The sequence below is a fragment of the Mirounga angustirostris genome, unplaced genomic scaffold, assembly GCF_029215605.1.
Source record: "Mirounga angustirostris isolate CCGP_5_RB_7025 unplaced genomic scaffold, mMirAng1.0.hap1 SCAF_11, whole genome shotgun sequence".
Classification (NCBI taxonomy): Eukaryota; Metazoa; Chordata; class Mammalia; order Carnivora; family Phocidae; genus Mirounga; species Mirounga angustirostris.
Genome location: NW_026991719.1, coordinates 8,471,797 through 8,538,760, shown reverse-complemented (window position 1 = coordinate 8,538,760; position 66,964 = coordinate 8,471,797). Strand labels below are relative to the sequence as shown.

Genomic DNA, 66,964 nt, shown 5'->3' with positions numbered 1-66,964 from the left:
TTAACATACAGTGTTGTATTAGTTTCAAGTGTATAATATAGCAATTCAACAGTTCCATATATTTCTCAGTGCTCATCATAAGTGTACTCTTTTTTTTTCTTTTTTTTTTAAGTAAGCTCTACGGCCACTGTGGGTCTTAAACTCACAACCCCAAGATCAAGAGTCACATGCTCAGGGCACCTGGCTGTCTCAGTCGGTAGAGCATGTGACTCTTGATCTCAGGATCGTGAGTTCATGCCCCACGTTGGAGGGTAGAGTTTACTTAAAAAAAAAAAAATACATGCTCTACCAACTGAGCCAGCTAGGTGTCCTGATAAGTGTATTCTTAATCCCTTCACCTATTTCACCCATCACCCCAACCACCTCCCCTCTGATAATCATCAGTTTGTTCTCTAAAGGTAAGAGTCTCTTTTTTGGTTTCTCTTTTTTTCCTTTGTTCATTTGTTTTGTTTCTTAAATCTCACATATGAGTGAAATCATAAGGTATTTGTCCTTCTCTGACTGGTTTATTTCACTTAGCATAATACCCTCTAGATCCATCCATGTCATTACAAATGACAAGATTTCATTCTCCTTTATGGCTGAATAATATTCCATTGTATATATATATACCACCTCTTCTTCATCCATTCATCTATCAATGGATACTTGGGCTGCTTCCATAATTTGGCTATTGTAAATAATGTTGCTATAAACATAGGGCTGCATATATTCCTTCAAATTAGCTTTTGTATTCTTTGGGTAAATACCCAGTAGTGTGATTACTGGATCATAGGGTGGTTCTATTTTTAACTTTTTGAGAAACCTCCATACTGTCTTCCACAGTGGCTGCACCAGTTTGCATTCCCACCAGTAATGCACGAAGGTTCCTTCTCCACAACCTCGCCAATACTTGTTTCTTGACCTTTTAATTTTAGCCATTCTGACAGGTGTGAGGTAATATCTCATTGTGGTTTTGATTTGCATTTCCCTGATGATGAGTGATATTGAGCATCTTTTAGCTACATGCCTTTAATGATGTAGTCTCAGAAGTCATGTATTATTACTTCCACCTGTATTTATTAGAAGGAAGACAGTCAAGGCCACACTCAAGGGGAGAAGAATTAGACTCCACTTATTGAAGAATGTGTCAAAGAGTTCGTGGACATATTTTAAATCATCACATAAGGCAAGGGAGAAAAGACAAAGACCTGAGAGTAGGTTTGTTGGTAGACCTAAGGCAAACTTCATTTCCTGTAAGAAGGTGATGATAAGCAACACAAACCCTTCATCCTTTGACAACTGCCAAGAGGTCCAGGAATAGGCCTTTGGAACCGGCTAGAACAGCCTCTGGCAGGAAACAACAACTTCTAGAATCCTACTTCCTCAGTTGCTACAGTTGTTTGTCCTTGCAACTGACTCTGTTGTGTGAGGGGCCTTTTTTTGTGAGGCTTCTTGTTCACATACATATGTTAAGAACCAAATCATAATCCTCCTGTCGCTCCTGAAAGTAGTAAGGTTAATTACTAAATGTCAATAAATGTTTTTTGCTTTTTCTGATATCAGCTTTTCCACGCACAAAAATAATATGTGAACATAGCTTTGATATTAAAAACAATCAGTTTATGAAAGTTTCTGACTAAAAGACTAGTTCTCAGCTTTTTTTACATTCAACTTACTAATCATATTACTGTATTTATTAATTTACCAAATTTTAATAATCACTCTTGGGGGATCTTTAATGTTTCTTTCTTCCCATTGCCAATATACTTGATTAGACTCTCTTTAGTATGTGAAACAGCACTTAAAATTTTAATGTATTCTACTTTTTTTACATGTTTCAATTGCATAACAAACCTTCCCAAGTACTTAAGTAATATTTACAAATCTAATAGATTAAATTTGTAAATATGTTGATAAACTTAAGTTTTCCTGAATTTTCTAATATTACTTATAAATTTCATAAGATTTCAAGCTACAATCATAAATTTAATAACTAAAAAACACACTTTGAATATGTATCACAGAACTGATAGGTTATTTTATAGGCCAAATTCTCCTAAATGTAATAAACACTCAAAATACTGAATACATATAGGTTATTCTTTTTTTTAAAGATTTTTATTTATTTATTTGAGAAAGAGAGAGAGAGAACACAAAGGGAGAGTGAGAAGGAAAAGCCAACTCCCCGCTGAGCAGAGAGCCCGATGTAAGGCTCAATCCCAGGACCTTGGGATCATGCCCTGAGCTGAGGCAGATCCTTAACCGACTGAGCCACCCAGGGGCCCCTGTATAGACTATTCCTAAACACAAAAATGTTAATGCTACAGTTTTGATTCTCTTAAGTTTTTTTCTAAACTCTAACTTTTCCTTGGATTAAAAGATGTTTACCCACTAAGGAACTGTGACTGTTTCCTTAAGCACTCAGCACCTTGATGTTTTCATTCAAGTACTTATGACATCCCCCAAGAATGTTGGGTTACCTCCCCAGGTGATGTTTGGGCTTGTCTTCTAGTTCCCAGTGAAAAGGCCCATGCCTCAGCCCACGATGCTTGTACACAACCCTCAAGGGACACAATGAGCTCTCTTTATAGCTGATACATTAATGCTCTCCGTACTGGGTGGTCTCACAGTTCAGCTCCTTGTAATCTGATTCTTGAGTCTGCCAGTGAAAACCCAGAACCCCTTCCCCAAATCTAAATGATTAGGTTTTGAATATATTTGGCTCCTGAAGACGCTGGATACTCTCTCCTCCAGCTCTAAACACCTGAGTGAACCCTGTAGTCTTTTCATATCCTTGCTAACACTAAAAAACAACATTCAACTGACTAACTTTGAAGATCTAATTGGCTTTGTTAAGTGATTCATGAATCAGGCAGCATCCCATCTAGCAAGTAGAAGGGAGCTCTGAGGAGTTGAACAAAATGGAAGGTTTTTATAGGAAGGAAGATGAGGCAAGGAAGTTATTATTATTATTATTTAAGATTTTATTTATTTATTTGACAGAGAGAGAGACAGCTAGAGAGGGGACACAAGCAGGGGGAGTGGGAGAGGGAGAAGCAGGCTTCCCGCCGAGCAGGGAGCCCAATGCAGGGCTCGATCCCAAGACCCTTGGATCATGACCTGAGCCGAAGGCAGACGCTTCACGACTGAGCCACCCAGGCGCCCCGAGGCAAGGAAGTTATTAACCAAAAAAAAAAAAAAAAAAGGATTGTTCCAGGCAAGGTCACCTTCCCTTAGGGGAAGAACAAGGGGTCTTATCATCTTATCATGCAGATGACCTCCTCTTCCTTTGGGAGATGAAAAGGGCCATGTGACAGATGACCTCCTTGGTGCTGCAATGAGGTTAGATATTAAGCCCTGATTTGGTGTCTGGGCTTAAGGGACTCCATTTGGGGGCTGTGGTTTTCTTTTTAACACTATCTAGTAAAGTCATAGTACTATAGGTTACTAAAATAACATGCTACTGCAGAAGGGATTGTGGGAGCAAAAATGGAAGCAGGAGGGAGAGTTAGGAAAGTTTTTCAGTGGCCCAGGCAAGACAGGACAGTGGCTGGGACCAGAGTGATACTGGTGGAAATGGACGTATGTGGACAGATCAGGATTATGTTCTAGAGGTAACACTGGCAGGACTTAGTGATGAATTGTAACTGTTGGGAAGAAAGAAAGGAATCAGGGAGAACATCTAGATATTTGCCTGAGCAACCAGGTGGTTGGTGCTACACCAAGCTAAAGAAGACTTGAGTGGAAAGTTTCAAGAGAAACTTCAATGATTTCCTTTTAGACACGTTAAGGTTGAAATGCTATTGATGTGGGAAACAAAGGCCAAAGAAAAATTTCCTTACTACTTACAGTCCATTGACAAGTCCTTGAAACAGGCAGAGTGACATTCCTCTAGGGACTCAACTACCTCGATGTTAATACTTTGCTAAGGGCAAAAGGCAATCTTAGGCTGACCCTGAGGGTCCTGTAGGTCTTCTTTAAGACATAAAAATTCCTTTGGAGGGGTTCCTGGGTGGCTCAGTCAGTGAAGCGTCTGCTTTCGGCTCAGATCATGATCCCAGGGTCCTGGGTTTGAGCCCCATGTCTGGCTCTCTGCTCAGCGGCAAGTCTGCTTTTCCCTCTCCCTCTGCCTGCCACTCCCCCTGCTTGTGCTCTCTCTCTCTGTCAAATAAATAAATAAAATCTTAAAAAAAAAAAAGAACTATTTAAAAAAAATTCCTTTGGAAACTTCCTTTATCTCTACCCCCAAGACACATGTTGGCCATCATCCCCCAAGCATATGACCTACGGATATGCATCTAAAGGGTCTCGTGACTGAGTTTTTACTAAACAGTAACAAATGACATTTTCCTAACAATAGCTAGTCTCCCTCCACTCCCCGCCCTTGTTTCCAAAATACCTTGGAGGCTTGTGCTCTCCCTAACTCCCACACAATTTGAAAGTATATAATCAGTCACCTGTCACAACCCCGGTGCAGCTCCTTCTGCCCACGGGTCCGTCCCCGGGCTTTAATAAAACCACCTTTTTGCACCAAAGAAGTCTCAAGAATTCTTTCTTGGTCATCTCTTCCGGATCCCTCTACTTCACACCACATCACTATGATACTGTAATTTATAATAAGATATTTATCTTTGGTCTTGTTCCCGTTTCAGGAAGAGCTCCTAAAACCCCGGGAATTTCCTAAGTGAGGAGCACGATTAAGGTGTCCTTCGTTATGTTAATGAAGTGAATTTCAGACTGTACCTAAAGATGGGGGCTGGTTGCTAGTAGAGCCGACCTTGTAAAGGATTGGAACTTTGCGTCCCACCCGCTGACCTCTGGGGAGGGGAGAGGGGAATGGCCAGTGATTTAATCAATCATGCCTATATAATAAAGCCTCTATAAAACCCCCCTCAAAAACGGGTGGGGTTTGGAGAGCTTCCCTGTTGGTGAACCTGTGGAGATGTGGAGAGAGGGCATGGAAGCTGGATGTCCTTTCCTCTACCTGGCCCTGTGCATCTCTTCCATCTGGCTGTTCTTGAGTTAGTTCTTTCTTTTCAGGATAAACTGGTAATCTAGTAAGTAAAATGTTTTCTTGAGTTCTGGGAGCTGCTCTAGCAAATGAATGGAACTTGAAGAGGGGGGTCATTGGAGCGTCTATAGCAGGTATATCAGAAGTACAGATGAATGACAACAGGGACTCATGACTGTCTGGTCGGAAGTGGAGTAGGGGGCAGTTTCGTAGGACGAGGCCTTAACCTGTGGAGTGACACTACCTACTTGGAGACAGTATCAGAATTAGTTGAATTGAACGACACCGAGCTGGTGTTGGGGAATTGCTTAGAGATGTGGGGAAACCCCCTCCACACACACACTGGGATTGGGTCCTAGAATCGTCAGGTGCCCTTTAGATAATCAGGGCTGGAAAAAAGTCTGGGCTGGAATTACAAATTTGCAAGTCATCAGCATATAGAGGGTAGCCTGAAACCGAGTGGATAAAGTCCCCTAGAAAGTGAGAGTTAAGAGCCCAGGAGGGAGCCATGCCGGCCTCCAGCTATCCCATGGGGGCAGTATTATCTCGAGAAAGAATTTTTGTGAGCCAAGCATTGGTGGTTTCACAGACAAGATGGAGTTTGTGGAGCCGCAGGTGGGGGGAGGTGGGGGGAGAAGTGGGTGGGGAGTGAGCTCCAGAACCAAGACAGAACGCAGGGGTGTTTTTTTCATCAGACAGTCCAACACTTCGCCTTTATTTCCAGAAGAAAAGATAAGACTTGGGTTATCTACCACTAGGTATATTTGCTGCCTGGATCTAAGAGAAAGACCCATACTCGCCTTTTATCATTTCTATAGAAACTAAGCCACAACTTTATGACTATTGTAGACGTTATCCTCAAGTAAGCAGGAATAGGTCTTTTCATTATCAAAGCTTTGAATACATGCAATTCTTTATGCCAAGATTTGTGACAAATGGCATTGCCTTTAAAAAATTGGACTTTTTAAATAAAATATGTTGGTTCCAAATAAGCTAATAGTCAAATATCTGCTCACTCTTCTTGTGATGGTTAAATTTTATGTGCCAACTTGTCTAAGCTACTGTTGGTTGGCTGACCAAACACTAGTTTAGTGAAGATATTTTGTAGATGTGATTAACATCTACAATCAGTTGTCTTTAAGTAAAGGAGATTACTCTCCATAATGTGTGTGGGTCTTAGCCAATCAGTTGAAGGCATTAAGACCAAACACTGAGCTTTCCTGGAGCAGGAATTCTGCCTTAAGACTATAACAGAGCAGTCTTGCCTGAGTTTCTAGCCTGCTAGCCTGCCCTACGCATTTAGGACTTAGGACTACAACATCAACTTCTGAGTTTCCAGCCTGCCCTACAGATTTCAGATTTGCCAAATCCTACGATTACATGGGCCAACTTCTTTTTTTTTAATTTTTTTAAAAGATTTTATTTATTTATTTGAGAGAGAGAGAATGAGAGACAGAGAGCACGAGAGGGAAGAGGGTCAGAGGGAGAAGCAGACTCCCTGCCGAGCAGGGAGCCCGACGCGGGACTCGATCCCGGGACTCCAGGATCATGACCTGAGCCGAAGGCAGCCGCTTAACCAACTGAGCCACCCAGGCGCCCAACATGGGCCAACTTTTTAAAATAAAAATTTTAAATGTACGTATGTATGTACATACACATACAGATAAACATACACACATATACATACACATAGACCTTACTGGTTCTGTTTTTCTAGAGAACCCTGATCAATAGAGTTACTTATTCACATATTTCACGTAGGCAAAAATTAAGAAGAAAATTATATTTAAGAAACAAGAAGTATCCTTGGTGCTCCTCTAAGTCCGTGTACTGCCCCCTGGTACATCACAGGTGCTTCATAAATCTTTGACAAATGGATGAAGGAGGAATAGAGGAAGGAATTTCCATCTGCAAACTGAACTTTCTGGAGTTTCTGCTTGGCAATAGGGAGGCAAGTCCTCTAGAGCCACTGGCCTTGCTGCTGGTAAAGATCATTCTCTGCACCTCTTGGAGGGTTCACCATGTGCCATTCAGAAAAGAAAACGGCTGATGAGTTCTGCATAGAAGCTGAGGGAAGAGATTTCCAAAACCGGAACTATTTCCAGAGACAATATGCCATTGGTAAGAAATTATTTCCAACTGCGAAATGCATCTGTGTAAAAGAAACGCATGTAAAAACCTGCATACTCTTTTGTTAGTAAAACTGAATTCAGCTAGATAGATAATCTTTCCCGTATTACAAAGCGAGTTTTACATTAATTAGCAAGCTCTCCCAACAGAATGAAAGGCAGCTGATTTTCTAAATCACTTGCTTACTAATACGTGATTGCAATTTAATAGACCACTATGAATAGCTTATTTTTAGGACATATGTTTTGCATGCCATTATTTTCACAAAGAACTGTTTTGTCATATAAATTGTTTTTCATGTCATTGACAGATTTGTATATAAGTAGTAAATAAGAAATACCTTCGTAGAATCATAGGCCTAAATATAAAAGCAAAAACCATAAAAGTTTTTGAGAAGTCAGAGGAAAATATCTTCTTGACCTTGTAGTAAGCAAAGATTTCTTTAAACAGGACCCAAAAAGCATTAACCAGAAAGTGGTAAATTGCACTTCATCAAAATTAAATGCTTCTGGCTTCTGCTCACCAAAAGACACTTTAAGAAAATGAAAAGGCAAGGGGGCTGTGAGTGGCTCAGTTGGTTAAGCGTCCAACTCTTGATCTCAGTTCAGGTCTTACTCTCAGGATCCTTAGTTCAAGCCCCACGTTGGGCTCCACGCTGGGCATAGAGCCTACTAAGAAAAAAAAAAATGAAAAGGCAAACCACAAACTATGATTGGATTTGTCATATACCATGAATGACAAAGTACATGGATCTACAGGATAAAAAGAGCTACTACAAATCAATAACAAAATGACAGAAAACCTCATATTTTAAATGGGACTTGAAAAGACACTTCACAAAAGAAGATACAGATGGCCTTAAATAAGCACATGAAAAGATACTCAGCATCATCGGTCATCAGGAAATGCTAATTAAAAGCACAATGAGGGGTGCCTGGATGGCTCAGTCAGTTAAGCCGGTTAAGGGTTAAGCCGTTGCCTTTGGCTAAGGTCATGATGGAAGCCTCAGGAGGATGGAGCCCCACATCAGGCTCCCTACTCAGCGGGGAGTCTGCTTCTCCTTCTGCCCCTCCCCCCAACTCATGCTCTGTCTCTCCCTCTCTCTCTCAAATCTTTAAAAAAAATTTAAAAGCACAATAAGCTACTACTCTAAATCAATAACATGGTTTAAATGAAAAGATTAGCATTAATAATAGTGATAACTAGGATATGGAGCAACAGGAATTCTCATATATCGCTAATGGGGGTGTAAAAGGGGGTGTGATATATTTGGAAAACCGTTTTGACACTTAGAAATTTTCCATACTCTTACTCCTAGATATTCCACTCCTGGGTAGACATTCAGCTGAAATGAAAACATACGTTTACACAAAGACTTATATGGGACTTTATTCACAGTAGCCCAAAACTGGAAACTAACTTCCATCAACAAGTGAGTAGACAAATTGTGGTATATTCACACAATGTTACGTTACCTGGCAATAAAGAAGGAACAAACTAATGATACATGCGACAACGTGAATGAATCTCAAAATCAGTATGTTGAGTGAACAAAGCAGATGTGAACGAGTACGTATTGTATCGTTCTCTTGATAGCAAGTTCTAGGACAGACAAAACTTCTGTAGTGAAGAAATCAAATGGTGGGCAGCAGGGGCTGGAGGTGTAAGAGTTGGAGGTAGATCTCACTGGAAAGGGACATGAAGGAACTTTCTGGGGAGACAGAAACATTCCAAATCTTGATTGAGGATATGGGTACATGGGTGTATTCTTTGGTCAAAACTCGACAGAACTGTGCACTTAAGATCTTTGCATTTAAAAAAAAAGACCTTTGCATTTTACTGCCTGTACATTATGCCTCAGTAGAAATTTCTTCTTTATGGGTAACATACATTGTTGCTTCCATGTTTTCCCTACTCATAAGAAAATTTCCAGAATCTTACAGTTAAGATTATAGAATATAAGATTTTTTTTTAAAAGATTTTATTCATTTACTTGAGAGAGAGAGCAAGCGAGAGAGAGCCCAAGTGACGTGGGGAGTGGCAGGCAGAGGGAGAGCAGGGCCAAGCAGGGAGCCCAAAGCAGGGCTTGATCCCAGAACCCCGAGCCAAAGACAGATGCTTCACTGACTGAGCCACGCAGGCGCCCCTAGAATGTAAGATTTCTGTGGGCTGTACCAGCATGGAGAGTAGCAGGCACGAGGTCACAAGAGCAAACAGCATTCTTTGCAGTTCACCTCTACTCAAGGTGAGTCTCACCAGCCCCACACGTCATGACATCTTGTGCCTGAGTTCTATCGTGACAACTGTGCAGCTCTCAATAATCTGCTGTGGGGCTCTGGGACCAGGTGGCCGTGGTCCCCTCTCAAAATGTTGTTGGCTCTGTGGCCCCCAAGCCTCTCCAGTAACCTCTCTACATCCCCCCTCCCCGGGCAATCCCAACACACCACCGGCAGTGCATGGGTGCCCTCCATTACTTAAGAAAAGACTCCTACTAGGATGCCTGGGTGGCTCAGTCGTGAAGCGTCTGCCTTCGGCTCAGGTCATGATCCCAGGGTCCTGGGATCGAGCCCCGCATCGGGCTCCCTGCTCCATGGGAAGCCTGCTTCTCCTTCTCCCACTCCCCCTGCTTGTGTTCCCTCTCGCTCTCTGTCAAATAATAAATAAAATCTTAAAAAAAAAAAAAAAAAGACTCCTACTTTCAGTCCCCTCTCCCTAGAACTGTGGCATTTATCATTTATGTCCATGAACTGGGATGGGCGGACAATTCAAGAGCATGCAAGAAGCTCTTCTTACAATGGTTTCTCTATCCTTACTGGGCTCTGAACTGTGACGTCTTCACCTATGCCCGATCCACTTTGAACTCTTTGGCCCTGCTGTCAGAGGGAAACTTCAAGGAGTTTGAACCTCAGCTGCTTCTGCCTTGGCTGGGACCTTAAATAAACCATCTGGCTCTCAGCATCCCGTGTTCTACCCCTGCAGATTCCAAACTCTGACCCAGGCAGGGGGCCATCAACCTGTTATCCCCCACCACTCTGGGTGGAAGTTGAGAAATGATGTGTACCAAGTAGGAATATGCTAATACTTGGGAACAGTGTAAAGTACTCGGAGTTTAGCAGGTTTATATTATCTCAAATTTATAAATCACTTTTTCATATTTTGTAAAAGCAGTTGAGAAAATTCCCACCTTACATAACACTTTGGGAAGGCAGGCTCATACTGGATTTTTGATACACTGATCTTTTTTTCCTCAATTTGGTGTTTTGAGGTATATTTCTGAATGGAAATCGTCTTTAAACTGCTGTAATTCTACTTACTCAAGCTTATGGGATAAAAATGCATTTTCATAAATACCAGACCAAATCAGGAAGATGACAAATTTTTCTCTTATCTGAGAAAAGTATTTTCTTCCAGATACATTTATTGACCCTGAACCCACTTACTGTCTAAAAATAAAGAGGCCTGATTTTGGTCTTCTACCCATCTGAGTGCAGAAACTAACTTTAGTTTGTAGCCAAACCCCAAGTAGCACATCTTCATTGACCGAAATCAAAAGAATGGTTTCTGCAAAATTAAGTATGCATCACACCTGAAAACACTGATGTCAAAGAGCAACTAAGACACTCTAAAGCAAGTCTTTTGTCCCAGGCTGAAATGCAACGGAGCGAAGTTCAATTTAGAAGGCCGGAACTATAATGTATTATTTTTCACCCTAGCCACTGCGCCGCTGAAATGGAAGATGTGGCTAATCGGTTACAGCAGCTGAGGTGGGACACTGTGTAGCGTGTAATCTCTGAAGCTTAAAAGAAAATCCGTTTACAAAAATTCAGAGATACATCAAAATGACAGGGGGAATAAAAGTGCCTTCATTTTCAATTAACACCAGCCACACCAGCCAGAGTTTTAGAAAGCTGTAACATCCTTACTCGCCTTTTCTCTCCCTCTTCTGACATCTTCCAAGTTGATCATAAACATGTCGTGGTCACAGAATTGATGGGATATTTACAAAACAGATGTTTTCAAGGGATGCTAATAATATATTTAAGCCCAGATCTACCTTTCCAAAGGGACATAAATTACAAGTGACAGAATACAAGGTACACAAGAATGCATTAACCTATGTAGCACAGAGCTGACAAAATCATGGGAGATATCATCTAGTTGGTTGAATACCCACTGTATGATAGAAAGGTCCCAAATTTCTCCTGAAGAATTAGTATTCTTCCACTCTGTCAAATTATGGACTATCTGTATAGAAGATGACTCAAAAAGAGGAGCATAATACATCACCATGTTCAGAACCAACAGGGGAAGAAACGAGAATATTCAGGACACTATCGTCTTATGAATGACCAAATGAAAGCAGGATCATATATGTGTGTGTACAGGTGTGGGTGTCTGTGTGTCTGCATACACACCCATCCTCATAACGACAAAGTGATTCTTCTTGACTTCATTACGAATGAAATATGCTTGCGTCTTCCAGTGTGGAGCGCTTTGGTCTCATTTCTTTCTTTGCTTCTCTGCCTGGACATACGCTTCTCAGACCAAATACAGATTTTTGTCCTCCGACTTCACGCGGTGCATAATAGTAAGGCTATCCGCACTGCTCTGGGTAGCCTAGCCTCAGCTTTGCGACCACCGCTCCCTCAGCCAGTGAGTTCTCGGGCAGGGCTGACTCTGCACTGCTAGGGACATTTGGCAATGTCTGGAGATATTCTGGATTGACAACCGGGGGATGGATGCTATTAGCATTTAGTTGTTAGGGGCTGTAGATGCTGCTTAATCTCCTCCGATGCCTAGTCCCCCCCGCCCCCGCAACAAAGAATGACCCCGTCCAAAATGTCAATAGTGCTGAGATTGAGAAACCCTGCTCTAGAGTTGGTGTAACCAGTGGGTATAACTAGGTCTACTGTGTGATGGGCTCACTGTGAAGCAGTTTTATTTTGGGATTTCAGATGCAGAGGGTTGAATTAACCAAATTCCCCAGTTTATGGCACATTTTAATCATTGAACTCTACAAGGCCTTCTTTTATTTATTTTCTATATCCACTCCCCCTTCTAATGTATTTGATGTGTATCCTTTTATTTGTATATGACCTTATATAGCATTTAGGAGTGTGTTTGTGTACATGTATTTTATGTTACACCTACGGCCTTGGGATCTAGACTCAGAACATTCTCTTTCTGACTTTGGGTTTCTCACAGCACTGTTTTTAAGATCTACCCATGTTGCTGTGTGCAAATCCAGTGTGTTCCTTCTGTTAACACATATTCCAGAATATACTTTCATCACAGTTTACTAATAACCGCCCCCCCACCACCACCAGTGGTGGCATTTCCAATGCTCCACTACTGTAAGTATCATAATAAATATCCTTGAAAATGTTCCTCATGTATCTATGTGAGCATTTCCCAAAGACATAGATCCAGGAGAGATTACTCAGTGCTATTTCAGATATTATCACAGTTGATCTTCCAAGAGATGATGTGAGACAGGCATCATTGTTTTCCATGGTACGGATGGGGAAACCAGAGCTTCAAGGGATTATATAATTTGCCCAAGGTTACCCAGCAGAGCTAGCATTCAAATGTCTATATTTTCTGAAGTTCACACCTTACTTTCTCCTTAGAAACTTCTAGAATCAAAAGAGAATGAAGCCCAGAACTGGCACTGACAGAAGGGAGACATGGAGGGATTTGTGTAAGTCTGCACTCACATTCTAGAGTCTTCTGCCTTTCCCCAGATGAAGTATCTTCCTCTCCAGCCTTTGATTATTCCCCAGGATTTTCAGTAGCAAATCTCAGAAGGGCAAGTGGACTGATCACAGGGAGGATAATGAAGACTGATGGTCTGAGGCTCAAACCCAAGGGAGACTTCACAGAGAAACTCCAAATTTTTCCTGGCGTGTGATTGTCTTCACCATTCATTCTTCCATTCATTATCTTTTTTCTTTTCTTTTTTTGGGGGGGGATGGGCAGAGGGAGAGAGAAAAATCTTCTTCTTTTTTTTTTTTTAAAGAGACAGAGCAGGGGGGATGGGCAGAGGGACAGGGAGAGCGAGAGAATCCCAAGCAGGCCCGTTGCCCAGCACAGAGCCCGACTTGGGGCTTGATCTCATGACCCTGAGATCATGCCCTGAGCCAAAATCAAGAGTTGGATGCTTAACCAACTAAGCCACCCAGGAGCCCCTCTTTCATTTTCAATATTAATTGATCAGCTACTATGTGCCAAGCAAAACCTATCATTTGGGGGATGGTGTTCTTATCTGTGACTCTCACATTACAACCAGAGAGTGCCCTCGCTTGGACTGCTGTCTGAGCCATCACATACATGGTCCTCAGGGAAATGCCAGACGGCATGAAACACAGAGGGGAGGGTTGGCAGCAGGGCTGGGACCGGCTTCTGTCCATGAGACCCCACTGCACAGGAGCTTGTCAGAGACCTCCCCGCACCTCAGATGGTCAGACCTTGGTCCATAGGGCCCCCTGGCAGCACTCCACACACACCAAGGACAGCAGGGTGGCTAGGGTTCCTCCACTCGACAGCATAACTGCCTGATCCCAAAATAATACCTCAAGGGAATATGGAACTAAAGCTTAAAAAGTCATTGGAAGATGGAGGGAAGGTTGCTAACCATCATTATTTTCACATATCTTCCAGCTGAATCATGTTTAGAGGTTTTAAAATTGGATGTGACTGTGACTCTTTGGACCCAGGTAGGCATAGGTGGAGAAGAAGGCTAGTGGAAACAGCTCCAGCCTGGGGTCCAGATGCGCAGGCCTGGGTCCAAGTGTTACTGATCCTCTGAGCAACTGTGAGCAGCCTAGCTTCTCTGTGTCTCACCAACCTCCCCTGGGAAAGAGGTGAGGGTTAAGATTATGCTCTTGTGCGCCTTAAGGGTCAGTGAGAGTCCCACAAGGGTCCCTTGGGATGAGAGGGTAGGTAATGGGAGCTCCAGCACCTGCCCGCTTTGTCCAGTTTTATACATTGACTTTGCATATAAGAATTCCTCTTTTCACAACAAAGAGGTGCAACACTAAAGAAAGATCTTGAAAATGATTGCTCATGATGACTTTAAAAAACTCTGCTCAGTGCTAGACATTCTCTGCTGCTGTGACTCATTTCACTTCCCTTGCCTCTAAAGCTCTGCCTTCCCGTAACTTTCCCTTCTCCTATAAAACAAAAAAATTGAAGGAGGAATCATGTTAGAGTAGACAGGACCAACTTCTCCACTAGGCACAATAAGTCCAGGTCCCACAATATGTTTAGAGGCCCATGAAAATTATTTTAATTTTAATTTCTTTTAAAGTCAGAAGAGGGAGCGCCTGGGTGGCTCAGTTGGTTGAGCGACTGCCTTCGGCTCAGGTCATGATCCTGGAGACCCGGGATCGAGTCCGCATCGGGCTCCCTGCTCAGTGGGGAGTCAGCTTCTCCCTCTGACCCTACCCCTCTCGTGCAGTCTCAACCTCTCTCTCTCTCTCAAATAAATAAATAAAATCTTTAAAACAATAAAGTCAGAAGAGGGGCACCTGGCTGGCTCTGTCAGTAGAGCATGCGACTCTTGATCTCAGGGTTGTTGAGTTCGAGCCCCACGTTGGGCATGGAGCCCACTTAAAAAAAATGGGGGTCACTGGGTGGCTCAGTCATTTAAGCATCCGACTCTTGATTTCAGCTCAGGTCATGATCTCAGGGTGGTGAGATCGAGCCCCATGCTGGGTGTGGAGCCTGCTTAAGATCCTGTCTCCCTTTCCCTCTGCCCAGCTCCCCTCAAAAAAAATTTTTTTTAAAAACCAAAAATTAAAATTAAAAAAAATCGGAAGAAAAAATATAGTAATGTATATATAATAATTAATCCAGCCTGGATTATATTTGTCTTTGTGTCAAAATAGTGGTAAAATATAATTTTTAATATATTTGTGTGTGTGTGGAGGATGGGATCATCATCATCAGCCCTGGTACTAGGAAATACACAGTTGTTGGGAGACAGGCAGATCTGGTTCAGATTCCTGCTTTTTTCTTATTAACTGCATGTTATTCATGTCTGTGTCTCAGTCTCTTAGTCAGCTAAATGGGACTACAGATCCCTCCAGGAGTTGCGGGAAGTGAGCATGTGAATGAAGCTGTGGCCCAGCTCATGCTAAACGATGGCGGCTCTCCTCCCCCACCCTCTCCACACAAGCTCCCAGCCAGATGGCATCAGCAGACATTCAGGGGACACTTTGTCCAGATTTGCAACTTGACCTTGCCTCTAAGTTTCTAAAAATCTCCTCCCGGCTTTGTTCTCTCTGTGCGAGGGATTAAACAGAAATCATACCATGGTCTTATAATTACCTGGGGCTTCTCTGTGGAAAAGTCCCAATTTTGATTGAAATAAACTGAGGTAAATGAAGAAGCCACAGCCTGGACCTCACCCTTTCTAATTTTTATCCCCAAGAATGGAGAAGTAGCCAGACCTGACAACAGAAATAGAAAATAACAGAATGTATGGCTTGATTGACATAAAAGCTCTGTCCCTGGAAAGGTGCAAATCAATCCAGTTTTCATAGACTGAATCATGGTTACCTTTCAAAAACACAAAAACTTTTACACTTACAGATGATTATTGGCTGTTTGAATTAAAAAATAAGAATATAGCACTAGCAAAACCATTCCAAGTTAAGAGCATACTAAAAATAAAGCAGAATTGATAGGATGCTTTAAAGCTCTGGAGATAGTATGAAGAACTGTGTCAGAAAGTGAACTAAATTCCTTTTAGAAACTGCAGTTTTGTGTGTGTGTGTGGAGAGAGAGAGAGAGAGAAATAAATAGACACACACACGCGCACACACAAATTAGGGTACAGGAGTGACCCAGGAGCCCACCCCCATTTGGGTCACTTGGACTAAAACATGGTTGGGATCATGATTTATGTAAAAAGGATGCTTCTACCCCTTCTCCCAGTGAAAGGGTCCTCAGCTGAACTCAGCTTCCCAGAGGCCCATTGAAGTTCCCATGGACTCCAAAAGCCTTGGGTCCTCAGTAGCTAGCACTTCCAGACAAGTCCTGCAAAGATCTGGCAATCAAATCTAGACTTCCCAGTGCCAACCTTTGGATTACGCCACCCTTGACATGGTCGCTCTCACGCTCTCCTGTAAGAATGAAAACTCACAAGGGTCAGGGTAATTCTTTTTTTTTTTTTTTTTTTAATTCTTATGTTAATCCCCATACATTACATCATTAGTTTTAGATGTAGTGTTCCATGATTCATTGTTTGTGCATAACACCCAGTGCTCCATACAGAACGTGCCCTCCTCAATACCCATCACCAGGCTAACCCATCCTCCCACCCCCCTCCCCTCTAGAACCCTCAGTTTGTTTTTCAGAGTCCATCGTCTCTCATGGTTCGTCTACCCCTCCGATTTCCCCCCCTTCATTCTTCCCCTCCTGCTACCTTCTTCTTTTTTTTTTCTTAACATATATTGCATTATTTGTTTCAGAGGTACAGATCTGAGATTCAATAGTCTTGCACAATTCACAGCACTTACCAGAGCACATACCCTCCCCAGTGTCTATCACCCAGTCACCCTATCCCTTCCACCCCACCCCCCACTCCAGCAACCCTCAGTTTGTTTCCTGCGATTAAGAATTCCTCATATCAGTGAGGTCATATGATACATGTCTTTCTCTGTTTGACTTATTTCGCTCAGCATAATACCCTCCAGTTCCATCCACGTCGTTGCAAATGGCAAGATCTCATTCCTTTTGATGGCTGCATAATATTCCATTGTATATATATACCACATCTTCTTTAGCCATTCATCTGTCGATGGACATCTTGGCTCTTTCCACAGTTTGGCTATTGTGGACACTGCTGCTATAAACATCGGGGTGCACGTACCCTTTCGGATCCCTACTTTTGTATCTTTGGGGTAAATACCCAGTAGGGGGCAGGGTAATTCTACTAGAACATGGACCTCTGATGCATATATACAGCAAAAAGCCCTGACTTGAACACTCCTTTCAGTGGAATATTAGGAGGATGGGGTGTCCATGCCTCTCATCTCTTGCCAACCCTGGTTTTATGTCTACCCTTTCCCTATAGGGCCTACTTCTTACTTCATACTATGTAACATATAATTTATCCCAAATCTTGATGGATGACCCATAGGCAGCCAAAGAAGTCACCTGTATGACAGATGAACATGTCTGGGTGGCAGGGCTGTGGGCAACAGCTATTTTCTTGCTCCTATTCTGACTGCTAATTTTCTACCTTATCCTTAGAGTGGAGTCACGGAGGAACCACCCAAATGGTAGCCCCTCAAAAGAAACAAATCTACTTGGTGATTTGGTCTGGAATTAACCACCGCTTCCTTGAAGACGTAACCTATGCGATGCTGACTTTAAGGGAAATCCAATCTCACTTCTCAATTTATCACCTTAAATGTGGCCAAAAGAGAAGCTAGTCCATGTGTCTTTGCTCTAGGGGATGACAGTCTCTGTTACAAAGAGTCTTTCTCAGATAATGTCTCGTTGCACCTTTACAAGGTAGATTTCCCTCCAGGACTTTAAGGGAAAGCTATTCTTGTGACAAATAATAAATCAAGCTAAATAAAATATGGCCTAAAAACGGATTTACACTTCCATTTATGAGAATGGATGGTGGCAGTAGATGAATCAAAGTCAGCTCATTTAATTCATTGTCGTAACAAAGATGGTTATCTAGCTTCCCAGCGTACAAGAAATAAAAGAAGCAAAATAGGAGATGGATGCAGAGACAAGGTTCAGAGATATAGACTGTTAGGCTGGCGGGGGTGAGCAGACAGAAAGAAATGCCTGCTGGGCCCAGAGAGGGTAAAAAAAAAAAAAAAAGAGGTATTAAGAGATATTTTAAAAGTAGATATAACATTTTCAGAATATTGTGAGGTACTATTGGACCAGACAAATTTAAAAAAGCTGAGTTTTTTCACTTTATGAAGAGCACCGCACACATAGTAGGCACATTACAGATGTTTGTTGTATGAATATTGAACGTATAAATAACACAGATCTCTGACAGGAATGCAGTGACCAGATTTGGTGACCAGATTTTGCTGTTGCCAGGAGAAATTATATTTTCTTTTTGGCAAGTAATTTAGAAAAATATATCAGGCCTTAAAAATGCCCATGATTTGGGGTTTAGCAATTATGGTCTTAGGAATCTGATCTAAAAAAAGTCTTTTTTTTTTTTTTTTAAGATTTTATTTATTTGAGAGAGAAACAGATAGTGACAGAGACAGCGAGAGTGAGCAGAAGCGGGGAGGAGAGGGAGAAGCAGGCTCCTGCCGAGCAGGGAGACTGCGTGGGGCTCGATCCCAGGACCCTGAGATCATGACCTGAGCCGAAGGCAGATGCTTAACCAACTAAGCCACCCAGGCGCCCCTAAAAAAATAGTCTTAAAGTCACAAAAAGCCTTAGTGTAAAAATATTTCCAATTGATAGGCTATTAGCAGTAACATTGTAAAAAATCAAATTTCCAACAAAGAAGGATGGTTGAATAGACTCAGTGGAATATTGCACAACCAGTAACATGATGTTCAGGACATCTAGTAAAAATATAAGAAAATGCTCTAAATTCTTTACATTTATCAATCTATCTATACACATACATATACATATGCATGTGCATGTATATATGTGTACAAACGCATATATATGGCATAATTATAATTTGGAGTGGGAAGAATAACTGTTCTTTCCTATACCAACTGTACCACAGAGTAATCAAACAGTTGTTGAAAGAAATTCTCTTTATAGAAGTATTTCAGCTAAGGGGCACCTGGGAGGCTCAGTCGGTTAAGTGTCTGCCTTCCGCTCAGGTCATGATCCCAGGGTCCTGGGATCGAGTCCCACATCAGGCTCCTTGCTCAGCAGGGAGCTTGCTTCTCCCTCTCCCTCTCCCTCTCCCTCTGCCTCTCCCCCTGCTTGTGTTCCCTCTCTCGCTGTGTCTCTGTCTGTCAGATAAATAAATAAAATCTTAAAAAAAAAGAAGTATGCCATATAAGAAATGAAGATTGGATGAAAGAATTAGAATAAAACTGAATGAGCCATCTTTGTTGAGTAACAAATTATCCCAGAACATGGAGGCTTAAAACAACACAGTTTCCGCAACTCAAGAATTCAGGAGAGGCTGAGCTAGGGGTTCTGGCTCAGGACTTTCCAGGGGGTAGAATCAAGATGCCAGCTGGGGCCACAGCCATCTGAAGACCTGACTTCCAAGCTCACTCATGGGGCTACTGGCAGAAGGCCTCAGTTCCTTTCCACACGGTCCACATGACATGGCGGCTGGCTTTGCTCAAAGTAAGTGACCCAAGGAAAAGGGGCATACCATTACTTCGCTCATGTTCTGTTGGTCATTCAGACCAACCTGATACAGTGCAGAGGGACATCACACAGGGGCAGGGATGCAAGGAGGCAGGGAATGCTGGGGGCTGTTCTAGAGGCTGGCTACCACAGACATCATTTTCCAACTGCCACTGAATGAACGGATCTATACTATAACCATCAGTGGCTGCTGCTGTCACAAGTGGGACAATCAGACCTGAAGTGCCACTCGATGTAAGTAACAATAGCAGCTATGAAGTAGTCTTGCCAAAAAATTTGAACTTGAATCTGATTAAGCCTCTGGTTGTCTCTACAAGTGTAAAGGAACTAGAGGGGACAAAGAACATGTTAAACAATACCATGCAAATGCAATTAGCAAAATCCAGCCTGTGAGCAATTTTACAAGACAAAGAACTAATTTCTTAAAAAAATAAATTGTAAGGGTGCTTGGGTGGCTCAGTTGGTTAAGGGACTGCCTTCGGCTCAGGTCATGATCCTGGAGTCCCGGGATCGAGTCCCGCGTCGGGCTCCCTGCTCGGCAGGGAGTCTGCTTCTCCCTCTGACCCTCCCCCCTCTCATGTGCTCTCTCTTTCATACTCTCTCTCTCTCAAATAAATAAATAAATAAATAAAATCTTTAAAAAAAAAGGAAAAAAATAAATTGCAAGAGGATAAAAAGAAAAAGGAGGAAGAAAACCTACAGATTAAAGACTAAAGGACAGATCAACAATTACAATGCTTAAATATTATTTCTATTCTGATCTGAACAAATAAATTGTGAAAAAGAAGACTAAGTGTATAAATATAAAGGAAAAACTTTAAAGTAGACAAATACAAAATACAACATTCTGAAATAATGCATTTTCAGGGGGAAGAGAATCATATACACCCAATATCTTAGGAAAACATTATAGTAAAAACACTCATTTATCCATGCAGTTAACAAATGCTTATTGAGTACCTAACATGACCAAGGCATGCATTAATTACCCTGGACCAAAATAAAAAAGGGTATATTATGCTTAATATCCAGTGTTCAAAAATGCAGAAAATGAAAATTGGTATAAGAACACTGAGCCTAATAATCCGAAATTTGACTTGGGCAGAAGACATCAAATACATTCTCATATCTTCCTTTCACTGATTAATTTTATATCAGTTTTTTAAAAATTAAAAAAAATTTTTTTAAGTAAGCTCTATGCCCAACATGGGGCTTGAAACATGACCCCAAGATCAAGAGTCACATGCTCTACTGATTGAGCCAGCCAGGTGCCCCTAATTTTATACCATATGTTTTATTTTTTGATATATATATTTTAAGATTTTATTCATTTATCTGACAGAGAGACAGCGAGAGAGGGAACACAAGCAGGGGGGAATGGAAGAGGGAGAAGCAGGCCTCCCGCAGAGCAGGGAGCCCGATGCGGGGCTCGATCCCAGGACCCTGAGATCATGACCTGAGCCGAAGGCAGATGCTTAACGACTGAGCCACCCAGGCGCCCCTATACCAGATGTTTTAAAACACTTCACCGTTTTACAATAATGGTTAACAGGTCTGCCTTAACCATTAGAGCTTTTAGTGGCAAAGTAGTTCTATCTCCCTTCTTTTGGTGTGATTAGATAATCTTGTTCCCATAGCACTTTTTTTCATGGCAGTTTTTAGACCAAGATATGATTCACACATCATTGAATCCATCCATTTAAAGTGTACAACTCAGCAGTTCTGTGAGCGACCGTGGCTAAAATTTCAGTGATTGCGTAAATTCTTCTTATATACATATATAAATATGTACATACATAAAATAAATATCTGTTGACCAATTGGAATATTTCAGTTTGGCTCTCAAGTTATACCTAATTCATTATTTTGTACAAGTCTGGTTTTCTGCCATATGGTTGACATTTAAGTGCCAGACATCACTCCATTTCTTGAATTATTTAGACGTAATAGCTCTTATTACCTATTACCTGTTTATACTTTATTTTGTCCAACATTTAAAAAAAATTTATTTTAAAGATTTATTTATTCATTTAGGTAATCTCTACACCGAACACGGGGCTTGAACCCAAGACCCTGAGATCAAAAGTCGCATGCTCCACCAACTGAGACAGCCAGGCGCCCTGCCCAACATTTTTAAATGCTTCTATTTGTAAAGGTACTTTTACATATGATATCTGAATTTACTTCATAATAATTTGAGAGCTGTATAAGAAGTGGGGAAAAGTATGGATAAAACAAGATTGGCTATGAATCAATAATGGTTGAAGCTGATGAAGCATACCTGGGGGCTCAACATTCTACTGGGTCAACATTTGTATATGTTCAACATTTCCCATAATAAAAAGTTTAAAAATAAACATATTGTATACATTCCTTTCATAAACTTAAGCCAAATTTTTTTAAAATGCCATATTTATAGATTTCATTTTGGTTGAAAAAAATCATTACACCCTCCTTTCCTGTTATAAAACATGAAATACATTTCTTTGGACAAATTTTCTCTTTGTTTTTTGTTCAAGAGGTACCATAAAAAATATATGTATTTGTCTGTTTTACATTTTGGTTTTGGAGTCCATGTGGAAGGATCTCCCTATTGTGTCGATGCGAAGGAAAATTACAGAAGCATGTAGCAATGCCTAAGTTAAACCACTTAATTTAACACACCTTAGAGCAGACTCCATGTTGACAAATTGGCCACAGAAGAGCCAACTATGAAAAATGGTGCTGCAGTCCGAGGGGCCCAGGGATATATTGTTGGTCAACCTGGCCATCTTGCAGCCCATTAGGAGCAATGGGCCCGGGGTGCATGTGATGGTTTTCAACCTGACTGGAGGCAAGTCTCCAGCAAAAGCACATGATTGATTGCCACTGACTACTAGGTATTACCTGTGTAATGCTGTCTTAAAAAATTCCATATTTAAAAAAAAAAATTCCATATTTTAAGGTAACTAAAATATGCTCAGATGCTCTTTGGTTGACTTGACCGAAATACACAACTCAGTCATCAACATGAAAACATAATTTGTATCACATTGCTCTCTGCATATCCTGCTAGCAAGCTAATTTTGTAGTGCATCACAGAAAAAGACACTAGATTTGGTTCACTTAGAAAATCTGGGAAACAGGAAAATATCCTTGGGAAAAGAATATCCTTTTTTTAAAAAAAGATTTTACTTATTTATGAGAGAGAGAGAAATTGAGGGGGGAGGGGCAGAGGGACAGGGAGACAGAATCCCAAGCAGACTCCCCACTGAGTGTGGAGCCCAATGAGGGGGCTTCATCTTATGACCCTGAGATCATGACCTGAGCCAAAACCAAGAGTCAGGCACTTAACCGACTGTGCCACCCAGGTGCCCCAAAGAATATCCTTCTCAAGCTTATTGCTTACAATGAGACATTGAAGATAAAATAATCAGTTTAGAAGGACTGAACACTCTACTGGAAGAATAATTTCTCAAAAATATATACCGTGAAGTGCCCAAGGAAAGCATACAGAAGTTTCTATGAAGGTAACTAGGCTGAAAAGTAAATGGCATGTTCTAAAGTGTTCTTTTTGCACCTGCCAAAGCCCGGATCTTTATGAGGTAGCAATTTACACAGTAATCCAGGAAATCAAAATGAAATAACTGTCATTTCTAAGTCTTCAAAAAACTCATTACTGGCACTTTGAAACTACTGTGTGCCTTTCAGAAAATAGAGTAAAAAGAGGATTCTGTTTCAGAGTAGATCCCTGACTGCTCTCTCAAGCCTTAAATCTCCAACATTAGCCAGCAGCCTCACAAACATATTTAATGTCTCAATTTCGGTATCTCTAAAAAAGACATTTTAACAGATGGTGGAAAAGGAAATAGGGCAAGAATCAAAGGAAGCTTAGAGAAACTAAGCTAATGCATGGAAACTTCGTACGTATTAAAAGAAATGCTGGTCAGCTGGCCGGTGGATGAAACAGAATAAAGTGTGGGCATCACTGTGGATTGATTTTCCTTAAGTAAGCATAAAAGAAAAATGGCTCCTCTCAGAGACCCAGGCTTCTGCTGGGTTCTAGAAGCTGGTCCCATCAAGCTGAAGGGGAGGAGCCAGCCCTCAGGCCCAGTGCTCAGGGTTGAAGGGAAAACAATCAGAAAATGAAAAGATCTTACAAAGGAGGTATGGACTGGAAAGGCCTGAAGAGGAAGGCAAAGCCCACGTTCAAACCAAGGTGTTCGGAATCGATTCTATTTATTTTTATTTCCTGTCTGAGGCAGTTCCTGGAGAGACTCATGGTAGGCCGAGGAGCTGAGAGGAGGAACTTTCCATGGCAGGAGTAGGAGTAGGACCTCAGGCAACAACTACTATTCTAGTGATGTATACATTTTCAGGCTAAAGCACTTCACCCGTTGTCTGCGTCAGCCACCGAATGCCCAGTGCTATTTTAATCACACAAGAGCTGCATGGACAAGGATACAGAGAGAAGCGAAACAAATCCCTTCACACTCACAAAACAGGCGAAAAAGAAGTCCAAGGGGCAGCAAGGGCTTTTGTGTTCTGGTGTCTCATGTGCAGGCAGAAAGTAAACTCTGCTCAGGGCGCCTGGCCAGCTCAGCCGGTGGAGCATGGGGCGGACTCTTGATCTCGGGGGTCATGAGTTCGGGCCCCATGTTAGGTGTAGAGATTACTAAAAACCAAAGAAACTTAAAAGAAAAGAAAAATGACGCTAACTAAGAACAAAACTGCCGTGTCGTATCTGAGAGTGGTAAAGGGCAATAATATTACTACGGTTTTGAAAAACATTTTACAATACTTGCTTTTTAATGAGTTGCATATTGCTTAGCTTCCCTATTTGAATTTCCAAAAGGAATACTTCTCCTTGGATTTAATGTAAGCCATATTGTAGCAAAGAAAAGAATGGTATATTTGATTTATATAACGCACATACATAAAAATGTATGAAAAGAAGTATCTTTGGTGCTGAGGGTGGAAATAATTTTCCCTGGGATCTCTTGTACTTTTAAATATTTTATTTATTTATTTATTTATTTATTTATTTATTTATTTATTTATTTATTTTTAAGATTTTATTTATTTATTTGAGAGAGAGAGCACATGAGAGGGGGGAGGGTCGGGAGGGTCAGAGGGAGAAGCAGACTCCCCGCCAAGCAGGGAGCCCGATGCGGGACTCGATCCAGGGACTCCAGGATCATGACCTGAGCCGAAGGCAGTCGCTTAACCAACTGAGCCACCCAGGCGCCTTATTTATTTATTTTTAAAGTAATCTCTACACCCAAGGTGGGGCTTGAACTCATGACCCCGAGATCAAGGGTCACACGCTCCACCAACTGAGCCCACCGGTCACCCCCTCTTGTATTTTTACATGGAATGCAGACTGATGAGAAACTCTCTGCAATTCCCACCCCCATATGGACATGTGTGGATATGAACAAAAACAAGAAACCATGACCTCATAAAGCACTAGTATGTCCTGGATAAAATAGAAGATGGTGAGGGTCTACTGCTGAGGGTCTACAGAAAAGGGCAGAAGTCAAAAAAAATCACTCCCTACAAAAATGGTCAAGAGGGTTTTGAAATCATGCCTTGCCTTTTGCTTCATTATAAAGAACCCAAGAACTCAAATATTCAGAGTCATGAGAACATAAAGCTAGTAAATGTATTTTGAAAATAGCAACTATCCCACTGTTTGCCTTTTGCTTACCAAACAGGATTTCACATTATCAAATATCCTCTCTCTGAGGATATTGAGGGGTTTTATAGAATCTAAAAGGCAATGGTAATCAAGTAAGGAAAAAGGATGTGGTGCCAGGCATCGCTCTCAAGTAATAAATGGGTCCACACACAGCGCTTAATGCTGTTAGCATGGGGTGATATTGATACCAAAATAGCAAGTACAAGCTCACTACACGTTGATCATTATATTAACTTTTGGTGGTTTCAGATAGTTTATGTGGGTATTATTAGAATCGGAAATCTCCTTCCTACATAATTACTTTTAAATTCCTTTAGAATGCAGGAAAAGCACTATTTCTCTAGGACCTGGGCAGCAAAGTACAGCCCACAGGACAAATCCTACCCACCAACCCAGCCCTGCCTATTTTTTAATATATTGTCTATGGCAGCTTTCACACCATAATGGCAGAGGTTGGGTTGCAGCAGACTGCATGGTGCACAAAGCCTACATTATTTATTATCTGGCCCTTTACCAATCAGTGCACTAGACATTTAATTATTTATCCTCACTGTCCCTATGGCACAGTAAATAGCAGATAGGTACATTTTCAATATCTAGTGTGTTGTTTTCCTGAATGTAATTGATGGGATTTACATTAGGTTTTGGTAGGTTCTCCTCAAATATGGCTGCCAAAGAGTCTTCCCCTCACTGTGTTGTATCCTTCTCTCTCCATCAAGACACGGAGTTTGTTTTCTCCCCCCTTGAATATGGGGTAGCCCTGTGACTTGCTTCAATAGCCCAGTATGACAAAAATGCCAGGAGGCTTTTGCTTTGCTCTCCATGCCCTAAGTCACCATGTTGAAAGTCTGTCTCCTCTGCTAGAGAGAGGGGCCCTGCCAGTCCCCGGACAGCAGGTGCTCCAGCCAAGGTGCCAGTCGTGAGTGCAGCCATCTTGGATGTTCCCACCCCAGATGAGCTCCCAGCTGAATGCAGCCACAGGAGGGCTGCAGCCTCATGGAGCACAATTGCCTGGCTCAGCCTAGGCAACCAACAAGGCAGTAAGAAGGAATTGGCTTAAACTATCAAGCTTTGTCATTATGCAGCAATAAATGAACTCAACTTAAGGTTTTGATGTCCCATTTAGTATTTCAAAACTTTCTTTAAGATATTTAAAAACAGTTCTAAAACTTAACAGCAAGAAACACATTCTGTTCAGATGACAGTGTGAGCAGGCTGGATGAGAAACGCTTCTACTAAACTATAGGTAAGACACGGAGAATTGTTTAAGAAAGAGCAAAATCACCTGGCAACAGCATAAGACACAAAATACAATCATACGCTAAACCCTGGAAAGACCTTTTTAAATCTACCAACTCAGTGCCAGGGGTTTCAGAATCTCATCTTTGAAGAAAGCATTTCCCCCCCCTTCTGCTTGTCTTATTAAACAGAACACAGGTCAGGAGAAAGAAAGACTTCATGGAAACAGAAAACATAGTTGTTGAATTCCCGTCTGCCGATGAGAGGTGATTGTGACTGACTGGTGGTAAAAAGATTCAAGTTGATCACGACTCCCAGAAAAAAAGGGAAGCCGGTTAAGGAGGGGAAGGAGTGAGAGAAGAAATGGATACGGATACGGACATGAAAATAAAAGTCCCCTTGGTGTCACAGAAACCTGGAGCAGGGGATTAGATTCCCCATGAGGGTGGAAAAGGGGCTCAGGCAAATTGAATTTAAATCTCAGAGGGCAGACTGGTTTCCACTAACCCTTGAAACACGTGTGCTTTGATGTGTCGGTGCCTTTTAGTTTTTAACTCGGTGTTATTTAGGAGCTCGAACATGTTAGTATCCTGGTTTTAAAAGAAATGCAGGTGGGTTGGTTGAATAATACCTTAACATTTTTAGAAAATGATTTTTTAAGACTAAGTAATTAGAAAAAAATAAAACACAAAAGTAAATATATTAGAAAACAAAAATATATCATTATTTATAAATCCAAGAGCAAAGTTCTTAAAAAGGCATAGCAGTGATGACCTTTAACAAGTATAATCAATAAAAAAGAAAATGCCTCCTAAAGACATTCTGAGTGTTAAAATGGACCTTAACAGCCACTGAAAAGTAATTCTGAAAATGTACAAACTAGGCAGACACAGTTGTCATATATTTGAAAATCCAGACCAGGTGTGATCAAGTGGCAAACTTGATCTGTAAGGGAGCTGATAATATATGGTTTTTAGGCTTTGTGGGCCATACAGGCTCTGTTGTGACCACTCAATTTCTACTGGCCTGTGGGAACCACTGAATTCAAGAATTAAATGTAAAAATCAGGACGAGACAATGATGAGTTCATTAATAATTGTGGGAGAGAGCTTTCTGGAAGTATTTTCACACATAACCAGTGAGAGTGTACATCACAATAACTCGTCTGGGAAGCAATTTGCAAATGTATCAAGAACTTGAAACATGTTTATACATGTCGATACCTGTGCAGGAGGGAGCGCTTGCTGCCAGGCTGCTGCTGGGACCAGGGCTTTAGAGAAGGGCCTTCTGAGGCAGGGGCGCCTCCCAGGAGGCTGCTTCTGGAAAGACAGAGAAGAACAGGCTGCCATAGCGTCCGGGACAGAAAAGCAAGCCAGTCGGGATGAAGTCCGGTCTCCCCTGTTCTCTAGCGCCCTCCCCTGGCAGAAACGGGAAGCCAGCCGGCACAGGAGATGAGGTTTGCCAAGTCCGAGTCCCATTTTCAGAAAAAGAGAGCCCAGCAGAGAGCGGTGGCCTTGGGGCTGCCAGATAATCAATGAAAAACTGGCAACACCTGAAACCTCTTTATAAAATTTCCCTCAGGTGCACAAAATACGCTGGCTATTTCCAAAACCAGAGCCTTGATTCCAAAAATCTTCAAGAACAGAACTAAAAAACCAGCATCAGATGTTCCCTTTATTATTTTATTATTATTTCTAAGTCAGCTCTATGGCTTACGTGGGGCTTGAACTCACAAACCCGAGATCAAGAGTCGCATGCTCTACGGACTGAGCCAGCTGGGCATTCCCAGATGTTCTTTTCATTTTTTTAAACTTATTTTTATTTTTTCTAGATGTTCTTTTTAGAGTGATTTCTGGGGGGGGGGGGGGGGTGTGTGCGTGTGTGCACGCGCGCGCGCGCCTGCGTGGCTCAGTTGGTTGGGCATCTGCCTTCGGCTCAGGTAATGATCCCAGAACCCTGGGATCGAGTCCCTCATCGTCAGGCTCCCTGCTCAGTTGGGAGCCTGCTTCTCCTCCCCTCTCCTCCCTGCTCACTATCTCTGTCTCTCTTTCTCTCAAATAAATAAATAAAAATCTTTAGAGTGATTTCTGGGAGCATGCAGGAGTTTACTTCATTATTATTATCTTGTTACTCATTTTAATCATGATTTTGTGATCGGCCTGGTTTGGAAGTTTGAGGACAAAGATGTAGTTTTTCAATAGTTTTATTTCTCCTCATTTTTCTTTTCTTTAAGATTTTCTTTCTTTTTATTTATTTATTTATTAGAGAGTGAGAGAGCACAAGCAGGGGGAGTGGCAGAGGGAGAGGGAGAGGGAGAAGCAGGTTCCTTGCTGAGCAGGGAGCCCAATGCGGGGCTCTCCTCATTTTTCTTTTTTTTTTTAAGATTTTATTTATTTATTTGACAGAGAGAGACACAGCGAGAGAGGGAACACAAGCAGGGGGAGTGGGAGAGGGAGAAGCAGGCTTCCCGCGGAGCAGGGAGCTGGATGCGGGGCTCGATCCCAGGACCCTGAGACCACGACCCGAGCCGAAGGCAGACGCTTAACGACTGAGCCACCCAGGCGCCCTCTCCTCATTTTTCTATACAAAACGCACGATAGAGTATTACTTCTGCTAACCAGCAATTCTTATCGGCAGTTATAAAAATTTTAAACTAAGAGCAGCTGCGTAACAGAGCACCTATAATGTAACCTGACATAAATCGAAAAACCTCAGGCAGCTCTCAGATATGGTTACACACTGAAAGCAATAGGGTGATGTTGACATCATCCTCTTATGATCAGCTGGTGTGGACTGAACCCAAAGGACAAAGGGCACACACAATTTGTTGAGAAGAACATTTATTATGAGGACAGGCTTCTTGTGTACTAATTCACTTTTGACAGGGGATGTGTAAAATCTAAGAACATTCAGCTATTTACTGCTTAAACAAGAATGATTTTCTCTCGTTTACAGAGACAATATTTTTTGACCTACCTTGATCCTGCCATGGTATGTTTACCATCTCATGTCTTGGCATGTTAACATGCAGGTTTTTAGACTTGACCTCGTAACTGAGAAAACCCAAAAGAGAACCGGCTTGCCTTATTGAATAATGAAACTGGGACCCCTCAGAAATTGTCTAATATGGTGCATTTGCCCTACTCAGTACAATATTTGAAATATTCCTTGGGTGACCAATCAACTCCTTTCCACAGTGTCATTAATAGTTGCCCTGGAAATCAATCAGTGAAAGAGCAGCAGGCCATCACCTCCTACCCTGCTTTTTACCACTATGAAGTTATTTATTTCTAATTTCTATGAGACCACCAAATAATCCCCAATAGTGCATAAAAACACAGGGCACGGGGAGAGTGGGCAATGTGAGATGAGGTAACATGGAGAATGTTGCAGAGATTTCAAGTTTTCATCCAATTTTTCTTCTTTTTAGCTCCCAGTGTTATAAATCTGTCCCACAAGACAACGGCCCTGAAACTGAATACCCAGGAATGCTTATAAAGCCAGCTCCCTGTCCAACAGGGTAACTCTAGACTCCAGAAAATGTGAAAGAGCATGTGTCTGACCACCCAGCAATTCTGGGTATATGACCTACAGAAAGACTGGCATTTGAATAAGGACCTATGTACAAGTGCTGTTCTTTACAGCACTATTAGTAGAAGGGGAACTTGGAAGCAATCTGACTGTCCAACAATGGTAAAGAAATTAAAACAAGGTATTATTTCCACGTGGTAGTCTTATACAGCAGTTAATAAAATTAAACTAAATGTGTATATATGTAAAAACACAAACTGATGTAGTTATATATATATATGCATGTTTCTATTACACATACATGTGCATGTATAAATATGCATCTCTATATATGTCGGGAACATGATGAAGAGTACAAGAGCAAGAAATTCCATGTGCACAATATGAGCCCACACTACACCAGACTCAGGGTATTATCCCCCTGGAAGAAGGGCTGGGGATTGAGATCCAGGTAATGATAAAGGGAATTTTAGCCAAATACAAAATGTTTTCCTTCTTTTTAAAACAGTGACTGGAAACAAATCTTACCAAATAACAATAGTTGTTAATTTTATGATAAAAACATATTTTATATTCTCTTTAGTTTCTGCAAACTAAATTTCTTACAAAATAAAACCCATGTAGTATTAGCTACAAAATCCAAAAGGTATGTTGCTGTCTCTATCCATTTTCTTCCTTGTTACCTGAACAGTAGCAGGAGCAGGTACAAGTTCCCTTGGTTAGCTGATGGCTTCTGAACATACCAGAATTTCAGCAATTTCAGCTAAGGCAATGAAGTATGAGCTGTTCCATAGACAAGATGCAAAACATAAACACTACAAAGACATACTGTGATGTTAGCTGTTGCCGTGTAACAAACAACCCCAAAACACAGTGGCTTAAAACAATAAGCCTTCATTATTAATCAACAATATAGGGGCGCCTGGGTGGCTCAGTCATTAAGCGTCTGCCTTCGGCTCATGTCATGATCCCAGGGTCCTGGGATCGAGCCCCGCATAGGGCTCCCTGCTCAGCGGGAAGCCTGCTTCTCCCTCTCCCACTCCCCTTGCTTGTGTTTCGCTCTCTCGCTGTGTCTCTTTCTTCAAATAAATAAATAAAATCTTTAAAAAAAAATTAATCTACAATATATGGGTCAACTGGGTGGTTCTAACCGAGGCTAAGTTTGGCAGATTGTGGCTCGCTTGTCTATGCATCTGTAGTGGGCTCGTAGGTAGGTGGGGGGGTTGGCTGATCTGAAATGGTTTCATTCACATGTGGGACAGTTGGCTGGTAGGTGGTTGGGTGATGAGAATAACTAGGCGACATGTCTCTTATCATCCAGCAGGTTAGCCTGGGGTTGGTTCACATCTCAGCAAGGTTCCAAGGGAGAGAAGGGAAGTGAAGCACTTCTGCCCTATTTTCTTGGCTAAATCAAGTCCCAGAGCCAGACTAATGTGGGTTTCATACTAAGCAGAGCAGTTCCCTTGCTGTGATCTATTGATAGTCAGCCCTCAGCACAAGAAAAATAAAAGCCAGACCAAAATCAAGGGGAAGGAAAATGGATCCTAACTCTTGAGAAGAGAAACTAAAAATTCACATTTGAACTTGATGTAATGAGCACTGGGTGTTACATGCAACTGATGAATCACTAAATTCTACCCCTGAAACTAATAATATACTATATGTTAACTAAATTGAATTTAAATAAAAATACTTAAAAAAATACACATTCAAAAGATTAGGGATAGGGACATGGGTGTGTGTACGTGTGTGTGTGTGTGTGTGTGTGTGTAAAGATTTAGAAGCATTTTGTGTGTAAAGATTTCGAAACATTTTTCAATCCATCTACACCATGGCTTCTTATGGACCACCCAATTAACAAAGGGTTTCGATGCTATGATTGGTTAATCTTCATGTGCTATAGAATATAAACGACAAGATGAACAATCACATATCAAAAGAAAATCTTACTAGGTTTCCCTCCATTTTTGGTTTTCAGACTTCGTTTTATGTACTGCCCAAACACACTTAAATAGCCTTCCTCCTCTAACACTAATAGGTGTGTTTCTATACAGCTCACAAATCATCTCACCCAAAATCATTTTCTGGATAATAATAAACAACTAATAGATGCTGATGACCTGAAATTGTCTCAGAAGTCACCTTTACAATAGTGAAGATTGAGCAGTAAATAGAATCAGCAGACTGCTGTAATTTACCTTTGTGCCAAAGCAGATCTCCAAAATGACTTACTAAATTATTCCACTGAAAGTTGTAAATCTGAGTGAGAAAAGTACAGATCAATAGAAAAACACAGTTGAACACTTTACTACCTATGATTTTTCACGACCTTCTGGAAGAATAAAGTTTGATGTTGTAAAGAAATTCCAAAACATGAAAATTTGTAAACATGAACTGGCTATGGTTTGAATTATTCTTAATTCATGCTATTTTTGCTGTCACTAACTCCTTCTGTTTATTAACCTTTTTTTGCTTATATACTTATTCCTTATGCCCTGCCGTGCAGAATTTGGAAGTTAAGGAAGTTTGAAGATCTGTCAACTCCGTATTTGCTCATGAAGGAAATTGTATGAAGGCACAGCACTGTGTTTTCTGAACTTCAGGTGAAGTGTGAACTCAGTAGAAGTGGAGTGAGAAAAGGAACCCTGGCCTGCTTTGGCCAATGGTGCATTAAAGAAGCCATGTTGAGGGGCGTCTGGGTGGCTCAGTCAGTTAAGCATCTGCCTTCAGCTCAGGTCATTATCCAGGGTCCTGGGATCGAGCCCCATGTCTGGCTCCCTGCTTAGCAGGGAACATGCTTCTCCCTCTGCCCCGCTTGTGCTCTCTCTTGCTATCTCTGTCTCTCTCTCTCAAATAAATAAATAAAATTTTAAAAAAGAAGCCATGTTGAGGTGTTGGATCAAATAGCTTTTCAGTTCTCGGGGCGCCTGGGTGGCTCAGTCGTTAAGCGTCTGCCTTTGGCTCAGGTCATGATCCCAGGTCCTGGGATCGAGCCCCGCATCAGGCTCCCTGCTCTGCGGGAAGCCTGCTTCTCCCTCTCCCACTCCCCCTGCTTGTGTTCCCTCTCTTGCTGTGTCTCTCTCTGTCAAATAAATAAATAAACCTTAAAAAAAAAATAGCTTTTCAGTTCTCAAAAATGCATTTTCATGGTGTATTTTTCTTGAGTTGTAGGCATAACCAATCCCTGGATCTCCTTCACCTACTGTAAAATTCACCTTTTAAAAGCTTACAATTCAGTGGTTTTTAGTAAAATCACAGGGTGGCACATGATCAGTAATTCCAGAATATTCTACCACCCTAAGGAGACCTCAGACCTATTAGCAGCCAGTTCCAACTCCCTCCTCTCCTCATCCTCTAATGACCATTAATCTATTTTCTGTCCCTATGGTTTATCTATTCTGGACATTTCATAGAAATGGAATCATAGAACATATAGCCTCTTGTGTCTGGCTTCTCCTGGAGCCCTTTTGATGAGTGAAAGAACATAGAAACCTGATGTTCCCAACTCCTGGGGTGCCCTTGCTCTTGCCCCACCTGCCTGGAGGCCAGTCTCAGCCTGGCAACCCATCTCCACAAAAGGTCAAAAGTACAAATCCATTTTCTCAAGCATTAAGTGAATGGTCGCCATTTTGGCAGAGTTATAGAGCTGAAGGGGAGGCTTAGTGCGTATCACTCAGCAAAAGCATCCCAATCCTTGTCCATTTCTAAAGCAGACCTTTTGTTGCTTTTCTCTTCCTTTCTCCTCAGAAATCTCCACCCTCCCCTGAGTGCACAGCCGACTGTTCACCACCATATGAACACTTGCTCATTCACCCACTGATACTAATTGTAGTCCTTGGTGTGTGAGGACAGAGATAACATGTAGGCTTTCAATGCATGAGGCACATCGGCAACATGTATAATCTTGAGAGGATGGTCTGGGCTAGGGTCCCAATAGCTGCTCCAGAGAGCATCAATGTGCAGAGAGGAGCTGGCTAAGCACCTCATCCCAGGCCTTGTGGACATTCACAGGGGACTTACATTCTGCTCATCAATCAGAGGAAAAGCTAAAGCAAAGCAATGGCCATTTACAAATTCACTTGGAGTTTAGATGTATTCCAGGGAATAGAGAGGCAGAAAGCAGAATTATCTTTTTACTGGAACTAGGTAAAAACAACACAACTCAATTAACTTAAATATGTACTAATGATTTGTCCCAGAGGAGCATCAGGAAGAATTTGGCACAAGAATAAGACAAACAGAATTAGAACAAAAGGGTGTCTCTCCAATTGCATTGCTTAAAAAAAGATTTAATTGGTTTATTGAGGAGTCTTATCTCATTTTGAAGTAAACATGATTTCCCCAAATTACTGCTTTTAATTTTAATCTGTTCAAACTCCCTTCCCCAATGGATATAGAGTCCCTTAAAATCTTGCCAGATTTTTCAACTAGCAAAAACTTAAACTTACCTAAACTGACATCCATGCATCAATTAACAGTAGAACTATCCCTTCTTTCTTGGACAACGGGAATGTTAATTTTGGAAAATGTTGCCATTTATGATTACCTTATACTTTTTACAATTAAGAACTGGTTAAAATAACACAATTCCTTAATATAGAACTTAAGGAAGAATCAATCTTAAGTGCATTCCACACCAAGGATCATACCTTATTCATCCTTATCTTTCCAATACCTAGCAGTTTTTGCACCACAGTAGGTGGTTGTTAATAAATGTTCAGATAAACTTACTGTTGACAAGCTAAATATTAAAGGGCAGAGGCCACTGAGTTATTAGAACAATGGAAAAACAGGGTAACTGTACTTCCTCAAATTACAGTTAAGACAGACATTATTACAGAGTTAATAAAATCTAGTGACAGATGTCAACTCTCATAAATTGCTAAATAATTCTTTTAATTTTTTTAAAAGATTTTATTTATTTGACAGAGACAAAGCAAGAGCAGGAACACAAGCAGCAGGAGTGGGAGAGGGAGAAGCAGGCCTCCCGCCAAGCAGGGAGCCCGATGCAGGGCTCTATCCCAGGACTCTGGGATCATGACTGGAGCTGAAGGCAGACGCTCAACAACTGAGTCACCCAGGTACCCCCCAAATTTTTTTTAAGTAGACTCCACACCCAACATGGGACTTGAACTCATGACTCTTAAGAGTCGCATGCGCTGACTGAGCCAGCCAGGCACCTCAATAAATTTTTCTTTTGCTTTTTTTGTGCGCACTGTACTACGGAATGATTTTTTTTTAATTTTATTTATTTATTTGACAGAGAGAGACATAGCAAGAGGGAATACAGGCAGGGGGAGTAGGAGAGGGGGAAGCAGGCTTCCCGAGGAGCAGGGAGTCCGATGCAGAGCTCGATCCCAGGACCTGGAATCCTGACCTGAGCCGAAGGTAGACGCTTAACGACTGAGTCACCCAGGCATTACGGAATGATTTATAAATCTACTTTTGTTCAGACAGAAGTGGTTTTTTTGGTTCTCAAATGTTGTTTTCAAAGTCCTAGTACAAGGACCTGATATACAAATTACTGAAATATTATTTTCAATATACCTTTAAAGGACTTAAAAGGAAAACATTAACATGATAAATGTGACACTTAACTGCAAGGTTTGGCAGTGTAGGAAAATAACAATTTAAAAATTGACAAGAGGAAGATAACATAGAATTTTTAGAAGAATGGTCTAGACATTTAAATCATATTTTTAACTGAGTATTTGAAAAATGATTAATGATATATAATAAAGGGATATTTTGAAGTTCTTTAAATCAACCTAAGCTGCAAATAATTAGCTTAAAGGAAGTTATGATTAGGAAATGCCTTGTCGGAAGAAAACTTTTCATTAGAAAATGAATGAATTGTAAACTCAAGGTATACAACTGTATAAATGTTCCCAGAGATGGTCTGTGTTCATTTCACTGGAGACGTTAAACAAGGAGATTCTTGTAAGGGAAATTTTTTTCTTTTTTCTTTTCCAGGCCATGAATAATTACTGATTAAACTTTTTCAGCAATTCAGAGCACACTGCAGGTGCACCAGATTTAATTAAAGAGGCACTGCATAAACCAAATGGAAATGAAACATAGTATGAACTCAGTGCTATTCCTGATTAGACACCCAAAACCTGAGTCTTACTTAGCTACTAACCACACTAAGATGATGTCTACTTTGATTTACAGGTTCTGAATCTCACTAGTCAGTATATGCAGAAGTCTCTTTGATGGAACCATTGAACCATTTTAGATTTTTAAAAAATCCCCTGTGGCCTTTGTCATTCATGACCAATGGCCTTTGGAAGTTAAGGTCAACTGAACTGAGCTACAAGAAAAGGCAGGTGCTATATAGTCAAGGCTTGTACGGTACTGGGATCCCTTTAATTGAGTTACAACTTTCTTAAATGTCTAGGCCATTTTCATAAAAATTATTATGTTATCCTCCTCTTGTCATTTTTCAAGCTGTTTTTTTCCTAAACTGCCAAACCTTGCAGTTAAGTATCACATTCATCACGTTAATGTTTTCCTTTTAAGCATCCTGGGGGAGAGGGGGGCACATGAGAGACTAAAACGAGGATTAGAAGGGTGACTGCAGAGACCATCAGCTGGCAATGGTGGACGAGGATAAATGTGTTGGCCCCAGACCACCTCAGAGGGCAGGAGCAAGACAGCAAAAAACTACGCTGACTCCCAGTAGCCACCTTCTTCTGGTCAAGCCACCAAGTGGGCCAAAATCAAAGAGGGACAGAAAACAAAAGGCCTTAGCAAAAAAAGGCACAAAAGCAAAACAAAATAAAACAAAAAGTTATGTCAAGAGATTACCTCACTGTTCCTTTGCAACGAAGAGGACAAGGCCAGAGTGAAAACTCCTGGTTCTTTGCAACAAGATGGGCAACACTTTATTTAGATCACCAAAAATAAGGTTTTACAGAAAGGGAACCATAACATTACACAACAAAGTATAGCTGTAAAATCTCAAACAAGAGAGGCAACACTTTATTTAGATTACCAAAAATAAGGTTTTGGAGAAAAGGAACTGTAACAAGCAAATGTGTGACTGCAAATTTTCTTTTGCCATCGATATCAATTCCCTCTAAAATATTTTGGGACTACTTTGTGATTTCCAAGCAAAACTAAAATTTGTTGGACAGACTCGTTGAGCCTCATCACAAGAATGAAAACAGTTTGGAAAACAATTTTGCTTAATGCTAACAAATAACTAAAAAACGTGGTTATTGCTAACGAATTAATTCCAACAGCTACTGAAACAGCCTGACCTACACATGCTCTCATTAACGCTTCACTGTGAACACAGCTGTTCTTTTCCTGCTGTCACAGATGACATGAACAGTGGCAAGGGTCTCATGCTGGAGGCTGGTCAGGCACCTAGGAAGTAAATCTTAACAGAAATAACTACAGTATGTAAGTAACTCAAACAAATGGGCCCACCTCTGCCAGAGCCCCCAGGGGGGTGGGTGTCATGTCAGCTCTGTAAAGAAGGTCCCCTATCTCCCTAGATCTTCATTGGGAACCTAGAGCACAGAGCTAGACAGAGAAGCTGTTCTTCTAGAACCATCAAAACTTCAATAAATCGCCCTGGGGTTCTTGGTGCTATAGTGCGCCTCACAGGCAGCAACATAGGCCGACTCTGGAAAGAAGTCATCATGATATTCTGCCAAAAACCTGGGAAAAGAAGAAAATGGCCCTGATGATCTTTACAGTGAGGACTCAACACAAGCAAGCAAAATTTTAACTTGCAACCATTCGAACATTTCACCTTTTTTTTGGTATTCCAAAGGAAAAAAAATTGAATATAACCTTGATTTCTACGTATATCTGGCTTCTACATTAATTACCATTTCAATGGGATCCTTTCACTATCAAGTGTACAAAGAGAATAGAACCTAAACTCCACTAGGTGGCAGGCTTCATTATACAAACACTGAAAAAAAAACCCAAAAAACTGGCTCTGACGAGTACTGCATTTTCCTGTTATAAAACCGATATTGGGGCGCCTGGGTAGTTCAGTTGGTTAAGCGTCTGCCTTCAGCTCAGGTCATGATTCCAGGGTCCTGGGATCAAGCCCTCCATCGGGCTCCCTGCTCTGGCGGAAAGCCTGCTTCTCCCTCTCCCTCTACCTGCCATTCCCCCTGCTTGTGCTCTCTGTCAAATAAATAAAGTATTAAAAAAATAAAACTATAAAAAACTATAAACTCGGGGCACCCGGGTGGCTCAGTCAGTTAAGCGTTTGCCTTCGGTTCAGGTCATGATCCATACAGTCCTGTGTCGGGCTCCCTGCTCAGTGGGGAGCCTGCTTCTCCCTCTGCCCTTCCCCCTGCTCATGCTCACGCTCTCTCTCCAATAAATAAATAAAATATTTTTTTTTAAAAAAAGCTATAAACTCAACAAATGTCACTTGAGAAATTCCCAATACTTTCTGCAGGCTAAGCTAAACCAAAATTGAATAGTATAAATAGTAAAGAGTATTGCCATTTGGGTCCTAATTTGCCATTCCAAAAGGTGTTACAGTTCCAGCTTATAGTAGCAAAACTCATAAACAAGGCTGACTTATGTCTGATGATGGCACCATTATAATGAGGCCAGTCATTCAAAAGTTCACATTATGCAGATGCTATCTTGTATCTTAAGTGTCAAAGATTTCACCACAGTGGGGCTTAAACATTCTCACATGGGCCATATCAACCACAAAGCTAATTAGTTTCATGCTTGTTTCTCCAGCCTCTTTCCACCTGTGCAAATTCCTAAAAATGTAAGGATAAACCCAATACCTTCTTTAGTAAAAACGGAGTCAAATTCATTAGATAGTTAACTCTTTCTTCTTTGGACCGTGCCATTCTTAAGGTGATTATTGAGTCCACCGATTCTCTAGTTGACGTTTTGGATACATTTTCAAAACCAATTCCTATATTTGTAAATCTTTCTAAGTTAATTCTTAAAACCCTAATTTCTATTTTGTATTGGGCATACCTCAAAATCAGCAGGCTTTCCTATGCTATAACTTGCAGCTATTCTTCATATTTTATTGGCATTATTTGATTTTGGCCTACACAGTCTTTATGCCAAATAGAATTGTGTGTTTGAGGGGGAGGTTGGAAGGGAAGAGTGTATTTTTCATAATTGTTTCTAATAACATGTAATAAAGTCTCATTTCACTCACGGACGCTTTACTCAAAATGTCTACATAAAAATATCCTTTAAAAACTCCGAAAACCTATTTCTCTGCCTGGAATACTTTCCACACTGATGAATCCTACTTGTTTAATTCTTGCAGGTTGGAGCCTGACAACAAGGAAGAGGTACCCCCTCACAGAAAAGAAATAAGATCAGGCAGATAGATGAGCTGGGTAAGGCAGTGTGATGAGCAGCCTTGAACACCAAGCAGAGGAACTGGTCAATAGACATCTGGGTGGGAGAGAGCTGGGCCACCGGCACAAGTGAGTCTGGGGCCCACAGCATGGTGCAAGGAGTAGGGGGCAGAGCCTCAGGGCAAATGATCCTAAGATATAATGACTGGCTCTGTCGGATGAAGAAAACAATACCTTTCTCTGAGTTTACAAACTGTCAGCATGTATTGGTCATTTATCTTAACTCTAAACACAAAAATTCAACCTGTAAATGCTAATATTTAGGTTAGTGTATGCATATGCAACAAAGAAAAGTCTAATATAAGGTACTTCTAAATAAAAAATTTAAACTAAATTATTATCAATCTCATCACTTCTACTGTAAAAAATTTTCTATTCACAGTTACCCAACTGGATTCTTCTAGTGACACAAAAAATTTTATCTCTACACAATAAATTACAGAAAAAAGAAACAGCCAAAAACCCCTGATGTGATGATTATAGTTAGAATCAATCATACTTAGCTAATACTGCGACTATTTAAAATACCACAGAACTAGTTTCCACATCTATTATGGAGGAGTTCAGGAAAGTCGTATATAAGGCAGCAGAGATAAGTTTTTACAAACAAATTTAAATACCTAAGAAAGAGATCAAAGTGCTTCAGTAAAGCCTTCAGATTCTTCTCAGAAAAGGACATCTTTCCAAGGATTTCTGGAAGTTTCACTGCATTAAAAATAAAACCGGAACCATTTACAATTGGCAGACTCTGGCAATGAGCAGGACACACTGAGGGTCCTATTTATCCTATTTAAACTGAAATTAACATCTACAGCATCAAAAAAACCCAAAAACTCTTACTGAACACAGTACAGTGGTACAAATGCTATAAACACAATTTTTATGAAATTTAAGATTCATTCAGTGCCTTTTTTTAAGAGGTCATTCTTCAGTGATTTTTCTTAGACCCTCAAAATTACCACGAGATGTACATAAACTAACAAGGGTGTAAAAACCAAAGTGGAGGGGTGCCTGGCTGGCTCCGTCGGAAAAGCATGCGACTTTTGATCTCAGGGTCATAAGTTCAAGCCCCACACTGGGTGTAGAGATTACTAAAAAAAAAAAAAAGATTAAAAAAAACCCCAAAGTGGAGGGGAAAGGGTGGGGGAAGGCAGAAGAAAGCAGGGACCAGGATTTCTTTTCTTTTTTTTTTTTTAAAGATTTTATTTATTTATTTGAGAGAGAGAGAATGAGAGAGAGCGAGTACATGAGAGGGGGGAGGGTCAGAGGGAGAAGCAGACTCCCTGCTGAGCAGGGAGCCTGATGCGGGACTCGATCCCGGGACTCCAGGATCATGACCTGAGCTGAAGGCAGTCGCTTAACCAACTGAGCCACCCAGGCGCCCAGGGACCAGGATTTCTTACCAAACAATCGTAGCAAGTGTTGTGCCCCATAAATGTAAGAGGGTGGAGGTGGCTGGTCACCTGGGGGGTAACTGTCAGGTACAAGTTTCCAGGAGAGGACCTGAGAAAAGACATAATAACAAATCATTCAATTCATGCTTACCACTGTTATCAAGAGATCTCAAAATCTGGAATCCCAGCAGAAATACACATGCTTTGAGGTTCTCGACTCAAATTGAGTGTCACATTCTCACTCCCAAGCTTCCTGTCCTTCTAGCAACTTAGGAGTTGCTTCACAGCTGGGCCAGAAAATGGGAGTAAACAGTAACAACAAACCAATGTGGAATTTTGAAAGCCATCCCTCTAACTTCCCCATGAAGTTTTTTAAGGGCATGATCTTGGCATATAGGAGTATAATGCATTATGTTGAAAAGGATCAAGCTACAAAATACCCAAGTTCAATATGGCTTGGAAAAAATACACAATATAATGTGTATAATTATTATGTAAATACACAGAACTACCAAGAAGTATATACCAAAATGTTAAATGTCCATTTCTTATTGGTGAAATTATGATTTAGGCAGTTTGGGAGGATAAAGGTATGCATTTTCCATATTGATTATTAGCATATATCTAATAGTTTCCTATAATTTTTTCAAAACATTTTTGCCTTTTAAATCACGTGAGGATCCACCTTCCTTGGCAACATGGAGATACTTCTCATCCCTTAAAAGTTATAACAATAGGGGCGCCTGGGTGGCTCAGTCAGCTAAGCGGCTGCCTTCGGCTCAGGTCACGATCCCAGGGTCCTGGGATTGAACCCCGCGTCAAGCTCCCTGCTCAGGGGGAAGCCTGCTTCTCCCTCTCCCACTCCCCCTGCTTATGTTCCCTCTCTCGCTGTTTCTCTGTCAAATAAATAAAATCTTAAAAAAATAAAATGTGTGTGTAGGGGGAAGGGAGACTAAAGTAAGATTAAGGAAATATTTGATTTCCCAATTCTCAACAGCTATTACCTATAAATTAGCTTAACTGTTTTGGTCATTTTGTACCTTTTCCTTTATAGGAAATCATACTATAATAGAGAATATATTAGTAAAAAGTAGCCTAAACATGTTGTGAGTAATATTACCATTGTTTTAAGATTCCCTAATTTCCTGATATATTTGATTCACTTTGGAAACTAATCTGAACCATTGAATCAAGTGAAAATAGACTTCAACCTTGGTAACCGATTTCTTTTCCTTCTTTCTAAATTTCAGAACTGTGGGTGGATTTCAGGCTTTTGTTAAAGTCAGAGTTGTATTTAAAAGCTCTCTGATGAGCCTCCACAGAAATACTTCAGCAAATTATAAGACTATTTTACTGAGATGCTGCTTTGCCTTTTGGGATCAGTCAAGTTTAATCTGGAAATATAGTAGGGCCAAAGAAAATCCTCTGTAAGACAAGGCAGAAGGATGCCAAAACCACCCCAGAAAAGCTGATGTATTCAATTTAACACAATGAAATTGTAGAAGCGAGTAAGTCTCACCATGGTTCTGTATGCCTCCATGCTGGAAGTCCCAGCTTCAGCCCTGGCCTCACCTACCCCACCCATCTGTGGTATAGATCACTGAAGGCAAGGATTTGGTTTCAGCATCTTTATTCCACGCCCAGCACCTCAGCCTGTGGTGCACACAACTGAAGCTTGGCAACTGTTTTGACAGTGATACTTGAAGTTAACATAGGAGAATCTGCAATAATTGGAACCATGACACACACAACGTTGCAAAATCTGGTCATTTGGCTAGTTAGTAGGCCAGCCTACCTCACTTATTCAACTCTGCATTTCAATGCAGTATTATCACCTTCTATTTACCAAAGATAAATTTCATGGGGGAAAACAGGTTTCTAGCAGAGGGATTCTCAACTGGGGTATATAGACAACCACCTGTGAATCGTAATGTGTACATCCAGACCCTACCCTGATGCAGTAGGTCAGTGAACAGAGAGCCTCAGGTGATTTGGATGCAGAGCTTTTGTTAAAACACATAGAGACAGAGGCACTCACAAAGGTGGGAATTCCCTAAGGTCTCCTGTTTGGTTTGAGAGTCACTGTTGAGAGCCTGTCTTACTAGAAATCCAATTCTACTAGAGCTTGCAGCTGTGCAGCTGTATCTCTAACCACTAGATGGTGGCCTCGCACTGCCAACCTGAGTGGGAATGGCCTTGCCTGAATATTCATGTCCCTTTTAAAAGAAACAGGACTCCCCTTAATAACACCTGCAGGGCCTTGTCTGAAAAACAGGACCCTAGGGACTGCTGTAATAGGAATTTCCTGACTTTCCCTCATTGTCATTGTAAAACAAATTAAGTTTTCCAGCTTTTCTATCGGGGTCAGCCAACTAAGGCCTTCTGCCAAATCCAGCCCAACCCCCTTGTGCTGAAAATGATTGTCATATTTTTAAATGGTTAATAAAATCACATGAATAAATATTTCATGACATGAAAATCATATGAAATTCAATTACTAGTGTGCATGAATAAATTTTGCGGGCATAGAGCCACACCCATTCATTTATGAATAGCTCTCATGCCAACAGCAGAGTTGGATAATCTCGAAAGAGACTGTATAGTACACAACCCTGAAAATATTTGCAATCTGACCCTTTACAGAAAAAGTTTGCCAACTCTCACCATTAAATGTTCTCTCTCCCTAGTAAAGCTAGTTCCCCTATGCACAGAAACAGGGAAATCCTACCTCCTAGGTGAGATTCATAGAATATCCCAGTAGACCAAGATATCTCCTGAGCCTCCAAAACACTCACTACCTACACATCAATTAACTAGCCTTAAAAACAGCATTTTTTTTAAAGACTTTATTTATCTGACAGAGAGAGAGCAAGCACAAACAGGAGGAGCGGCAGGCAGAGGGAGAGGGAGAAGCAGGCTCCCCGCTGAGCAGAGAGCCCCACTCTGGGCTCAATCCCAGGACCCTGGGACCATGACCCGAGCCGAAGGCAGACACTTTACGACTGAGCCACGTAGGCACCCCAAAAACAAAATTTTTATTTTTATTTATTTTAAAAGATTTTATTTATTTATTTGACAGAGAGAGCACAAGCAGGGGGAGCAGCAGAGGGAGAGGGAGAAGCAGACTCCCCGCTGAGCAGGGAGCCCGATGTGGGGCTCCATCCCAGGACCCTGGGATCATGACCTGAGCTGAAGGCAGACGCTTAACTGAGCCACCTAGGCGCCCCCAAAACAGAATTTTTAAAATGAAAAGTTTCCCCACTTGTAAAATGGAAACCTGGTGGCAAGGTTGTTCTGGAAAATCTGAGGTGATTTAGGTCAAGTTCCTGGCACAATGCTGACATATAGCATGCCCTCAAAGGGATGGCTACTAGTACTACTAATAACAATGAATTTTATATTTTTAAATAGTTGGGAAAACCCAAAAGAAGAACCATATTTCATAACACGAAAATTATGATATTCAAATTTCAGTGTCCATAAATAAAGTTTTATTGGAACACAGTATGCCCATTCATTTACATAGTGTTTATGGATGCTTTTGGAATTGGGTAGTCTTGAAGGAGACGGTTTGGCCCGCAAGGCTTAAAATATTTATTCTCTGGACCCCTGTAGAACAAGCGTGCATAAAATGCATAAAATGAAAATACTCATATATTTCAATACTTGTGCTTATTTAAAAGATGACCATAAGCACAGGGCTGGAATCCTAGCGACTTTCTCATTTTAGAAATCAAAACCAATATTAAACATCACCATATGAAGCATTTTGTTAATATCCACAGCAAGAGCAACAGAGTGTTTCTAAGGAAACCGGATTTCCGCTCACAGGACTTAAGCACCATAGAAGGAAGGACTCACTGGGGATGAACAGCAACAGTAATGCTTTACCTCATTTATTTCATTAGTTCTTCTGCCTTCAAAGCCAGCAAACACTGCACTCCCTTCCTTGCTAGGGGTCAGAGGAACTGGTGAGGATGATCTGCTATGCACAGGTGTCTCTTCAAAAGGAAAAGATGTTAATTATTCACTTGTAAATCACAGAGCAACTGAATTAGACTGCCGGATGACTGTTACAGTAAAGAAATTATTAATCTTTAACAATCATATATGATACGTTCCTATCATAAAAAACAGTACCTGAATTATTTGGGGGGAAAAAACAGGAAACAAGTACTGATATATGCTACAACATGATGAACCTTGAAAACATTATGCTAAGTGAAAAAAGCCACAGACAAAAGGTCACTTACTGTGTAGTTCGACTGACAGGAACTGATGCCTAGAAGAGGCAAAATCCATAGGGACAGGAAGTAACTAGTGGTTGCCTAGCAGGATAGATTAGGGCTGGGGGGAGGGAATGGGGAGCTACTGCTACCAGACCCACGAGACACAGCTAAACCAGCCTAGCATCCAACTGCAGAGCTGAAGGTGTGGTGACTCCTCTCTCCGTGCCATAGGCAAAGTACCTGGTGAGCCTTGGTTAGAGCCAAACTCCTCAGTGGATTTCGCACAGCTGAGTGGGTGAATCTGGGTGTGACTCTGCATCCATGCCCATTCCTCTCCTAGCCTCTCTTGTTAGCTGGACTCCCGTCGGGAGAGCAGCTGACTTGGCACAGGCCACGCAGAGAGTGAATGGCTTTCCCACACCGGAGAATGGACCTACTTTTTTCCAGGTGCAGGAACAGCTTTGGCATGCTGGCGGACGTGTCCTGCTGCCGGCGCTTGGGCTGAGGCGAGGCGCTGCTCTCAGACAGCCTGTCACAGTTGGCAGAGTGCCGTGTCGAGCGCCTCAGAGACTGCAAGGCTTCCGGTTCAGCTTTGCGCCTTTTGGGGGTGGCTGGCTCACCTGTGGTGGGCTGACTCTCCGTGGACTGCGGCGTGGATGGATTCAACAAAGGTGGGCTTGGAGAGAGCTCCTCTTGGTTCCTACGGAAGAAGAGGAGAGAGCATCTCTCACTCTCTCTCTCATACTCTCTCTCTCTCTCTCTTTCTCTCTCACACACACACACCTGGCCCACAGAATCTCTGCAAAACCTGGAGCAGTTCTTAAATGTCCTCCTTCAGACAGAAGAGAAAACACTCTGGACTCCACTCCAGGAGAATTACAAACTTTTACTTTCGAATGTGGCAAAACAAGTGTTTTCTTAAAGAGTAACCAAACATATTCGATCATTTAAAATCCTCTTGATAACTCTGCAAGGCATGCTGGCATTAAAGATTGTGATGCCCCTTTTGTATTTGTCTTAGAGCAATGGTTCTCAATTGGGAGTCATTTTGCCCTACCAGGGACAGTGGCACTTATCTGGAGACCGTGCTGTTTTGCTTGTCACAACTGGCAAAGTGCTACTGGCATCTAGCAGGTAGAGGCCAGGGCTACTGCCCAACAACCTACAATGCCCAGGACCCTCCACCACAAAGAATGATCTCGTTCAAAATATCAATAGGGCTAAGGTTGAGAAACCCTGGTCAAGAGAATAGGATTACTATGGTAGCTACACGTGTGGTGAGCAGCATAGCATAACATAGAGAATGCAATCACTGTGTCCTGCATCTGAAGGTAACGTAACATTGTGTCAACTATACTTCAATAAAAGTTTATTTTTTTAATAAAGAGAGTAAGAATACCATGTTATCTCACCACATTGTAACTACTCACAAGAATAGAAAGAAAAGCCACAAGCATCTGCCAAGCTTTGTGGAACACACAGTCCACCCTGGACACTGGCAACCTGGAGATTTGGAGTAGGGCAGGGGAACATCAACACAGGTCCCCAGTGAGTTGCACACGCCTCTCACATAGGGTGAAACCAATGGGAGAGGCAGGCAGGCAGGCTAAGAGATGATCATGAGGCAGACAGAGAACCAGGAGCAAGGAGCCATGAAGGGAAGGAAGAAGGGGATGGTGGGGAAAGATGGCCAAAGCAGAGCATGGTGTGTGACAAGTGGAAAGTTGTTAGTACCCTGTCTTGGGGAGTAGAGTTAGCAGGGGCAGTTGGTAGACAAAGGCAGAGCATAAAGTAGGCAAGAGCAGAAGAAGAAGTGGAAATCACGAGAACAGGCCATTCTCAGGAAGAGAGGCACAGGAAGATAGGGAAGCAGCTTATAGAGGTGAAGGTATAGACTTGAGGTTGGAATTTCTGCCCCTCCTCCCCCAACCAAACAATAGAGATTTGGGCATGCTTGGTGACCGAGGAAAGAAAGTAGTGACACAGCAGAGCAGGAAAGGAACTAATCTTTAGTTGAAGGCAAAAGGTTGCCAGCCCTTTGTGAACTTTCTCATTTAATAACTACCCAAGGAGGCAGCTGTTCTTTCCATTGTGCAGAGGCAAAAGGAAGAGGTTCAGAAGGTATCTCCTCAAGTCACACAACCAGTAAGTGAAGGAGCTAAATTCAAACGCAAATCTTCTACCCTTCTCAGCCTGTGCCTTCTTCATTCCATTTGCCTTTGGAAAGACAGGTTAGCTGCTCAAAATCAAACCAAGTTCTCACACTGGAATCTTCACTTGGTAAAATCTTTTAGAGCCATTTGAAAGTGAATGATGACTTAGCTTACCCAGGGAAAAACTCCACTTTTCAATCTCCTCCTCCAAATCTGTTGGCCCCACAGCATTAGATGGAAATCTTCAAAGACAGAGTCAACTATTCGGTTGCTGACATCTGATAGTCAAACTGCAGACTGTCTAACTTACCTGTTAGTGTTTGTGGCACTTTCCTTAATTGGAAGAAAAAACTTGGACGAAGTCACCTTTTTATACTGAACTTGTTCATATGGATAGAGTAAAACCAGTGGGAGCGTGTAATCAAAGGTTATTCTTAATCCATCCACCATCTCCTTACAAAGGTCAACACTAGGAGAGTAAGAAAAGATTAGAGATGCAGTAAATATTCTCCGAAATGTCATAATGAAGTTACACGTTTTTAATAAGGCAGAGTTTAAAGCTTAAACGCTATGTATTATACTTACACTTATAAAGAATACAATGAGTTTGTAGATGCTGCCAACAAAAAATTAAATGGAAACATTGATCTATGATATAAAGTGAAAAAAACACACCAGTAGTTTGAACTTATTGCACTGAACACGAGGAGCCCGAGCAGCCTGTGCTGCAGAAGGTGGACAGGCCCCAATTACTGGGAGCCTGAAGGGGGTAGACCTGATGAACTAATCCTAATACTTGTTTCAAATCAAACAATCTGCCTGTCTGACTCTAATCCAGCTGGGTCACATGCACAAGGCAGGCTATGAACACGATTATCCTGCCTGAATAAAAACCTATTTGTAAACAAGCTTTGATAAAATTTTCTTTGCCCATTCTGGTGCTTCAAGGACAAAGAGTTATCTCCCTATATTATAACACTGAAAAAAACTGGTCTTGGTGTTGAGGCAGTGCATACTCAATATATCCAGACCAGATTGAGCATTTCGAAAAAGGGACAGTATTTTGGTATTAAATGTTATTAAATGAATAAGTTGAGTGATATATTAAATGAACTCCAAATTACAGAAATAGAGTGTCACCTGTTCTAAATGGAAGTCACTTCTCTAATACACAGAGAGTCACTGAGGCATCAATCCCCCCCCCCCCCCCCGCCAACTACTCACTTCTTTTCTGCTGGGATATAGTGCACATTCATATTGGCATGTGGCATAGCATGATGGTGACGAGGCCTCTCATTGGCTGAAAAGGCTGCATTGATAGCAAAATGCTTCACGTAGGATTCCAAAATAGTTATGATGTTGGTCTGGCATGGAAGTTTCACTAACTGTTAATAAAAAAACAGACATCTGATGCATGCAACTCATTATATAAACCATATATTCCAAGAAACAGTGCTCTTGTCTATATAAATTTTTTAACTCAAAAATAAAGCCAATTCTGTTTGAGAATCTTTTAAATAAATATGCCTTGAAGCTCTATGACTGCTTCTACTAATCATTACCCACGAAGAATACAGTATAAATTTTAAAAATAAATGTAAGCAGTGATTCACATCTTAATGATCAATTACAGCCACCTGGGGAGACTATGTCCACAGTCAGCCTCCATGACAGCTCAATTATGTCTTAACCTCTCTTTAAAATATTTGAGATAGCATCCATGTGCATATGTGAGGTGGGAGCGGCGGAAGGAACAGAGGGAGAGGGAGTGAGAGAATCCAAAGCAGACTCCCCACTGAGTGCAGAACCCAATGTGGGTCTTGATCTCACGACCCCGAGATCAAGACCTGAGCTAAAACCCAAGAGTAGGATGCTTAACTGACTGAGTCACCCAGGTGTCCCGTGTCTTAACCTCCTGAATGAAGTCCAGGCATAAGGAGTTTGACAAAGCTCCCTAGAGGATTCTAATGGACAGCCAACGCTGGGAAAGACTGTGCATGCCTTAATTCAATCAGCAGCAGAGCAGTACCATCAGAGAACTTTAAAAACCTAACTCAGTACAAAACTTAAAATATGAATTTCATTCTTACAAGATTCTTAATTGTTTGAGTCTGCGACTGTAAAATATGGCTAAATGAAAGCTCTATTACAAACCCATGTTTTATGTATTCTCCCTGCATACCCGTTTCCTCCTGTTGATATAGTAACAATCATCCTCAAGCTTCTTTTTCAGAACTTCAGGGATTTCTATAGTTATCGTTCTTTCTTCCATTTCCCTTTTTGTGTGCAGCTCCGGTTCTTCCTTCTGCAATATCACAATTTCATTTTTAACTACTCGTAACAGTAAGAGAGTTTATATCCAAAGGAAGACTAACAAAGGAGAGCCTACTATGAAACAAACCCCGTTAATCCTCAACACTCATACCAGAATGCCACATGTCCTAGAGAAAAGTACATTAAAGGCCAAAAGTTAATGTGTTTTAGGGCACTAACCTATGTTACCAATGCTAATTTTGCTTCTCCCCCTTTTAAGTTTGCCAGTGATACTTATGTTAACTTCGAAGGCAGGCAGAAGATGCCAAAGTCTGATACACAAGATTTAAAAACTAATCAACACTATAAAAATAAAGCTCATGGCCTCAATAGAAAGAAAGAGGTAACTATGATTTGTGAAAACACTTTATGGGTAAAAAGAGCTACCAAGAGATTCATACAGTGACTATAAATATAAATAAGGATTATTTTCCCTTAAAGATCAAGTGCAACTTTACAATATCTGGTTAAAACAATGCATTTTTACAAAATGATCTGCAACTGAAGAATTCTATCACATAATTTTACCACTAAGTATATGCCAAACACAGCATTTTTACAATAGAAACTTTATACCACTTCCGTCTTTTCTTCAATATCACTTTCTTCACTTATTTCTTCATCCTTTTCTTCACTACTGTCATCAGAGGAACTGCTTATTGCTAGGGAAAACAAAAACTATCAGGCAAACCGGCATCATATACTTCCCTTACCTTTACAATTATAATTCTTGAAGGTGGAGCATGTGTCCTACTATTGGCAATAATTAACTGTAGTCCTGCATATATTTTAAATGCTGAACATAAATACTGTACCTTTCAGAATAGAAATTTGTTATGACAAATATAACACCAATTTCAATGAAGCAAAACCCACACAAGTTAACGATCTGAAAGTGTTTAGTCACCTAGGATTCTACGATTCTCTGTTGCATTCATAACTGGGGCCAAGGCTCAGGAAGTGCCAAGAAGACAACATGAGGGGTTAGTACAAATAAAGACACTGGCTGAAAAGGCAGTGGCCATGAGCAAGACTGATGAGATATTATGGACTAACCGACCGCTACTTTAATTGTTAAAAACAAAAGGGGCACATGTTGTATGTAATGAGCTTAAAATGTTTCCTTGTCTATAATTGCAATGACTCCTACCCCTCAATCCTGTGGTATAAAAAGACTAGGTAAAAGTTTTTAGCCAGAGAAAATGAAGTCAAGCCACTCACAGTTTTCATCATTTTCATCTTTTTCTTCAACAGGGAGGCTTTTTAAGACAGAGTCAACACCAGGCAACCTGCAGCGCTTCTTCTTTCTTCCTGTGCTTCTCCTGAAAGAAAATACACACAACTGGAATAAATTTTGATGCTGACTGATATGAGTCTTGAAGCACAAACAAGATATAACAACAGTGATTCTCTAAGGACCTAAAAATCATTAAATCCTAGAACATAAATGTTAATCTCCACTTCAGAAGATTATAATAGTAACCTCACTGAAAACACAGCATTTAGAATACAAGAGCAATTCTTCACGAACACACTTTAAATATATATAATTATTAATAAACCAAGTTTGGCATATTTTTACTTTTCCATTTTAAAAGTTCTAAACACTAAGAGAAAACACATTGAATAACATTTATGTCATGATTTTTGTATTCTTACAGGCGAGCTACAGCTTTTCTTGCCAATTTACGCTGTAATCTCCGATTTTCATCGGTGTCACGAAGGACATGATCTTCAGCTGCCCATCTATCCCAGCTAATCAAACAAAAAAAGGAAAAGCATGTAAAATTCAGTGTTTTCGTTTGATACAAAACAACTACTAAAAGCACCTCACAGAAACAGAAGTGTCCCAGAAGTACTGATGTTTTAGAAAACTATTTAAACATTTTAAAATCACAAAAAGATGCAAATAAACTGAAAAAGGAACTCACACAGACACAGAAACAACTAGGGTTTCTACCAAATATAATTGACTTAAAGTAATCATTCTAAAGAATAGGCGAGATTTGATAAAAAAGCAGAAACAGGAAGTGAAGCTTTTCTACAAGTGTTTCTATAACTTAAATAAGTTTGCAATGTTCTTGTGCAGCAAAGATGATCAATTTTCAATCCCGTTTAACAAGTACACTCACCTTCTGTTCCAACCATTAAAATGGATCAGATATTCTGGGATCTTTCTGCCTTTTTCGTCTTTCCCAACAATAACATCGACAATCTGAAACCAGGAAATATTGTCCGCAAATGACAGAACATACAGAATATTGGAAGTTAGATCAGGAAAACTAGATCATAGATCTCTTTTTAAAAGAAAAGAAAGCAGTCTCTCCTTTTTTAGACTGAAAGCTGGGTTGAAACATTTTTCCTTTCAATTCCATTTTTTTTCCTGAGTGGATGCCTCAAAATAGGAAACATCCCTCCAACCGCCCCGCGATTGGTCTCTGATACTGAGACTGGGTTCAGCTTCTTGAAGCCATTGGCCGACCGATTTGTCACTAACTAAAGAGTCCAGGCCAGACAGGAGAGCTGTAGCCCTGAGACCTCTGGGAGTTGTAGTCTCCCCTGCTCAGCCGCATCCAAGGCCAGGACGGCTGGCTGATTATGCCATCCCTCCCAGAGGGGCCCCTAGGGGGGACATCTGGGGCAAATGATGGGGCGTGTCACCCCTAGGAAAGCTCAAGGCGGGGCGTAAGGTTGGACTGCGAACAGCCAGAGGCTGCGGGGGCGGAGCCCGAAAACACAACACGCAAAACCCAGAAGCCTTGGGAAATCCCCTTGAGGCCAGAGTCGCCCAGAAGCACCTGGGGCCCCAGGCCAGCCCCCAGCCCCGGACTGCGGTGCCCACGCCCACTCGTTATCCAAGCCCCAGGAGCTGCAGTTGTGGTTCAGTTCCCCCTACCTCCCCCCAGTCCCCGAAACTTAGATAGACGGGCACAGGGCGCGACTCGGGGACTGAAAACCTAAATGCTGCAAGACACCAAGGGACGAAAGCTACCGGGTCAACACTGCCCTCGGGTGGGGGGTCGCGGCCTACGGGAGGGTTCGGGCCCAGACACGATTGGTGCTCCCGAGCAAAGGCGTCGCGAGTCGACGGCCAGTGCTATGGCGCTACGGCTTAGGACCTGGCTCGGTCAGGCAGGGCGTCGCACGGGAGCCCAGGTAACGATGGGCCGCGCAGAACGCTGAGAAATTTAACAAGGTGAAAACCGCCGGCAAGCGACCTCCTCGACGCTCAGCCCTCGCTGGCGTCGCGTGCGCAAACCTACGTCGCGGCCCCAACCTCGCGACACTGCACGCGCGAGGTTTCCGATAGCGCGTGCGCAGCCCCGCGCCGGGCGGAAGCGGAAGCATCCGGGCCCCGACTCCCCCAAGCGGCGCCCCGAGAGCGCCCCCTGCTGCACGCACGGCGCCGCGCAAGCCGAGGAGGCGCCGGCATGGAGCGCCGGGCCCCGCCACTTCCCCTGCTCCGCGCCGCCGTCCGCACCCGCATCCGCCACCCGTCCCGGGGTCCCCGGCCCGCGCCTCCTCCCTGTCCCTCCGCGGCGGCACCTTGGCATCGTACAGCACTCGCGCCTTGGTGGGGTCAGGCTCGAAGCACAGCACTTTCTCCCCTGAGTGGAATTTAAATTTCATGCCCTCGCTCGCGCTCATTTGCTCATCGTGGCGGAGGGCGAGGCTCCGGGGCGGGCGGAGCGCGCGCGGTGGGGGAGGGGGGTGGGGTGGGGGCGGGGAGGTGGTGCGCAGCGGCGGGGGTGGGGGGGGAGGGAGCGGGGAATGGCGGAGGCTGCGGCCGCCCCGCCCTCAGTCCCGCCTCGGCCCGCCCCGCGCCGTGGCCGGCCCTGGGAGCCCCGGGGCGCGCGCGCTCCCGGCGGAGCGCGTCTCCGCGAGTCCCCTTGGGCTCGGGAACGACTGCGGCCGGGAATGCCACCCGTGGCGGTGGTCTTCCGGCAGAACGGCCCCTCCCGCGCTCGTGGGAAAGGTGGCCGGCGCGGGGGTGGGAGGCGCCCGGGAGAGAGTCTGTGTGGAGTGGGCGCTGGCGGCGGGGAGGCCAGCCGGCGGCCGCCCTCCAGCAGCCACTGGCCGCGCCGCGTGGGCCATCTTAGCAGAGCTGCGCGCCGCCGAGTGTGGCTCCGCGAGGAGGACGTCGGGCTGGAGTCGGGTCTAGATGGGCGAAGGGTGGGTGAGGGAGTGAAGAAAGCCCTGGGGCTATACCTGGGCTGGGACAAGCAGGTGGCAGGCCTGGAGCCCTCCAGTGACAGCGGGTGAGCATTGGAAGTGAGGCTGAGAGGTCCTTAACCAGGTCGTTAACATCTTAAGTCTCGGCATGGTTTTTCAACCCCCAGCACTCAAGAGTTCTCCCTCAAGATCTGTTGCAACACGCTGAAAATTCCCCAAAGGGGGAAAGTACTGTGAAGTTGGTACTAGGAGGTACCTGCACCAACGAAGTGAGGTGCTCAGGAGATCTTGATGAACAAATGACAAGTGCTGGGAGACTCTTGAAGGGCAAGCCTCCAGAGACAGGAAAGAAGGTGCTGAATTTTTTGCTTTCTTTTGAGGGATGGAAAGTGTTTAGGTAGTGAGTGTAGTTACGCTGGATTAAGACCGGCCTAGAGACCATCTTTGAGGCTCTGAGGTCGTGGGCTATTCTTGCATCCAGAAATTTGCCCTTGCCCTCCCTTCACTGGGTTTCTTGGTATACATCCTGTACATTTCAGCTTGGACACTGCCAAGAGAAAAACCCTCAGGCTTCCCTACATGAATCACATACCCATCCAGTATTCCCTCCCAGCTTTCTATTTATCTGTTTCTTGCATTTACTGTATCCTGCAGTAGAATGGGCTGTTCGTTTCCAAAATGCTCTCCATCAGATGCTCAGTTCCTTGAAGTTGGGAGGGCAGAGTTGTGGGGAGTCCCATCCAGTTCATCAGGGCACATTCCTGACACACAATAAATGTGTAGTGAATGAATGAACAGATTACAGATTTATGAAATAGAACCCCCAAAATTCGGTGACCAATTGGACTTGACGGGGGAAAGGGAGGGAGAAATCTTGAGAGGCATCCAGATTTTCTGGCATAATGAGTTGGGTGAACGATAGATCCACTGGTCAAAATAAGGGTCATGAGAGGGACAGGTTGGGGGAAGATGGGCAGATAGTGAGCTGTGTCTATAATAATGCAGTGGTGAAACCAGAACTGGAGCTGTGATCCTTCTTCAGGTTGTGGTTTATCAGGAATGAGCTCTTGATGGTGATGTTCCCCATAAGTAGTAGGGGGAGCTCTAGGGCACAAGTAATTGCCTGCGGTGGCTAAACCACATCTGAATATTAGCATTTTTATTTTTCTTGTTGGAGAATGGAGATTTCCTTTCCAGACTCTAACCTTGCAGGGCAAGACTTCAGATGCTTTCTTTTGCTTCTCTCCATTTCCACCCCTTCTTCTGTCCTTGAGCAACACCTTTTCCTCTGTTCCCCCTCAACAGTCCAAGAATGCAAAAGCCTCCAGTGACAGTACCCCTTGCCGGCCTCCTCTGGATTAGGAACCATTAGAGAGGCCTCCGTCTTTAATGTGGGTGGAGCATCCTTTTCCCTTTTACGTGCAAAGATAGAGAACATGAAGGACTCTATGATCCAGTGCCACACTTGTCACTTCTAGTTTATGACCTTGGGCAAGTGATCAGTCTCTCTGTGATGCAGTTTCCTTACATTTAAAGATAAGAGTGGCTCCTACCTCCTTGGGTTGTTTTAGGAATAAATCTACTCAGTGTACATGTGTTCAGGCTTGAACTCACAACCCTGAGATCAAGAGTCACATACTCTACCCACTGAGCCAGCCAGGCACCCCATTCAACACGTATTTATTGAGCCTCCTGTGTACTGGATGCTAAACACATAAAGTAGAATACAGATACTACCCCTGGCCCTAAAGAAGACACATTTCAGGAGGGGCACAGCAGCAGGCAAGTAAGTGCAAGCATCATGCATGCTCTCTGATGGAGCAGTACTGATGAGAGGTGCTTACATCTCCCTGGGAGGAGGGAGAGTGTCAGAAAAAGCTCCAGAGAGGAAATCTCTGTTGTTAAATAATAAGCTGAAGCATATTAAAAATCTTTAAGAATTTGAGCAAAAATCCACTGGAATCAGGTAGTGCCAAAGTGGAAACGCTGAGTACTTCAGTATCAGGAGCCCAGAGAGAGATTTTTATAGAGAAAAGGCAGAAATAAAGAAGTTCTTGATTGGCAGGTGTGTAAAGACTAGTTTGGCTATTTGTCACTGGTTATCCTTAGTGTTTTATTTCATAACCTTGAGGAATTTACAGGCTTACGTTTTAGGCTGCCAAAGCATTAGAGCTACGTCAGTCTAACAGCCTCCTTGTTGACTTAATTTAACAATTCGCCCCTTTTGGTCATCTTCTTATACATGAGAGAATGACCAACGCTTTGGTATTTGTGCCACACTCAGTCACCATCAGAGTTAAGTTGCTCTTGTCTCATTGTGAAGCTCACAGGTTATGACGTCAGATCCGTGGAAGAAATGTTTTTGCCGTTCATCTTGTTTCTGTTTCCCCAAGTCTCTCCAGTGAGACCATCTGAGGTGCTGCTGAGGGCTGTGAACGTGCACTTAAGACCTTTAAGAGAAAATAGCATACCAGAGGACTAAAACGATGACTTAGTATACGGATAATACCAAGAGACTGAAGTATACTCCTCAGCCAGGGCCCCCATGAGCCAAAGCAATTGGTATCGAATACATCAAAGAAGGGACATCAACCTGTTGTAGCCCAGGGGCTGGTTGGTTAATGTATTGCATTTGCTGCGAGACCAGACGGGTTGGTCCAGGTACTGCCGGAGGTGTCTGCGACGGCACAGGCTCCTCCCTGTTCAGCCCATAAGCAATCTGAAGCAGCTCTATGATCTGGAACCAGACGTTCTTAGCAAGAGCGTCTAGAGACTTTGCTGCGAGGCTCTGGCCTTAGCAGTCGATTCAGCAACGGTTGCCCGAGTGGAGGAGCGTTATTTTCCTGTGCGTTACCAGCGAGAAGAGGCAAGTAGCGGCAAGGCCAAGGAATAAAGGTTCGGACTGGAGATGAAGATCTTGATCTGTGATCGTGGGGGAGCCGTCCACCTCAAGATGCCATCTGCTTCTGAGGAGGAACCTCCCCAGTCAACTTGAATTTTACATCTCCAGCTGGTGCGCAGTTCCAAGAGTCTGGAGGAGCCCCTTTTAATTGGGAGAAGTGGCCCCAAGCTCAAGTCCCTGAAGTTGGGCTGTGGTGTTGGCCGTGAGAAGGACCGGGTATGGTTTCTTCCAGGGACATTCAAGGGCAGCCTTTGTTCTTAGTGCCTCCAAGTCGGAAGGGTGGGAGAAGATTGGAAACGTTGGCCTGGAGAGTTGTAGCCAGACGTTTGAGGCAACTGGGAGAATTCAGGATCCAGTTCAGGTTATAGATACACAGTAGTTTCCTTTCTTTCTTTTTTTGTTTTTTGTATCAATTTTTTATTTACATTGTAGTTAGTTAACATATAGTGTAATACGGGTTTCAGGAGTATACAGTAGTTTCCTTTTACCCTTATTATTTCTAAGTAGGTTTTTTTGAAGCTTTATTTATTCAGGGAATCTCTACACCCCGTGTGGGGCTTGAACTCACGACCCCCGAGATCAAGAGTCACATGCTTCTCTGACTGAGGCAGCCAGGCGCCCCTCCTAGGTAGTTTTAATTAGATATGTTGATTAGAATTCTTAACCCTTAGAATCCTTTGTTCCTAGTGAAAACTAAGAAGCAATGTGGACTGGCGGTTACACTAGCGTTCTGTGGATTGGGAAATTTATAAATACATTTCACAATTTCTAGAAGTATATGCTTCCTCATAGTAAAATTTTCAGTGTGGCACAAAAGAGGTTTACGAATAGAGCCAAATATCTTTAGTTCCTCTGTAAAAGAAAGCCAAAAGTGGATAAACCTGTGTTCAGTAATTAAGGTTTTAGTATTTTATCATATTCGGAATGATTGAGATAGTCAATGAATAGCCATCATTTAACTTATCTCAGGATAACTAGGGTTTCAAGTTCTCAAAAAAATTTGGGAAACTATTTAAGTAGACATACCATATAGAATATTTATTATTATTTTTTTTTTTTTTAAAGATTTTATTTATTTATTTGAGACAGAATGAGAGAGACAGCACGAGAGGGAAGAGGGCAGAGGGAGAAGCAGACCCCCCGCCGAGCAGGGAGCCCGATGCGGGACTCGATCCCGGGACTCCAGGATCATGACCTGAGCCGAAGGCAGTCGCTTAACCAACTGAGCCACCCAGGCGCCCCTAGAATATTTATTATTGAAAATATATAAACTTTTACTGACACTTATTTAATTTACTTGTTCTTAACACTTATGTTTAGATTAGTCATGAAAATTTCATGAGACATTAAACAGCTAACCGGTCTTGCTGATACATCCTGTAACAGAAATAACATATGTTAGCTTATTTGACTTTTAGCAAACCTAGGTAGAATTCAAGTATTTTGTTTAATGCCGGTAATTAAAAATATATATATATTTTATTTATTTATTTGACAGAGAGAGACACAGCGAGAGAGGAAACACAAGCAGGGGGAGTGGGAGAGGGAGAAGCAGGCCTCCCGCCGAGCAGGGAGCCCGATGTGGGGCTGGATCCCAGGACCCTGGGATCATGACCTGAGCCGAAGGCAGACGCTTAACGACTGAGCCACCCAGGCGCCCCTAATACCGGTAATTCTAAAGACATGCTTGTTTTAATTAAACCAACACACTTAAACTAGCTTTTATTTACTGAAGATTACCCTACATCATGATGTGAACTTGAAAAACATTTGGGTTAGTTTCTATCTTTTTTTTAAAAGATTTTATTTATTTATTTGAGAGAGAGAATGAGATAGAGCATGAGAGGGGGGAGGGTCAGAGGGAGAAGCAGACTCCCTGCCGAGCAGGGAGCCTGATGCGGGACTCGATCCCAGGACTCCTGGATCATGACCTGAGCCGAAGGCAGTCGCCCAACCAACTGAGCCACCCAGGTGCCCAGTTTCTGTATTTCTGGGAGTATGTTTGACTTATATAAATACTTGTCTTTAAGCCTATTAAATAGAACTTTCTACAAATTAATTTTGGGAATATCATCTGGAGGTAGGAATTTATCACACATCTATAACAGACAGACACAAGACACAGAGATCTTACAGCTTTCCATTTTAAAATTTTAGCCATGAGACGGGTATGATAATGCAAAACTCATTAGTTTAAAAAAGAATGGTTGTATCTAAATTGTGTTTCTGGCAGACAGAATAAGTTAAGGTTACCTGCTCAGATGGATAAAGCTTTTACTAATAATATTTGTGGAAAAAACTTTTAAGATTTTTCATTCACCTCGTTTCCAAATAGCTTCTTTTTTTTTTTCTGATAAGAATTATCTCCCTGAAGTTTGCACTTCAAGAGATGGCTCTGGGTTCCTAGAGAAAACCGGATAGAACATTTGCATCTCAAAGCCACAGAGAAAGGTTGTTTCTCCAAGAAGAGCTTTTGTTTCCTAAATCCAGATCTTTTACAGTATCTGAAAGCCTTTGGAGATGAAGAGGGGAGAGTTTGGAATTGGTAAAAAGGTTAGGTGGGCTCTGAATTGTTTCTAGAGCTGCATTTCTGTTCTTGAGAAGACTTGAATTGTAAGATAAGTATAGTTGTTTTTAATTCCTCAAAGTATTGGGTTGCAATCTGAACGGTTTCTAGCCACTGACCCAGCCATCCAACAACATTATCCTCCATTTGCTTCTTTATATCAGGGAGAAGATCTGCAACTAAAATGGTTATCAAAAGATTTATCTGTTCTAGATTTAGAGCTGGGTTTCTTTATTTTATCTTAATTTTTTAAAATTTAAATTCAAGTTAGTGAACATACAGTGTAGTATTGGTTTCTGGAGTAGAATTTAGTGATTCATCACTTACATATAACACCCAGTGCTCATCGTAACCAGTCCCTTCCTTGATGCTCATCACCCACTTAGCGCATGCCCCCATCCTTCTCTCCTCCAGCAATCCTCAGTTTGTTCTCTATAGTTAAGAGTCGCTTATGGTCTGCCTCCTAGAGCTGGGTTTCTTTAGAACATTTTTATTTTAAAGATTTATTTTAGAGAGAGAACGAAATCGAGAGGGGGGAGGGAGACTCTCAAGCAGACTCTGCCCTGAGGACGGAGCCCATCCAGGGGCTCGATCTCATGACCCTGAGAACAGGCCCTGAGCCAAAACAAGAGTTGGATGCTTAACCAACTGCGCCACCCAGGTGCCCTGTTTTCAGAACATTTTAGTAAATCCTTCTACAGTGGCTTCAGAATGCGTTTCTTTCCCTCTGGGTACATAGTTTCATTTTAGCTTAGGGGAGAAGTCCTAAAAAAAAAAGCAGGTTCTGAATATCAGCTTCCGATTTGGCCAATTTATGACCCTAGTGCTACTTAAAAAAAATCCTTTTGAGTATCTTGTCAGGTTTCAGCTGAGACAAACAGTAAATATTCTTGGTAGTATTGAACAACCCCATAGAGCCAAGAAGGGTTCTCCAAGAGGTGCAAAAGATACTACCTTCCCAAGATCCGGAGCCACTCCCAAAGATAACCAATAGAAAGAAGACTTGGACAATTTTCCTGAGAGCTGGTTTTACTGGGGGAATTTTTCCTCCTCTACGGTTTCTGGTGGCCAGGACAAGACCTGCTGGGACTCCCAACCCTCACCCCGCTCACTCTGGAGCATGCAGAAGGCATCCTGGAAAAACTGGCAGAGGCCAGCAAAGGGTAACAATTCTTATCAAATACTATCAGGTCCCACAGTTGGTAGGACCCTAGCTGCAAGTCGAATGCAATCCACATTTCTGCCCAGGCTTATCTAGCCACGAATGGGGCGCAATACACATTTCTGTTCAGCTATCTTTTTGGGGCCCCCAGTCTGACGGTTGCCAAGCCAAATTCTCAGGATGCAAAATGAGACAAAAAAGAAGGCTATTGCTGTCCTTAGGAGAGAAAGGACGGTTAACCAGTTTTTTTCTGCCAATCCGAATTTGGAAAGGGAAAATGTGAAATTTACCTTCTCTCCACCAGGCAACAGACAGAGGTCTGGGAGAGCTGACTTTGGTAAGAATTGTTACCCTTTGCTGGCCTCTGCCAGTTTTCCCAGGATGCTTTCTTTCTGCATGCTCCAGAGTGAGCAGGGGTGTCCCAGCAGGTCTTATCCTGGCCACCAGAGACTGTAGAGGAGGAAAAATAACTTTCTCTCTACCCTTTGTAGTCAGTGTCTGGCTGAGACCCCTCTTTCTCTCGGGTGCCTCGTAAATTGATAAGGTTATCTAAGATGGTTAAAAGTTCTTCACCGTGGCCACCGAAGATTATCTTTAACACTTGTTCAGCCTTTAAGACAAAATCTTATTCACCTGAGGCCTCACACTGGACCCGGTCTGGTTTCTAAGTCGGACCCAGGCCATCCGCGGACCAGTTTCTAAGACGGAACCAGTCGGTCCCGGAACCGGTCTGCTTTTTAAGTCGGACGCAGCCCCAAGTCCAGCCGCTTTCGGGACCCTGTCCGGAAAAAGAAATGCTCAAGTGACGTGAGAAAGCTCATAACGCAGAGAGTTGCACAGAAAGCTCCGGAGCGAGAAGCCAGGATCTGAGAGGGACTTGACCGCCGTCCCCACGCACAGTGAGAAAGCAGCGAGCTCAAGGGGCTCAGCAGGTACTCGTGCTTGTTGCTCCGTGTTCCTGGGGGGCTGTTGGGGTCTCCCTCGGTTCCCTGTTCTGAGATGAGAACGGTTAAAAGGTAAGCTGGGGCATATTAAAGACTTTTAAGTGTTTCTTTGAGCGGAAATCACTTTGAACCTGGCCGCACCGAACCGGAAGTGGTTAAGTGGGCTCCGCCTACAGGAGCTCAGGCGAGAGATTTTATAGAGAAAAGGCAGAAGCAAAGTAAGGAAATGATTGACTGGCTATCGCTTCAAGCCTCGTTGGCTCTTTGTGATTGGTTATTGTGTGTTTTGATTTCATAACCTTGAAGCATTTACAGGCTGATTTTGGTTTGCTTATGTAGGTCATCATGACATTATAACCATCTGTCTAATGGCTTTTATGTTTAACACCCTGAAGCTGAAGTTTATAAGGTATTTTCTTCATTTCCCAGTTTTTGCAGGGGTTAGGGATTAAGATAGCCATCAAATCTCTTACAACAAATCTTTTGAATTTGTCATTATAGGTCACCTACTGGGTGACCGGCCTGCAGAGACCCCCTTCTCTTAGCTATAGCAAGGTGTGTCTACATAGCAGATGTAGTTAGTTGCTCACCCACGGCCTTCGCTGTTGCCTGCCCCATGACTGCTGGCAGAGCCCCAAAGCCCATGCAGGGGTGAAACTTGATTAGGCTAATGCAGTAGGGCTAGCTGCTAAGTATACTCTTGGAACAGCTGGGGACCTTTTAAAACCTGTTGCTGAGAATTGGAATTCTGTCTTCAAAGCTCCGAGGCGATTCCAGTGTGCAGGTAGCACTGGGAACCTTTCCTCTTGCAGTGATTGGTTTCAGCATGGCCATGTGATACACTCCTGATCAATGAGAGAAGTTTTCATAGTGAGGGAAAGTTGGGAGGGGAGCACTTCTGACGAAGAACTTCCCCTCCCCCAAGAAGGGTCACTGTGGCATAAACTCTCTTCCTCACTGGGCTTTATTGTTTGTGTGGGGATGTGGTAAGTGTTGCAGCCATCCCTGATACTCTGACAATAATGGCAAAAAGCTAGGGGTGGGCTCGCTCACTTGGGTCCTTGATACTTTGTTGAGCCTCTGACTCACGGAATTAACCAGCCCTGCTGCCTAACTCCAAGCTTCGTGCTCTGCAGTCTAATAAAGCCTCGTGCAGCCCGAACTGTCCTGGTCACCGCTCTAATGCATTTGTAGGGAGCTAAGTTACTGGCACCAGCATGATTTAACTGCTACTTTGGGTGATATTGGTGAGATGGACCTCCCGCAGTGAGAATGCATTTTGCATTTTTACCTGGCCAAGAAAGCATAAATAATGATGCACTTGAAGTAGTACTTCACGTGTATTCAGGATTATATAGGCTTTGGGGATGAACAGTAAACCTAATGACCGTTTATGATACGGTTTCTTTTCTTTTTTTTTTTTTAAAGATTTTATTTATTTATTTGAGAGAGAGAGCACATGAGACAGGGGAGGGTCAGAGGGAGAAGCGGACTCCCTGCCGAGCAGGGAGCCCGATGCGGGACTCGATGCGGGACTCGATCCAGGGACTCCAGGATCATGACCTGAGCCGAAGGCAGTCGCTTAACCAACTGAGCCACCCAGGCGCCCCTATGATATGGCTTCAATGAGAAGGTCTGTGTTACAAACCTTAAGTGAATTTCTGCAACAACCCGTTTATAAATTAGAAACAACCTATGGCCTTAGAGCTAGACACTTTAGAAAAAACTTTAGTCTTGAGTAATATGCAGGCCCTGCATTCTAAGAATGTGTCTTGTGGTTAAGGAATATTCTGATAAAAAGTTGTAGTGACCCTTTTACAAAAGTTGCGGTGCTTTTTTTTTTTAAGATTTTATTTTTAAGTAATATCTACACCCAATGTGGGGCTCAAACCCACAACCCCAAGATCAAGAGTCAAATGCTCTTCCCACTGAGCCAGCCAGGTGCTCCCCAAAGTTGCAGTGCTTCTGAATCCTTAATCTGTCTTGGTGTTTCTCAAGTTAAGTGGGGATGTCCTTTGCTCCCTGGCTCCCACCTCTACTTTTTCAAATGATATACAGATGAAGTTCCAAGGTGAAAGCAAGCTTCCTACATTGTAGTTCCATTATGAAGAGAGGGCTCCAGAACAATACCAGCAGTGGCCTCCAGCTGAGGACCATCAGGGACACACTTGTTCAGCTTGAGTGGAACAAGGTGGGTTTATTGCGAGCTGTAGCCAGGGAGAAGGTGTACCTTGCGAGCTGTGGGGCGTCTCAGTGAGGGGGTTAGAAAGGACTTACTAGTGAACTGGGCTTGTGTTAGGATATTTGGGAAGGAGGTAAGGAACTGGGGGCTTTGCTTTGGATTGGGTGCTGCCAAGAAGAGGGGATTTTTTATGATTGGGCACTTCTTGCCAAGGAGGACCCTAGAATGAGGCAAAGCAGCGGCAGCAGTCACTCATTTGCTGGGAGAAGGACCGTTTCCTATTTTGTGGTTTGGACAGTATTCGTGTTTTGCCTGTGTTCGGGCAGGATTATAGGGTGGGTCGCTTAGCGACCATGGTCACTAAAGTGGGCTTGTCTGATACTCTGTGACGTTGTTTATGGTCACTAGGAGAACAGCCAGGACCAGCTGTGAAGGCCTGGCCAGCTTCTGGATGTCAGAGCCTGCTTTTCTTCTTCTTTTTTCTCTGTAGTTAAGATTTATTGTTTATGTTGTGCTAGGCACTGTGCTAAGTACTTTACATATGCAGATCGAATCAGCTCCACCTTATGAGGTGGTATTATGATCATCCTTATTTAACAGATGTAGGAACCAGTTTGTCCAAGGTTGGGGTGTGAGTTCAGACTGATGCCAGAGTCCACGGTGTCTTAACCACTCCTCTCTACAAGACCATGAGGCTGTACCTGGGCATTAAGACTTAAGTCAGGGCCGCTTTATAAATAGCAAGGGCATTAATATATGTGGTGCCTAGCTTGAACTAGAAACCAAGCACAAATCGGAAACAAATTATAGCACACCTATACTATGAAGCCATTTAAAATTATGTTGTAGAAAGATACTTGTTGACATGGAAAAACCGTCAATGATAAAGCATTACAAAACAATCTGGATTTCTGCTCACCTGAGGAACTTTTTTTTTTTTTAAAGATCTTATTTTTTTTTAAGATTTTATTCATTTATTTGACAGAGAGACACAGCGAGAGGGAACACAAGCAGGGGAAGTGGGAGAGGGCGAAGCAGGCTTCCCGCGGAGCAGGGAGCCCGATGCAGGGCTCGATCCCAGGACCCTGGGATCATGACCTGAGCCGAAGGCAGACGCTTAACGACTGAGCCACCCAGGTGCCCCCTGAGGAACTTTTTAAACCTGAAGTTTAGACCCACTGAGACAAAATATTGACGGTGGGGCTCCAGCATCTGTATACCCAGGAATTTGAACTCTTCTCGTACAGGCTAAGCCTAGCGTTTTGAGGGGCAAACTGAGGCAGATGCTCGTCAGACTTTACTGTTGTATGATCAAGAACATTAATGGTTCGCAGAAATTCAGAACTGTGGGACATGGCTATTTAACATTCTTTCTGGACATTTTACTTAGCGAGGGTCTGCTGGTGCGCTTGAAGATGCTCCAGGTGATTATTTACATCCGTAGGCAAGTTTGAGTAAAGCCACTATTGGCATTAGATCTGCCCCTAGTGATAAGTACAAAAAATAACTTTTGGTTCTCAACCAAAATTAATATTAAGTGTTCAAAGCTGAGGCTTTCTCCTTGTAACAGAACCAAATAATAATAGTAACTATTTATGAAGTTGCATGGCCACATACCAGGGTTTTCATTCATCTTTTTATTTATTGCCACAAACAGTCCTCTGCTGTAGCTATTATTACCTCCACTTAAAACAAGAAAACTAAGGCACAGGGACAGTGAGGGACTTGGCCAAGGAGGCATGTCAATAAATGTGTCACTCTGAGTCCAGTTCCCAAGTCCTGCTACTTTCTCAGTTTACTTGTTAACATCCCAGCAAGTTTTACAAGCTTTGAAAAAGGCATGCAAAAGTCTAAAGAGGTTTCAAATGTCTGTCTTTATACTACTCTGTAATCTCTGCTTTCTGCACCTGTGATATATCAAATTAGCCCTAGCACAGAGAATTCATTTGCATGACAAAAGGACACTAAGTTTACAGTCATAGAATCTTTTCAGTCTTCAGGATATTGAGAGTCAGAACAGCTACAATAGCCAGATTAAAAGTCTCCTTAGAGTTGGAATTCCAGAGAAATTTACAGTAAATAGTTTTATACAAGGTCCAAAATATCAAATCAGTTTTGGGGCACCTGGGTGGCTCAGTCATTAAGCGTCTGCCTTTGGCTCAGGTCATGATCCCAGGGTCCTGGGATCGAGCCCCGCATCAAGCCCCGCATCGGGCTCCCTGCTTGGCGGCAAGCCTGCTTCTCCCTCTCCCACTCCCCCTGCTTGTGTTCCCTCTCTCGCTGTCAAATAAATAAAATAAAATCTTTAAAAAAAAAATCAAATCAGTTTTTTAAAAATTTGACTTACATGATAGAGTCCAAATGCCAAGGCCTCTGGAGTATTAAAGCCTAATTGAAGTTTGGTGCAGTAATTTTAAAGGGAGCACTGAATGTCTTATTCGTGTCAAATTTGCTTTACTTAAGACTCAGATAACAATTCTAAGTAAAATGACTGTATCTTTGGCTAATTTTACATAAAAATGACTTTGTATTTTGAAAAATAAAACTAATTGTATATTTTGAATTATTGGTGAACCTTGACTGGGGAACAATTTCACATAAACTGTACATTTTGCTTTTAAACATATTCTGAAATTTATTAGTTTCTTGATCATTTAAACATTCACATTTTGGTTAGTGAATCTTGCAAACAGTGTTGTTTGGTTTTATCATATTTGAAAAATGACTTTTTGGTCCCTATAATTAATTTTTTTTAAATTTTTTGTTTTTGAAGAAGGACTGATAAAGAGAATTGAGCTACAGTAAATGTTTATTATTAGCTTTCAGTTCTCCCAGGAATCATGGCTAGAGGTATCCTTCCTCTTTTTTTTTTTTAAGATTTTATTTAATTATTTGACAGAGAGAGACACAGCCAGAGAGGGAACACAAGCAGGGGGAGTGGGAGAGGGAGAAGCAGGCCTCCCGCTGAGCAGGGAGCCTGATGCGGGGCTCGATCCCAGGACTCTGGGATCAGGACCTGAGCCGAAGGCAGACACGTAACGACTGACCCACCCAGGCGCCCCGAGGTGTACTTCCTCTTTACTCATATCTGTAATTAATGTTTATGTCATGGTGATGTTGTTTTTAAAAAACAGAAGCTCACGGGGTGCCTGGGTGGCTCAGTTGGTTAAGCCTCTGCCTTAGGCTCAGGTCATGATCCCAGGGTCCTGGGATCAAGCCCCACATTGGGCTCCTTGCTCAATGGGGAGCCTGCTTCTCCCTGTGTGTGCTCTCTCATCTCTCTCTCACACTGTCTGACAAATAAATAAGATCTTTAAAAAAATAGGGCACCTGGGTGGCTCGGTTGGTTGGGCGACTGCCTTCGGCTCAGGTCATGATCCTGGAGTCCCGGGATCGAGTCCTGCGTCGGGCTCCCTGCTCGGCGGGGAGTCTGCTTCTCCCTCTGACCCTCCCCCCTCTCATGCTCTCTGTCTGTCATTCTCTCTGTCTCAAATAAATAAATAAAATCTTAAAAAAAAAAAAAATAAACAGAAGCTCATGAAAAGAATACCAAATGAGTATGTGATTAATGGATCATGAAAAAGATTAGCTCAATCACCAAATTAAAAGTTATTGATTTAGATTTTTCTTTATTATACTTGTATTGCATGTAGTAAAACC

General features: G+C 42.4%; 1 protein-coding gene across 4 annotated transcripts; it reads right to left on the bottom strand.

Annotated features, from left to right (window-relative positions):
- Nucleotides 1–6,994: 6,994 nt before the first annotated feature.
- Nucleotides 6,995–53,086, bottom strand: MSL3 (MSL complex subunit 3). Of its 4 annotated transcripts, XM_064573736.1 has the most exons (14): nucleotides 52,922–53,086; nucleotides 51,508–51,590; nucleotides 51,035–51,130; nucleotides 50,597–50,697; nucleotides 49,952–50,037; nucleotides 49,245–49,367; nucleotides 48,287–48,447; nucleotides 47,373–47,531; nucleotides 45,347–45,609; nucleotides 44,572–44,681; nucleotides 40,690–40,789; nucleotides 39,907–39,991; nucleotides 27,605–27,700; nucleotides 6,995–7,145 (listed from the first exon to the last, which is right to left on the bottom strand). In XM_064573736.1, the coding sequence occupies exons 1-14, from the start codon at nucleotides 53,021–53,023 to the stop codon at nucleotides 7,010–7,012; spliced, it is 1,701 nt and encodes a 566-aa protein (XP_064429806.1). In that variant the 5' UTR covers nucleotides 53,024–53,086; the 3' UTR covers nucleotides 6,995–7,009. The 4 variants fall into 4 exon arrangements, with proteins under 4 accessions (XP_064429806.1, XP_045730482.1, XP_045730492.1 ...); XM_045874526.3 differs by lacking the exons at nucleotides 6,995–7,145; nucleotides 27,605–27,700 and adding an exon at nucleotides 36,774–37,583 and having other exon boundaries at nucleotides 52,922–53,084; XM_045874536.3 differs by lacking the exons at nucleotides 6,995–7,145; nucleotides 27,605–27,700; nucleotides 52,922–53,086 and adding exons at nucleotides 36,774–37,583; nucleotides 52,495–52,605.
- Nucleotides 53,087–66,964: the final 13,878 nt, after the last annotated feature.

Bases quoted from the DNA above. Each gene is read 5' to 3' on its own strand.
- MSL3 (XM_064573736.1), bottom strand. From the start codon at position 53,023: ATGAGCGCGAGCGAGGGCATGAAATTTAAATTCCACTCAGGGGAGAAA. The intron at 50,038-50,596 runs GTGAGTGGCTTG...TGTTTTCCCTAG, and splicing joins AGATGAAAATGATGAAAACT to CAATAAGCAGTTCCTCTGAT. The intron at 45,610-47,372 runs GTAAGTTAGACA...CTTCTTCCGTAG, and splicing joins AGTGCCACAAACACTAACAG to GAACCAAGAGGAGCTCTCTC.